The sequence below is a fragment of the Pelobates fuscus genome, chromosome 1 (genome assembly GCF_036172605.1).
Source record: "Pelobates fuscus isolate aPelFus1 chromosome 1, aPelFus1.pri, whole genome shotgun sequence".
In the NCBI taxonomy this organism is placed as follows: domain Eukaryota; kingdom Metazoa; phylum Chordata; class Amphibia; order Anura; family Pelobatidae; genus Pelobates; species Pelobates fuscus.
In genome coordinates, this window is record NC_086317.1 from 86,499,367 (window position 1) to 86,571,455 (window position 72,089).

Below are 72,089 nucleotides of genomic sequence, written 5' to 3' on the forward strand. Positions count from 1 at the left end.
AGGCCTTTTCTTGACCCAGATGCTTTGCCTAGTAATCGTATCTCTCATTCCTTTTGCCTCCCAGCTCCTTGAAAGACTAGTTAATAACCGACTTACAGACTATGTGAACTCCTAATTACTTACTTGTCCCACTAGAGTCCAGCTTTCGCTCCCAACATTTCAATGAGACCACCTGACCAAGTTGACTAATGACTTAGCAACAGCCAAATCCAAAAGCTATTTGTTCTCCTTCTTGATCTTTCTACACAGTTTACCACCAGCTTCTTCTCACTCTTGGCCTCAGCGACATTGCTCTTTTCCTGGTTCTCTACCTACCTCTCTGACCGAGAAATCCGAGATCGCTCCTTCTCTTGATTCTCCTCCCATTCTGTACCTATCTCGGTTGGAGTTCCTCAAGGATCTGTACTGGAACCTCTTTTTTCCAATTTACAATGCCTCTCTTGGTGACCAGATATTGTCATATGGTTTTCACGATCAACTGTACAGTGATTCATGATCTACCTCTTCTTGCCTGACCTTCCCCATCCGCTGGATGATATCAAAACCTCCACCCAGCAGGCGCTTTGTCTTGGTTTGCTCTTCAACTCTGATTTTATGTAAGGGGTGAAGGAAAGATCAATCACCAAATCCTGGAGTCGCTTATCCATGCTCTCGTTTAATGCCTTGATTTTTATAACAATCTGCAAACAGAGTATTACATCAGAACACAATATGTCATCATTAATCTTCAGTGTGACCAAGTTAACTTTAGTTTGTATTAAGCTATTCAAAAACAGCTTGCCACAGAACTGGAGGGGGGTTCCACAGGCATTGTTCTATTGACAAAGGCAACTGGATTTGTGCAATTTCTGTTAGATTACTGCAGGAGTAGGACAGGAGGAATTGTCCATGTTTTTTTGCTTGCCAAGTGCAATCTCCAGGGCTGGATTTACATAAGCAACAGGAGCCACAGAATTTTCAATCGCCCTCCCCAACCCCCCAAACTAATATAACAGGATAAAAATAGTTTAGATATGTGTGTGTGTCAGTTTGTGTGTCTACATAAAAGTATGTAGTAATAGAACATTAAAAATAAATTAAAGGAGCTACCCTATCTATTCCCAATGCTGGGTATAACCCAAAAAGACATTAAACATATACCAACTTTAGCTGAATGAAGCAGTTTTGGTGTATAGATAACGCCACTCCAGTCTCACTCACCTGTGTCAGCATGTGTGTAGGTGCGTGTGTCAGTATGGGTGTATGTATTTCCCAACAATGGTGTTACACCCCCGACTGTTGCCACGCCTGTTATTACTCCAATTGGTCCCAGTTTCAACTAACAATAAAGATAAGCCTAATAATAATAATAATAAGGCTTAATTACACTGAATTCTTAGTCTTTTAAATATAAAAGGTATTTGAATGTACTGATATCTGCCTTTGAATGCCATAGGGACCAATCCCAATAACATTTTCTTCGTTATTTACTCCATTCTTGTCTTTATACATGATTTAAAGAGACAAAGTAAAGTAGTGGTTCTGGTGTCTGTATCCTGTCCCTGCAGTGTTAGCACTGTAAACACTGTATTTTCAGAGGAAGGGCATAGTTTACATTCTTGCCTACGAACATCTCTAGTGGCTCTGCATGGAAGCACTGAAAACTCCCTATAGACATGCCTTGATTCAATGCATCTCTATGAGGAGATGCCAATTGACGCAGCGTGCCATTTTGCCATGCATGCACAATAGACTTACCAAAGCATTGGATTGGCTAAAATCATGGCGGCATGGCGGAGAAGCTTGATGGAGGCATGGCTGAGAATCTTGATGGAGGCATGGCTGAGAAGCTGAGTAAAATCACTTGTTCAGCACTTTATGAGCAGGGCCAGGGGCCTAAACAATCATACTAGGACTATAGTGTCAGTAATACAAACATGTATTTTGGGCACTATGGTGTTCCTTTAAATATATCAGTACAAGACATAATTGATAGACTAAGCAGCGAGTATACAAAGGAATAAGGGAATATTATCCAAGCGGTGATGCCATTCCCTTCCTCATTGAAAATTTTAATTTTTGGCTGACTACTTGTAGTATGTTCAGCAGTTTGTGGAACAGTGTGTATGTACCTTTAAATTTCTCCTTGCCAGTCCTCCCCCCTCTCACGGTAGCGGTGATCAGTCTAAGGGGGCAGTGCCAGGCACAAAGCGATCCTAGAGTCCTGTTGCTAGCAGATACAGGACTTCATTGAAAGAATACAGCTTTTTTTTGTTGCTCATGCATATCTCCAACTTAAAATCGATTTCTATTAACAGTATATTGAAAACATCAACTTATATTATATTCTTAAAAGCTCATTCTCCATCTTTACATGAGCTGCCTGAGTGCTATGGTAATGACGTTTCCGATGGTGAAACCATGTCATTGTCAGAGATCTCATCAAACAAGGTATCCAGCCTCATTAGTCTTTATTATTCACTGCATGCAGTTTAAATGCAGATATTGCACTTTTGTTTTAGTGCTTGAATGCAATCATTTTGGACTAGTAATTACGGTTTCTATGCAATTTACACTATAATACAATCACCATCTAAAATATATTTAATGCATTCACCCCTTAAGGTCACAGCTTCAGAAGTAAAAGGCCAGCATGACGGAACATTTCCGTCACGTGTCCTTCAAAGTAGTTAAAGGTCTTTCATTATCCTGCCAGACCCAGAGAGTAACCCAGCAAGATTTTAATTCTGTGCTATATTTTGGGTTTCACATCTCCTACTAGACTATGGATACTTTCCAACAGTCCTCCTTCCTAGTTTCTGTAGAAAAGAGTATTAAATTAAAAGCTGTTTTTACACGTTCTCCCTTTCATGTGGCATTTGCTTACTATCAATATATTTATATTCGTACCCGTTAACGAAATAACTTGGAACATGAAACCATTTCAGCTGATTGGGATTTTATTACAGAGGTATGAAATACTTGCATAGGGTCACAACAGAAACAATTAGCACAAATCACATGGTGTATGACGTGCACATTATTTTCACATGCAGATATTGTGGATTCACAATAACAGTCTTATACAAAGAGTATTGAGTGTTTTCTATAGTACAAATAATCCAATACATATCTGGACATCTCAGCTTTCCTGAATATTTTTTTCTGAGGTCACAGATTTCACAATTCTTACTGCACAGGATTTAACATTAAGATAGCAAACATCTCCCAGTATTATGATTGAAGGAAAATGTAGAATATAAATATAGAGTGATATAAAGAAATGATATGTAGTTTGTTGTTGGGAAGGCCACTCGGATTAAAAAAAAAAAAAAAAAAAAAAAATCAATCCAGACAACTATTACTTGGAAGATTCAAAGAATTTATACCAGAGTGAGCCTTGATAACAAGTGACAGATGTATTTTTTTAATTTTTTTTTATAACAGAAATTGTTATGGAACAGAGAACAGAATTAAAAAATGCTAGAAGGATGTTAAGGCACAGCGATATTCATTAAATACAAATCGGTTATAGACCTAAAATAGTAGAATTCAGCACTAGAAAGATCCAATAATAAGACTATGACTATCACTGTTTAGGTTTCTCCATTTTTGTTACAGTCAAGAATGCCATGTAGTGGGGGCGAACACCCAGGGGCTAAAGCTATGATAATATGGAAGAAGAAACAGTCCTAACATTCCTTTATAGATTTTCCTGGGGTTGAATTACACGCGAGGTAAAGGTATTTCGGTTTGTTCACTTCGTGTCGAGGCTCTCTATGGACTAACAAAGAAAGATCTAGTCAGCCATTTTGTAGTCCAGAAAGAACATTACCACCACACAGAGTAGTTTTTTTTTTTTTTTTAAATCTGATTAATAGACTGTTACTTGATTTTGGAACAAGTACTAATTTATTTAAAAATATTTTTCACATAACTGTACAATTGAGAAAAGCATACTTTAATATGGTGTAACTGGTATAGTGTGTTTCACACAGAAAGCTATTTATTATTAGGCATACACAATAATATGTGGGGGGGAAAAAGTACATATATTTTGTATTTATAGTGAAATAATCATCTTGAATGTAACAGTCACTTTAGGAGGGTACATTCTTATTTGTACATGGATCCAGTTAGATTTTATTAAAACAATTAAAACACAGGTACCAACAAACAGGTTATGCATAAAAAGAAATTCTGGAGGAATTTTGAAAAAGACTGCCCTACCCCCCCCCCCCCCATAAAAAAAATAAAAAATTGTATTTCAAATTAATAATTAGCATTAGGGTAACTACTAGTTAGATCTGAAATAGGAGCTCAAAATTTACTGAATTCAAAAAAATTGTAGTTTTAAAGGGCAAGTTATATGGATCATGCTAAATTTAAAGCACAACTCTACTACTCCTTAAAGTCCTCAATATTCGATAATATTGGTGCCACTTTGAATAACAAATGTATCTTGATTCTTGAAATAATGGTAACCCAGAGAGTTGCAAATTTATGATCTTAACTTTAATGTTAAGAGCAACAGAACAAGTCACCAGATACTAGTGAAATAACAAATTTGGTTAAAAAAAAAAAAGAAAAAAGCCATATTGGTGATCATATGACTCATCATGTGATATTTTCACCAAGGGCAAATTGGGAAGATGAAGCACATGAGATTATCCACCTGGAGGTCAAGGCAATAAAGCACACACTAAATAATTCTGGGATCAAATCTGTCCAACTACGATAACGTCACCATTCTACAGTGAAACCATGGATCTTAGTTTAGTGCTAAATGGATGGTTTCCCTATGAAGATCCAAGTGCTTCTTCAAGGCCTCTAAAGATTAACCTATGCAATATACAGGGGCTAGTGAAAAAACCTTGCATATTATATGACTTAAGCATTTACTACCACTATGACAAAAATAAAATAAAAATTATATATAATGTATACATATGAATATTACAATTACTATATATTTAAACATTCGTAAAAACTAAACACAGTTATTTGTAGTAACATTCCTGTGAATTCAGAACACAAAATATTCCCCTAGATCTATACTAGAATATCACTTTATTCTTATATTATTATGTATTTATCTGTCCATTTCCAATACAAGGTTCTAGGAATGGAACAAACTCCATAGTTCCAGCAAAAATATGTGTTTTCCTTAATTTATGGACACGTTGAAAGATTACAAAAATAAATCTATGAGAAAATAGTAGACTACAAACTATCAAGAAGGTGAAATAAGGTGTCTAAGGGAGGCACGTAGAAATATAAACACATGGGCACCAGTAAAACACACTGTAATCAAACAAAAGAGCGTGTTATGCATCAGAAATGTGTTAAAATGGTAACTATTGATATACCTCAGATAAAGCAGCTGATCAGCTGTAGACAGGATTTTAAAAGACATGATGGTATGAGAAGATTTCATGTTCAACTGTAAACATGGACAGGGCGAATAAAGATCTAATACAATATGCACCGTAATAGGGATGCAATGGATGTGTCAATGCAAGATGGCGTGAAACCCGGTATTCCGGATTGTCGATCTCCTTTGTATTTCTTTAGCTCAGAATTCTGTACTACCATGCAGCTGAAACACTTTAAATGGACTAACGTTTTTCCTTAATTAGGTTGGTTCAAGGTAGCATTAATAATTTTATTATTATTTTTCAAATGGATTCAGCTAGAACTGTATTTATATTCTTCCATTTAGACTTTCAATGTTCTGCACCGGTATAAATCAAAGTCCCATCTAGGTTTCAGCTGCTTTCGTTTTAAATGAACATTTCATCACATTTCAAATACACAACAACAATTACGTAATACAGCAGGGATTATTATATAGAAATATTTCACTAATTGTAAGATTATACAACTCTAGAATTTAAAACTAACCGCTGGGTAGATATTTAATCCTCATTGTACCAAGAAGAGAATGCGACACCTTGAATGAAACCAGGAATTCTGGAGAATTGACAAGGGAATTGCAATTATAGGACAAAATAGCTGAATTGGGAGGGGGTAAAAGAAAAAGTTTAACTGCCTTCTTTTCCTATATGGCTTTTTTATGGCTAGTTCAAAGTGTAAAATACCCTGGACAATTTAGTATAATTCCCCAGATTTACAACCATCTCTGGCAATTACAATTTTTTTAATTTCTTTTTTTTAAAGATTGATTCTCAAGGGTGATAGATTTGTGACACAATACAAATTCAAAACTTAAAGTCGTCACAGTTTTAACAAAAAAAAATAAAAAAAATTCACATATTTCCCAGGTAGAAGGATTCAAATGAAAAACAAAAACATACACACACATAAAAGCTAAATGCAGTGTTTTAGCTTAGCTATTTGAATTAATACTCATATACTGAGTTACGATGGGCATACGATGCTGCCAGTGATTTGCATTGCAATCTGAACTTCTTAACGCCATAAGTAACAATAAAAGAAGCCCAAAAAAAATAAAAATAAAAACCAACCCAAAACTTGACCTAAAGTGGGGTTAGCGAATAGAAAGTAATAAAAAAAAAAATGGATTATGTTATTAATGATTTGGGCTCAGTTAGGAAATGAAGTTTGTTATGCTCTATAATAATTTTTTTTTTTATGTAAAGAATAATTTGTGGCCGTGGGTGCATTGACCTGTATTTTTAGAGCGTCACTGTCGCCGTCTGAGGGTAATAGACACTTCTAGATGTGTCAGCGTAGGAAAAATATTTAAGACAAAGTAGTCCCTAGTTTGTCTTATGTTTTTAGTTAGAAATAGATCAAAAATGGGAAAAAAGAAAGGAGTTGGAAAGAGAAGGAAAAGGAAAGTTCGGAGTGACAATTCCGCTTTAAGTGGACGGCCTATCAATTTCGTCAAGTTATTACACAACTCTAACAGGCAGATTTTATTCTTCACTTACAAGAACTGGCTTGGTAATTTAGGGAGTCCATCTGATTCTACTAGAACTGCCACCAGCCTTCTCCTGCAACAATTATTTTAGTTGTCAAAAGGTACAGTTTAAAATGTGCAGTATCCTTCTTGGAATTCCAAGTTACAGACGCTGGTAAATAACCCAAATTGTTTTCTCAAATAATACTGGTCCAATTTACTACATTATTATGGAAACACAGCTGTACTTTGATATTTCTGCATATATTTGTATTATCCAGCTAGCCACAAAATATATAAAATTTTCACAAAAGTGATACTTTTTTTGGTAGCAACATTTTGTCCCCAGCAATAAAAATAAAATAAAAATAAAACGCCTATGCCAGGTAGTATGGTTGTATTTTTGCATTACATTAAAAGTATCTACCTTCGTATATGCATGTGCGTGCGCTCACACAGTACAACAATAAAACATAATGCCTCAAATATAATTTGACAGGGAAACAAATTTAACTGTGAAATCAGTTTTACCTTAAAAAAAAAAACTAAAAAAAAAACACCTTTATAGGACATTTTTTGTAGCAAGACAGTTTGCATAGTTCTATGGGGCCAATTTTACTATGGCACACCACTTATGACAACTGTTTTGCTAACAGAGTGCTTTTATTTGTAGCAGACATACTTGTTCTCTTGGAGGAATTAACTATGCTGCAGAGTGGAGTCATGTTCGAAATGTGGCAATATAATCAGGTTCCATTTCTAATCAAACACATACTGTATTTCGTCACAGTCCTAAGGATCAAAAATTAAGTGATCTAATCTTACTTAAATCGCATGAACACTTGTTCCCTCTGCTGTTTTAAAGGTGACATACCAAACACTACAATATACTCAAAGTTAACAATAAAAGGCATTTTCTACCCGAACTTATTTTTTTTATAAATAATACCTACTGCTGTATATATAAATGTGGCCAATTATTTAACAGATGTAACAGACTTGTTTTTCAAGGATATTTTAATAATTTAGAAGACTCCTGTCAAGGCGTCCGCAGGATGTGCTATGGGGCGGCACGTTTCTGCATGGCGTTTGCGGAGTGCTGCTCCCGCCTCTTTCCTCTTTGGCAGCACCACCCTCTGGCGTTTTTACTGATGCTGGCCGCTGCGTATTGGTGCCCTTAAATGGCTCTGCCATTCCTGAACATGCAACTATTTGTACTACTCTGTAAAGCCTTTGGAATTTGATTTTGAATACTTCTAAGGGACTGCATATTCCTTCCATTGTGATCCAGGCGTGGTATTCATTTGGAATAGGATGAGAACGTGCTACATCATTACGCATATGTCGCACACACATTCTGGCGTCGGATGATCGCTACAACAAGCTCATTCTGGCATTTGTACTGTGCTCTGTCGTGGTTTCCATTGTGGCAATTCAAGAGTGTGTTGTGTGTCTGTGTTTTGTCTCTGGCTTGTACCTTGACTGTTCTGACTTCTGTATTCCTTGATCTCTTGCTTGTTTATGTACACCGTTTCCCTGAACTCGGCCCGTCCTGTAGGACTCTACCTATTAATGTTAAATCTGGCCATTCTAAGGATTTTAGGATTTCTGGTTTACCGGTACATTTATTTAGTCTGACTTAAATTCTGTGTGTTCAGTAATAGTGAACTGACAATCAGAATTGTGGGTGTGTTTTGCAACATATCATACCGGAAGTTTAAGAGAGCGATATATATATATATATAAAAAAGACAACCCATTTATGTAAAATCCTATCTTATGATAAGTAAAAGATGAAAACTGGCAGACCGATGTTTGAGAAAAGCCAAACGTGAGAAAAAATTAAATAAAAATCAACTATGTATTGATGTAGTTTTAAAACTTGTTATATGCCGTGTTTCATAGTGAAATGCTGCACATACAGACTCCAAGCAGCATGATCGCTTCAAATAACCGAAGTTTTTATGGTGCTAGGACTACCATTTTAACTGCCAGTTCATCTATGGACAGGAGTGAGGTTTTAGTGCATTAGGTACGAACATAGAAGAATAAATCCAGAGAATAAAAAGAGCATGCTTTTTCAACAGTCAAGTCACCAATATATAGTAGGTTCATCAAAAAAAATAAAATCACATTGTAAAAAAAGGAAAAAAAACAGGCAAGAAGATACACCCTACCGCCTGCACAAACAAACACTCTTATCAGCAGCCAGTGAAAAGTTTTAAAGCTATCCTTCATCTTGGTCTACAGTGTCCTTTAAAACAGATTTGGATTGGTATAAGGATGGGCTTAATGGACATTTACGGATATCTGCTTCTAAGGATATAACCAGGCTAAGCAACAGCATCTAACTCAGACATCAAGTTGAGCTTTGCACTCTGTGGTGGTCATGTAGATATAGAGCAGTTAATGAACAGAGTGCACATTCCAAATCTGGCATAACATCTAACATTTCTTGGCCCTAAAACTGCATGCCCACTTGGGATGGTTATACTGCTTTATTACAGTGCCTGCCTTCTTTTCATCACGGGTTACAAGGTTCTAAAAAGTTGTACAGATGCATCTCAGCTTAACACATTTAATTAAAAACCACAAACTTAAAATTCAGAAAACATGATGGAATTAAAGCAGATTGTATATCAGCATCACAAAACAAATGCTATGTATTTGGATTCAGCCAAAATCATGCTCGCAAAGTTCAGGCGAATGCTTTGAAGGCATGACATGGGACTGGAGCACCAGCTGAAGGCAGAGTAAGATAGATTGTCTGTGTATCAACCATTATATAATAGACGTGTCCAAACTTGACACTATAACTGCCATTGCACTACAATATCCCATAATGTCCTGGTAGCTGTTAACAGAGGATTATGGGAAATGCAGTCCAAAACCAGATCGAAAGCCAAATTTGGACACCAATGGTTTATACCATGTGCATTGCTGCACCCAAAGGGATGATTATGTAGAATGTAAGTACACACACAAATACAGTGCCAAACACATAACAGATATATAACACAGCACATCATCTTCATTTGATAGTCAACAATAAGCCAACTCCAGTTTTTTTTAAACATTTGGCAGTGCATAGGAGTACTTCTAGTATGGATTACAGAATTGATGGCTCCCATACACATTAGCAATTATACATCGTAGTAGCAGGAGCCTTGTGTCATAACCATGGTCAATCTTTATAGGAAAATGGCTGGAGCTTTTCCACTTAAAGTTAAAAGCAGCATTATTGGCAGCACTGAAAGCATTACACCACAGGGCAAAGAACCCGAAGGCACAGAGGCACCAACTCTAGCCAAACCAGAATTCTGCCTTGCAAACAGTTTCCCAATGTAACAAACTCATTCATAACAAGGAAAAAAAAACAAAATAAAACATTTTGCTAAACTGAAATCTATTACAGAAAATTCAAAAGAATAAAGAATGATGATATGTGAGCCGTGTTTCTGGTCCTAAAACATAAGGCACCAGATATTTAACAGATACTGTAGTTTCTGTATAAAACAAGAGTCCCAAAGGCAATTGACTGTAGAGTGCATATCGGGTTGGCATTGTCCTAATTATTATAAAACCAAGCCTGTAGCTTTCTGGATCAGTGGAATCTGAAAAATAAAATCAAAGTCTAAGTATACATTCTAATAAACTTATAATGAACAATTAAAGCAGCTAGACTTTAAAAAAAATGTAAAATGGAAGGTGTAAAGGTTTACTCAAATTGCAAATCTCCAAAGTTTCCCTTGGCGTACTGCTTAGTGTACACCCATCCCACACAGGACGAAACGCATATCTCATAAACCTATGCACAGCAGAAGTTTATGGGAGAAATTGTTTATAATCACATTGCAGATCCATTCACTTAGGATGAGTAGAACTGCGGTGTTAATGGATGGCAGCCATCCTGCAGTTACTATAGGTTTGTACAAAGCCAGGTTTGGTATTTAGGTTAAAGGAACACTTCTTCCCACAGAGAATCATTGAGGACCTACAAACGTGTGACAATTGTTGCTCTCTGAAACAAGAGAAGCATTGAACACATTCGGCCTTGTCGTGGTGCACCGGGCAACGCCACACATGAAGACCTTTTAAAAGCAAAGGTCTTAAATAGGTTTACACTTTAACAATTTCTCCTCATGCCATAGAACCAATTTAAAATTTTAACAAAAAACAAAAAAAACATTTAGTAAACAAAAGTGCATAAAAATAAATGTCCCTTTTAGGTCCAATGAAATTCAAAATAGCTTGGTTTAACACAAGTTGTATTAACACATTTAAGAAAACATTCATAAATATTTTAAAGGTACACTATAGTCACCAGAACAACTATAGCTTACTGTAGTTGTTCTGGTGAGTATAATCATTCCCTGCAGGCATTTTCAGAGAAAAGGCAGTGTTTACATTGCTCCCTAGAGACACCTTCAGTGGCCATCTGAGGAGGTGCTTCCTGGGGCAGTTCTGCACAGTAGGCAGCACTGCCGTTCAGGGTCTCCACGCACTGCAAGGAGACGCTGAATTTTCCTCATAGAGCTGCATTGATTTAAGGAATTGAGGAGGTACTGATTGGCCAAAGTGGCGTTTGGACCTGCCCCCATCTCGCCTCCTTGCCGATTTCAGCCAATCTAATGCTTTCCCTATAGGAAACCACTGGATTGGGTAAAAAAATAATAATACATTGTATATTTTCATGATGTCACCAATGAGGTGGATCAGGGGTGGGGCAAACCATCTAAATGGTGGTTTTAAAACTATAGAGTCAGGAATACAGGTTTGTGTTCCTGACCCTATAGTGTTCCTTTAATAATGCATTTCTTTCACATTCCCTTTTTTTTGTTGCAAATATTAACCCCTTAAGGGCCAAACTTCTGGAATAAAAGGGAATCATGACATGTCACACATGTCATGTGTCCTTAAGGGGTTAAAGTAATCGAAACAAAGAGCACATTTCAATTACAATTGTACGGGAACTGAAATACACAATGATCAGCCACAACATTAAAATCACTGACAGGTGAAATGAAGAACACTGATTATATTGTTACAATGTCACTAGTCAAGGGTGGGATATATTAAGCAGCAAGAGAACAGGCACTTCTCTAATTTCATGTGTTGGAAGCAAAAAAAATAGTAAGCGAAAAGATCTGAGCGACTTTGATAAGGACCATATTGGGATGGATAGACTGGGTCAGAGAATCTCCAAAATGTCTTATTCCTTGTATGCAGTGATAAGTACCTACCAAAAATGGTGCAAGGAAAGACAACCAGTGAACTGGCATTGGGGCCATAGGTGACCCAAGACTGATGAACGTGGGGAGCGAAGGCTAGCCTGTCAGGTCCGATCACACAGAGGAGCTACTGTAGCTCAAATTGATGAAAAACTTAATGCTGGCCATGATAGAAAGTGGGCAGAACACACAATGAATCTCAATTAACGGTGGCTCCGTAACCACAGACCGGTCAGAGTGCCCATGATGACCCCAGTCCACCACTGAAAGTGCCTTCAATAGGGACATGAGAATCAGAGCTGGATCATGGAGCAATCAAAGAAGTTTGCCAGGCCTCATGAATTACGTTTTCTTTTAGTTATTAAAGCGTTTTATTGTAACCAGCGTACAGAGTATTACAAATATACACATAATATTTCTTGCATCATACAGCTTAAGTGCGGGTCGTTAGCCCGGACTCCGTGGGTCTACTCCCCCTGGTAGTAGTGGGGCCCGTCTATTTCTGCATTTTTCCTTCAGATATGTATGTAAGCTGCTGTTTTATGCGGCTATGCTTTTGTTTACTCCTGCATGCCTGGTCAACTTTGTAAACTGTGATAATAACTTTGATAATAACCTTACTGTGAGGTGTAACCCATACCTCTTCCTTATAGAGTGTGTTAGTGTGGGTGTCCGTTTTCTTTTCAGTAGTTTAATCTGGGCGACTTTTCCCCTGTCGGGGTTCCCCTGGGTATCTGTCTGTCGCCCCCCCCTGTTGTTTCCCTGGTGCCCTCCTCCCCCCGGCCCCACTGTTAGTTGTATGAGCTGTGCGTTTATCCATCTGGGAGTAGCGGTTAGGTTGTCCGTCTGTTGGAGCATGTGTTTTTCTGTCGCCTTCGGGTGGTCTCCAGTCAGGAAGTCGTAGTATGTCCCGGCGTCCCCCCTCCTCCCCCATGTGCCTACCGGGGTGGGGAGGAGGAAGAACCCATAGGCAGGGAAACCCCAGGGAGAAGCTGGGGAGTTGGGCGAGCCCCCCGCCCCTGCCGCTCCGAGTCCACCCCCGGGGGCCCTCGCCCCTCCGTGCCGTCCGCCCCCGCTAGCCACCTCGTCCAGTGGTACCAGATTTGGTGGTATTTTTGAGCCTTGTCTGCCTCTACCATGATGAGCTCCTCGATTTCTCGAATGTCTTCCACCCGTCTGATCCAATCCCTTATGGTTGGGACTGTCGTCTTTTTCCAGTGGTTGGGAATTAGGCTGCGCGCCGCGTTGATCAGGTGTGGGATCACTGTTTTTTTATACCTCGTAGGCGGTAGTTCTGTGACATGCAGTAGATATACCTCAGGTTTGAGTTCAACGTCTGCCTCCGTTATCTGGATGACGGCTCTATGAACCTGTTCCCAGAAGGGCTGGATATTCTGGCATTTCCACCATATGTGGTACGTTTTCTTTTAGATCAGGCGGGTGGCAGAATGCAAGTGCATCGTTTACCTTGGGAAGAGATGGCAGCAGAATGCACGCCAGCTGAGGCAGTGTTCTGTTCTGGCCAATGTTCTGTTGGGAAACCTTGGGTCCTGGTACTCATGTGGATGTTTCTTTGACACGTACCACCTACCTAAAGAGTTTTGTAGACCACATACACCGCCTTCAATGCAATGGTTTTCCCCTGACGACAGTGGCCCCTTTCAGCATTATAATGCAACTTGTCACACTGAATAAATTGTTTAGAAATGGTTAGAGGAAGATGACCTCCAAATTTCAAAGATCTCAATTCAATTGAGCATTTATGGGATGTGCTGAAAAACAAATCTAATTTATGGAGGTCCCACCTCGAAACTTGCAGGACTTAAAGGATATGCTGCTAATGTGTTGGTGCCAGATACCACAGGACATGTTCAGAGGTCACGTGGAGCCCATGCCTTGACGCATCAAAGTGGTTTTGGCAGCACAAAGGTAACCTACACAATAATAGGCAGATGATTTTAATGTTGTGGTTGATAAGTATATGTTCCCTGTGACATTGAGTAAGTGGACGGCTGTGCAGTTTCTTAGACACAGTCAGAAGATAAGATATATTGTTGCCGAGCAAGGCACATGTATCTAGGCATACCAACCTTTGTCAGATCTACTCCTGTCAGAGCTTGAACAGAAGCAGGAACCTCAGCCAGCAGACGATTCATTTCCCCAGTTATTTTGCTGTTTTCTCCACTCAGAATGAGAATTTCATCAACTTTTGACAGAGGAGCAGATATTTTGGCAGCAATCTAAATAAGAAAAAAAAAAAAGAAAACTGTCAAGAGATAAAAGGTGTGGCCTGACAGACTGCCCATTGCAATGACTGATTTGCCACATGTGATTCGCTACAGGCACTGAAGCCGAGTGAAATACCTGCTAACATTTAAAGGAACACTGTGGCTTTAGAAATAAATATATTTTTATGCTGGAGTGTTGGTAAATCTCTTTGGTCCCTTTTCACGTGTGTAACTTTTTTTTACATGTGTTTTGTGTGTATTTTTCTGCGTGTCAGTGTTAAGTTTGGCAGCAAATTTCAATTTAGTTTTAATCATAGTCTTTTGACTAAAAAGTAATTTTAGTTTTTGTCGTATTTTAGTCATCTGAATTGTTATGGTCGACCAAGTCTCAAAAACTTTAGTTGACTAAAACGGTTAGTAGACAAAATTAACACTGCTGTGGAGCATATTTGTTTTTTCCCCCTACATGCATTTGTGCTTTTCTATGCATATGTTTTTATGATTATTTGTGCCTATCATTGTATTATGGCACTGAGCACAATATTAATAAATTTGGTTAAAGAAATGCTATAGTGTTGGGAACACTATAATGTCCCTCTGCTTCCTACCCTCCTGGCGAATAAAGTTTTTTAGTTTTAAAACAAAAAACAAAAGAACTTTTCGTCCCCTTACCCGGCGCTAGATAACTCTGTCTTCTCCGGTGTTGCAGAAATTAGGCCTTCCCCATAGGAAAGTATTGACACAATGCTTTCTTATGGGGATTTTCAAGACGCTGGAAAACGGAGGGCGTCCAGTGTCGTTTCACAGAGACTCGGTGTGAATCAAGTAAGTGCTTGTAGTGGCTATCTAAACAGCCACTAGAGGCAGTCTTAACCATGCAATGTAAAAATTACGGTTTATCTGAAGTTGCAATGTGTTGCATTACGGGATTAAGGGGACAGGGACTCTACACCCAGACCACTTCAATTAGATAAAGTAGTCTGGGTGCTGAAAGTGTCCCTTTAACCCCTTAAGGACACATGACGTGTGTGACACGTCATGATTCCCTTTTATTCCAGAAGTTTGGTCATTAAGGGGTTAAAGTCAATAATCCAAGCTCCATAATCACTAGAGCGACCTGTATTGTTTATGATGCCAAGGGTGGCCTGGTGCCCCTCAAATATAAACAGTCAAACCATTTTAAAACAGTCAATGCTGTGAGCCAACAAGCTAGCCCCGCAGAGCTAGGAGATTCAGTTAGCTCTCCTTAGCGAAGCCCTGTAGTGCAGAGTCAGCTGATGTTGCTTGGAGTGTTCCTTTAAATGTAATTTAGAGGTGATGCTGCACTTTAGTAACCTCTATGCAATCTTAAAACAATGGAACGTACAGAGCAAAACAAAGGGCAAATTAATATAGGGGCAGCCGGAATGTTTTTCTGCTTGAGTTACCTGAGGCAGGCAATCCAAGACAATAGCCATCTTTGCAGCTTCTCCGTACTGTTGATAGGCGGATGCTTTCAGCCGCATTTTCTCTGCCTCGGCTTTTCCAATGGCTTCAATAACAGAAGCTTCCGCTTCACCCACTTTACGAATCTTTTCAGCCTCAGCTTGAGCAGTGAGCACCTGTTTTACCCTGGGCAGGAAAGGACAAGGAAGTCAAATATGTTATTTTTCAACAGCACTTCATCTCCTGCTCTGTAAATTGAACTTTAATTACATGCAGGAGGATCCTGCACCGTCTAGCAAGCCATTAACAGAGCAGGAGCTAAGGAATTTGAAATTAAACAGAACTTACAATAAAGCCAGTGTAAACATTAGATGTATCTTTACAGGAAGTTTTTAGGAAGGCTGTGTAAGTTACATTGCAGAAAGGTGTGCCTATGGATGCATAACGTGATTTAACTCCTAAAATGGCAGAAAATGGAGTAGTGAGACTGCAGGGGCTTAATCTATACACCAAAACTGCTTCATTAACTGAAAGTTGTTTGGGTGACTATAGTGTCCCTTTAAATAATAAACTCATATTTCAAACTTAGGTCTTGAATTCATTCTATCGGTCAGAAACAGTTACCAACTTTCTTCCACCAATTTGTCATTTATTTATTTTTCTATAGAATTTTGCTTGGATTTAAAGAAATATGCTTAACATGACCGTTATCTTTTTAAACCACATTTAAAAAAAGATCCAAAGCAAAATAAAGCAAGATACACTTTGAAAAGTAAACTTTTATAAACTTAAAATATTGCATTATTGGGCCTTTTAGCCAGGGAAGTTTCTTCAGCCCACCCACCCATCTTTTCACAGTTTATGCCTGTGGAGGCTGTAGGAAGCATCAAATCCAATACATTAAGATATAATGGTGTTGGTGCTTTGAATGTCCCTTTAAACGCCAAATCATGCAAAAACTATTTTATAGTAACCAAACAGCTTCATAAATGGTTTATTAAGAGTGTATGTTCAGTTGTTGCCTTTTAGGTGCTGAACTACAACCCCAAATCCTGTGCCAAAACAGAGGTTAAATCACTGCCTTACTTTTGTCCTTCAGCGATCTGTTGAATTCGATAAGACTCTGCTTCAGCTGGTCTCCTGACAGTTGCAATCAATTCCTTGTCCGTACGGATAATTTCTTTCTCCTCAATGTCTATCTGCTTCTTACGTTGCACCACCTCAATCTCAATCTCTTCCTGACGGATCTTTTGTTGTTCCTTCGCAGCTTGAAGTTCATATGCCAGCTGTGCCTCTGCTTTCTGCATGATTAGAAAACTAAAGGTTTAGATAGAATAGAATGGTTTGCACAAAACACAAACTACTTAAATCAACTGGCAAACAATATTTTTTTGTATCTCCACTCCTAATAGATTATCTCCAAACTTCCCCTTTTAAAGGACCACTATAGGCACCCAGACCACTTCAGCTCAATTAAGTGGTCTGGGTGCCAGGTCCATCTAGGATTAACCCTGCCTGCTGTAAACATAGCAGTTTCAGAGAAACTGCTATGTTTACAAATGGGTTAATCCAGCCTCAAGTGGCTGTCTCATTGACAGCCGCTAGAGGCACTTCCGCGCTTCTCACTGTGATTTTCACAGTGAGAAGATGCCAGCGTCCATAGGAAAGCACTGAGAATGCTTTCCTATGGACTGGCTGAATGCGCGCGGCTCTTGGCGCGCATTCAGCCAATGACATCGGAAGGAGGAGGAGAGTCCCCAGCGCTGTGGGAGCCCGGCGCTGGAGAAAGGTGAGTGTTTAACCTCCTTCTTCCCCCTTCAGCCCGGCGGGAGTGGGACCCTGAGGGTGGGGGCACCCACAGGGTACTATAATGCCAGGAAAACAAGTTTGTTTTCCTGGCACTATAGTGGTCCTTTAATATATTTTACTTAACCTCCTTCACCTCAAATTGCGCTCCTCTTTGTGGCCCAAATCCTCTCTCGGCGACGTCTTTAGTTAAATACTGGCAGTGACACAAGGCCACTACCTTCTCTTGCCCACATTATGTGACGGGGAAGCACTTTGGAGACAGCCATGCCTAAACGGTAAGCGTGAGAGCTTAATATGGAACTAGGCCTGCGCGGAGCTCGAAAATCGTGCAAGGTAATGGAAGAAGGAAAAGATATAGGAGAGTATTGTGGAAAGGTTAGCTTGACAGAGGAAGTGGAGCTCGCCTTAAGCTTCACCCTTTGTCAAAAATTGAGAAGAGGAAATAGTAGAAAAAAGGCATGTTTAGGGTGACAGAGCCACTTTAACAGTCCTTCTAAGATAGTGTTTTGTTTAGTTTAAAATTAGTCACCATCAGGTTGGATTTGATTTAAATCACTAGTCAAGAAGACTTGATCTAATTTAGTTGTTTTTCTAATTTAAAAGACTTCGTCTTGCTGGTTGTTATATAATAGTACATGGATAGTGGATGCCTCACACATATGTAATATAACATGTGCCTGGGGAATGCACCAGATTAAATGCAGAAAAATATCCTTTTTTATTTTATTATTAAAAAAAAAAAAAAAAAAAAAAAAAAGGATGGATTGTACTTTTTACCTCTGTCTTTTAAATGATCATATACCATCCAGTTTATTGGGAGGCACTTACTTACCTTAGTATTTACTTCCTGGCTAAATGCCGCCTTCTGCATTTCAAACGCACGTTTTGAATCCGCTATTTTTGTGTCAGATAGGTATTTCACATCAAGCATTTCTCGCTTGCATGTTGCTTCCTGTACGAAGAAATCATTTAAAAAGATTAGTTATGCAGCATGTCATACTCACAATTCTACACATTATGTGTCAACACTTCTAGCAAGTCATATACCTAGTTATAGGGGCCACAATATCCCAAGGTTAGCAGTTCTGAACCCACCATGATTCTTTTTAAGCCTGGTCTGGAGGGAAGAAGCTAGCTATGCTCTGCCCATGACAGCCATCTCTTCCCTGCTACTACCCGGCTTTCACAACTGCACCCACCCATTGCTTATCAACAAGATTAATAGAGAGAAAGCACAAAAGTGTGTTATGCCATCTCAGCACACCCATCTACCCATGAAACCTACAGACACCATGGAACACATAAATAGAAAGAAGAAAGTGAGGAGTAAAGTGTGGTGTGGAGATGGGGCCATGTAAGCCACATACATTTTCATATCATGATAACACTTTGATGTGCCAATGACAGCACAGAATCCACTCTGTTCTGGAGTACTTACCTGTATGCCTGCATCACGCTCTGCCTCCGCTACACCAATATCAGCATCTCTCTGGACAACCGCGGTTTGAGTCTTACCCAAAGAACTGAGATATTCAACCTTGTCATACACATCCTGCAAAAAGCACAACAAATTGGGCACCAATTAAAGGTAGATGTTAGAGTGAATTCAAAACGAGATATATTGATGTGTGTCAATGATAAAGTGGAAGTGTGTGTATATATTATATAGTAATACACTACATATTTTAGCAAGAAAGAAGGAAAATGCATCTTCCCAGCAATGTTAAAGAATATTTTGTACCTTTATGGTAAAGCTCAAAATCTCAATACCCATTCGACCAACATCGGGAGCTGCAACTTCCCGCACAAGCTTGGCAAACTGATCTCGATCCTGATAGATTTGCTCCACAGTTAATGTACCTGCATAGGGTTAAACATACTTGGTTTTACTTAATGTACCACATAACAAGTACCAAATGCCGCACACTTAAAATTATGGGAGTGCCTTACAGATGTACTATGCCACACACCAAAAAGTAAGCAAATAGTCTTAAGTAGAACAACAGAATGGAATATATGTGGTACTGGTCCAAAACTCCCTAGCATACATTCAACTTTTCACTAAAGGACTGAATAAATTCTGAAATAATTAAAAACTTGTTTCTACTAACTAGGGCCCAGAGTAATCATGATACACTTTTAAAATGATTTATTCAAATTTATTGGTAAACTTTTAAAGCCATTTGAGAATATTGAACATTTATTTTAATTTTATATTTTAATATTTTGAAGGAAATAAAATCAATTTGAAAAACAAATCTAAAAATATGAAAATTGGGGCCTAGGTTACTTAAACACCATAGGTTAGAAATACAAAATTGTATTCATAACTCTACAGTGACCCTCTGCCATGCCTTTGTTTGGAAGACAGCCACTAGAGGCAGTCTTAACCCTGCAAAGTAAACATTGCAGTTTCTCTAATACTGAAAGGTTTTCAGCCGCATGGTTATGAACTGGGACACAGCACCCAGACCTCTTCAATGAATTAAAGTCAGTTAAGGGCTGGGTGCCTATAGTGTCCCTTTAAGGTGATGGGGATTTTTAAAACAAGAATCTTACAGAGATAGGCAACCTTCGGCACTCGAGATGTTGTGGAATACAGCTCTCTTGATTTGCAAGCATTATGGCTGTAAAAGCATTCTAGGAGATATAGTCAACATCCAGAGTGACGAAACTGGCCTACCCCTGTAACATACGGACAAGCATTACTAGTTTTGTTCTGGACCACGATGGATTAACACCCTAAGGATGCCATTATATTCGGTCAATCCTATTATAGTCTTTCTAACCGATTTGGATTTTCTAAACCCATAAGCTCCCAGCTACATGTAAAACACATCTGTTTGTAGTTGGAAAATGGCCAAATTAGATCGGCTAATCTCATTTATGACAAAGATTTTGTCTGTATGTTTTATGGAAGTTTCAAATTGATGAGAGAGCAAAAAAAAAAAAAAACCAAATACATATATAAAAATGTATACATAATATATGCACACACATAAAAGGTTACTTTTTTGTTTTATATACCAAGAATAGATCGTAAGTGACCCTCCAGGGTTTGAAGTACAACATTCTTAATTTCATGTACATTTTTTCCCAGGAACTGCTCACAAGCCACAGCCAAAAGTTCTCTCTCAGTCATAATTTTAACCTGCAAAATAAATACATTTAAATAGAAGCAAAAGAAAAGAAAGGGGAAAAAAAAAAGAGGAGGGAGGAGAGTTATACCATCTGTATACGCTGATCGGCCACAACATAAAACATGCCTAATTAGGTCCCCCTCACCCTCTGTGCTGCTAAAACATCTATGATGCAGCATGGACTAACTAAGATCTCTTAACGTTACCGGTGGTATCTGGCACCAAGACATTAGTAATATAAATATAGTAGGGGAAAGTGACTTGGAATGACACTTATAAATATCCTCCAATACGATGCCAATATTGACATGTCTAAAGGACTGGATTCCCTAGATTAATGGTGTGAAACTATGTACAGGGAAAAGATGGACAGTGTATAACTGGTGCCTAGAAATATTAGATTTGTGAATACACAAATTTAGAATTTGCTGTTTTTAACCTAGATGTAAGTGAATAAATGATTTTGGATATATTTCTATGCATTTGTTAGCGTATATTCCTTACTGTTAAGGAACGTTTTTTCTTTTTATTTGCTTTTTTTACACTTTTGTTGTGGTTCTCACATTAAATACACGTCAAAGTAACATCCACATGAAAGCAAGGACACCAGGTTTCCCAGCAGAACTTTGCCCAGAGCATAACACTGCCATAATTAATCCTGCTGCTCTCTCTTCCCCATGTAAACGGCACATACGCACCTGTCCAACCGCCTGATCTAGAAAATCTGGTTCATCAGACCAGGAAACCTTCTTCCGTTGCTCTTTGGTCCAGTTCGGAAGCTCATGTCCCCACTGAAGGCCTATTCGGCAGTAGACAGGGGTCATCATGGGCACTGGTCTGCATTGTGTGTTCTGACACCTTCCAGCAATTTGAGCTACAGTAGCTAATGTGTGATCGGACCGGATGGGCTAGCCTTTCCTCCCCATGAGCATCAGTGAGCCTAGGGTGCCCATGACCTTGATGCCGGTTGCCCTTCCTTTCACCATTACCATGTACACCCAAAAAGACTTGCTATTTTGGAGAAGTTTGTCTAGCCATCGGTTGTCCTCCTTTGCATCACTTTTGGTAGGTACTAACCACTGCACACAGAGAACAGCCCACTAGACTTCATTTTAGGAGATCCTCTGACCAAGTCATCTACCCATTACTATTTGGCCCTTGTCAAAGTCACTACGATTGTTTTGCTTGTCCATTTTTCCTGTTTCTAACACATGAAATTCAAGAACTGACTGTTCACTTGCTGCCTAATATATCCCACCAATTGACAGGTGCCATCGTCACTAAATAATCAATGTTATTCACTATCCTGGTCAGTGGTTTTAATGTTGTGGCTGATCAATGTATAGAATAAAAAAACAAAACAAAAACTGCCTTGCAATCATATGAAAAAAGGCCAGTAACTATTGACCATGAAAATAACTAAATTATGGTGCAAGCAAGTGCATGACAGATTGAAGTTATAACATTTAATGGTTTGTTATTTTAAACATTCAGTCATGTAAAAACAGTGCCCTTATTAGACTAAATAATTTTGTAAGCCAATATTTCATCAGAACAGCAATGTTTCCAATAGGATATTTCACATTCTCGTCGGATAACAACATGTCATGGATAATACATTGTAATACAAATTAGAAGAAGAAAAAGTGGAAAAGAGCAAAGAATAAGTATCATAACACAAAACAAAACAAATTTGCAACTTTGCATGCTAAAATGTCCATTTAAGCACATTGGTATTCAGAGAATACTGACATGGACTATTCGTCATAGGAGAGTTCTTGCTAATTTGTTTTTTTTTTCCATTGTCAACAGCAATATTCAAATAAGACTGTAATAAGTAATTTTTATGCACTCTTTAGGGGAGCCAATTTTTCAAGTTGTGGGGTCCGAAAATTTGAAAGACACCTATACTTGTCACGTTTCACTTTACTATTGATTTTTACAGTCACACCTAAGGGCTTGCAGTAGCAGGTTGAAATATGCCTGAAAATTGCATTGCTGTAGCAATCCAGGTTTTTATGGGAGCATATATAAAGAAAGCCCGAAATGACCCTCAGTCTAAGTTATTATTATTCACCAATACAAGCAAAATTTCAAAGAAACAACTGTTTGCCAAGCCGTGATTGAAATGTTTCTTGAACTACGCTTGTATTCACGAATAAAGAGGGTTTGGAGCTTGAATTAAGCTTTTGGATTGGACGTTCTCCAGCAAAAATGATGCAGCCATCAGAGAAGGATTTATATCCCAAGGACCTTAGGCAGGTTACCCCCACCTTCTTTCTTCACAAAGAAATGGCTAATGGGACCCAACAAATTCATGATTCTGGGGACACTGTGAAAGTCCTGGGCCCTAGGTGGCCACCTATGGCTGCCTTAAGGTTAATCCTGCTCTGGCAGCCATGGAGAAAAGTTATTATTGGTGAGAGTGCTTAGAATCTGCTTCTGGACACGTGAAGAAGATTTGAACATTTTACCAAACAAATAGATGGAGTTTTTTTTTTGTTTTGTTTTCCAGCCACATGTTGCAGATCATTAACATAAAAAATCACACATTACATGTTTTTAATCTTTTCTTTGACTTGAGGGACTTTACAATAGCACACCATTTAAGAGCGATTGTAAATTCTCTCATGACAAACTGCTTGACAAAAAACAGTTGACTCCCTAGCAACCAATGCCCTTCCTTCAAGTCACTGACTGAATGAGCAGGAATTTCACTTCCTCCTTACCCGTACAAATATTTGTACAGCGTGAGCACACAATACATACAGGCATTCCGAGCAGGACAACAGCAGGATTCAGCTGTGCCAAATCAATGTGGCTATCCTAAGCTGCTAAAATGTGGTTGATGGTAACCATGACATAGAAAAAGGAGATTCAGTGCAGCCAATCTAACTATACCCTCAGCGATTAAAGCTTATCAGAGGAATGTGTGCTCAAGCCATCAAATTATTTGACCAACTTTTAATTCTTCACTATACCATGAGCTGGTGAGGGGGAGGTGCCAGGGAATCCCCAGTTTTGACAAAATCCTATGCACAGAGCAATTAAAACATAGTTTGTATGACTCATAATACGGGCACTCAAACATGCCATGTTAATCCTTTTTGTAACCATGCACTACTCCCATAAAAGTTGAAAAGAAGAGTAAGCATGGCAGCCAAGAACTGATCATGGCAGTATATCGATTTTGTGCAAGACAAATTGTTAACACAAAATACATTCATATCCCGTGTATAAGCCAACATCATGCATTTTACATGAAGAAGAAAAAATAAAAATCTAAAATATAGAATAGTTACAATATAATAATGGATATTTACAACAAATGTATCGTCTTCTAAAGAAAACGTGTGTTTAAAATATGTATATTTCAAATATTAGTGTCATGTTCGCATGGTTGGAATGAAAATGAAAGAGTGATAAGATGCCATCTTATGATAGCAAGAATGTACATTTGCTAACAGAGCAAAAAAGTTACCCACTTCGTTACATCCATTACAGTAGAATATCAGATTACACGTTTTTACATGAATATACAAATGCTGCCAAAAATAAGGCGTTTGTCATTATAGCAATCTACTGTATTTAAGACGTTTGTTATATGTTATATTTTCAATAGGAAAATTAGGATAACGGATTCATCAATGGTTGGGTCTGAGGTTGCGTTCAGTTGACATGGCTCTACATGATTTTAAACTAGTGACTTTTCCAAAAGCATGTTGTTGAATAGATTCTATAGTCAACTGACAAACCCTTGGTTTCATTTGTTAAAGACATGCCCACCAGAATGACAGTAGATCACAGGTAAAATTTGCCCAGTGAGTTGCACATTCTTAGCATACCATAAGGGAGCAATACTACTATAAGATCTTAAAGATCGCTTTGCAATATCGCATTAGCAAAATGTTCTAACTTAAAAATGGCGTGCGAATCAGAATTCTATTTCATTTAACAAGTTTTAAGTAAAATCTTCCAACACCACATTATCCGGAATGCACCAAGTAGTTCAATGTTATAAAAGGAATTGTTTGTATAATTTAAGGAATGCATAATGCATTTTTATAACATTTATATAAGAAAGCAAGTTACATACTGGAAGAACACTTTTTTTTTTAAATAGTTTACTCCAAGCACCATAACCACTACAGCTACCCTGGCCCATTTTCTGGTAATGGGGTAAAGTTTTGTAACAGGTGACCCTCTTACACGGGCTCTCACCAGGTGCAGATGGTCCATTATGGCTGGCGAGCTGCAGAAGCTGGATGCCAAACCTGACTGTCATTCACTGACTGGGTGCATCCAACAAATACAACTCTGTACATAGAAATGTACCCCAAAGAGGCAGTTGTAGGTGGAGTTACACATCAGACATCAAGGGGTAAAGCTTTGTATGTGCAGTGTTTCATAGCAAAACAATGCAGACACAAACTTCAGGTACCATGACCACTTTATATAACTTGTAGCTTACCAGTGTTAATTTTGGCGGCAAATTTCAATTTAGTTTTAGTCATAGTCTTTTCACTAAAATGTCCCTTTAGTTTTAGTCGTATTTTAGTCTACTAAATCTCCACTAGAATTTAGATGACTGAACTAAAATCTAATGGGTTTAGTTAAAGCCTCTGTCTCTTTGACCCTTACCCAGCCCCTGTTTCTCTTTGTGTTCTCTCAGCCCCTCTAGGTGTCTCTCTCCCAAGCCTTGGTCTGTCTCTTTTGCCCCTTCCACAGTGTTCATTTAGATTTCAATTTAGTTTTATAGTCATAGTCTTTTGACTAAAATGCAATTTTTGTCATCTGAATGGTTTTAGTCACCTAAATTTAAAAAAAACTTGACAAAATTATCACTATAGCTTACACACTGCATGGAAGTAATGCTGACTTATGGCATTGCGACTCTCCTCACAGTATTTTAATGGGATCAGAAGTTGTCAAAATTCACCCATTACCTTGATGGCACACAGGTTAATGCCCCTACTACAAAAATAACACTAAACTGAGTATTTCGTGGCATGTGTGTCATAACCTGGGGAACCATCGGATATTAAAGGGTGTAATGAAACTCCCTCATGCCTACTGTCCCAAGAAGCTGCAAAAAGTATGTCACCTATTCAATACGGTCATGCTTCTTGAAATAAACACGTGAACAGACAAACTTATTAGCCAGTACTCACATCTCTAATGCATTTTAGCTCATTAAAGACGGACCTTTACAGTTTGCAAAGAAGTCCCACCAACAGTTCAGGAGCCAAAATAACCATTTGGGTATTTTCTTTTTCAACCAGTTGGTAACAGCTGCTTTCTTCCAAGTTAATTAAATGTTATGTCCCTTTAATTATACAGATTAAGACACATTTTGCCATCGTTTACAACTACAGTAGGTGAATTTCTTGCCATCTGCCTTTTGATCACATGATTACAGTTCCTGTTGACATGCATTCCGAAAATGATGTGCTGTGGGTTACTGTACCTGTGCCACACCCGTGACAGTTATAGCTACCCCCTCGGCCGTCTCAACGTCCTCGCATTTTGGTTGTAACGTCAATATTTCTAGGGAAATCCTGCCAAAAAAGGTAAGACATTTGCACATTGCCAGAGAATAGATATCAGCTTCTCACCTCCCATGTTTATCCCCCCTTTGTAACCAGCAGTCACATTCAAAGCAATGCTCAGCTCAGATTCGAAAATGGCACATTTCTTATGGTCAATAAGTGGCAGTATGAGAATAAACAATTCCAAAAATGCATAATGGGAATTAGATGCTAAAACGTGAACCTCAGCTGCTGATGTGTTCGAACAATTGGTCTTTTTCTATACTAATTAGAATGTTGAAGAGACAGCTTTTACCAAGATAAGGAGAAAAGATTATTCCAATGTCAAAGACGCAATACTTGGAATGTTTCATAAGCAGCTCTCCATAGACCACAATATTAGTCTTCAAGCACCATAAAACTGCAGATTATTGTAGTTGTTATGGTGCAAGGAAGATGTCCCTGAAAACTTACCTAGCTGTTTCCATAATACTTTATCTACCATGCCCAGAACCAGTTTTCCAGTTAGGCTGACCGAGAGGCTGCCTAGGGCTTGGGCTCAGACTGGGACCCAGAACTCTGGCTCTAAACAACACCAACTCGAGTCAAAACAGAGATCAGAAAAAGATCTCCCTGCACAGCGCTGTGCCTCTTTACTTCATTGATGGAGTGTAGTGATCTGTGCCAATATCAGGTATAGATATTAAAAAGGAAAAAAAAGTAAAAAGTAAAAAATATCAGATACAGAGTCAGACCACTCTAAGAGTACCCTCACAGTCTCCCGGCACTACTTCGTGACTCAGATTAGTCACAGCCGGCTCTGAGTCATTGACTGAGCACCTGAAATGCGAAGGTGCTCTTAAAGTGGTCTGTACTGGATACTGGCAGAGATGGAGCGTCCCCACCAGAAAACCAGGGATCCGCTCACAGGACAACCAGAGAAGGTAAGTGAGGCGGTGGGAGACACACAAATTAAACACCCCACACTCTGACTCCCTTCCACATACACACAAGAGTCAGCCAACACATATACACACGCACCGTACAATCTGCCACCATACAGCTCTCACCTTTCTCTTCACATACACAACATTCAACCTCCCCAGACAGCTCTTAAAATCCCCCCCCCCCCCAGACAGCTCTTAAAATCCCCCCCCCCCCCAACACACACACTAATCAGCCACTACACACAATCAACACTCACAGAAAGAGCCCAGGGTTCTAAAAGGTGGTCTTAGGCAACCTAAATCTGGCTCTGACCATGCCCAGGCTCTTCTCATTAAGCCTGGCTTCAATTAGTTTTGCTATGAGTGAGAACAAACACAGCCCAGATCCTGAAAATCAACTTTGATGGTTCAATTAGAGAACTTGACTATGCCCCATGTCCGTCAGAAATGGGTGAGGTGAAGTTGGAAAAATAAAATTTAAAAATCCACAAATACTGCAGGGAATTACAAAAACTATTTTCGAATAGACTGTGATGATGTGTGTAGTACAATAGTAAACCACAAGCAAAGAGTTTTGGGGATATTAACACACACAGCACTAAGGGGGGCTCGTGGTGCTGTAGACTTAATCTCCTACCACACAAAGTTGGGCATTACTAATTACTTTAGAAATACTGCATGATTTCTACAGCAAGCTACAAATTACAGATAGCATAGACTACACAAGTATTCCCTAAATAAATGATAATAGACATTAAAGGGACACTATAGTCACCCGAACAACTTCAGCTTAATGAGGTTGTTCAGATGAGTGCTACAGCTCCCTGCAGCCTTTTTCTTGTAAGCACTGTATTTTCTGAGAAAATGCAGTGTTTACATCGGAAGCTTGGAACACCTCTTGTTGCAGTCAGACGGCCACCAGAGGGACTTCCGAGTTCAGAGGCCCTAAAAAAGGCCTCATTCACACATGGGTGAATACTTCAGACGGGCTATCAGCACACAAAGCACTGTGAACGCGCTTTGTGTGCTGAGGCTGTCAGCTCTGCTGTGGGAGTAGCTAGAGCTGACAGCTGAAGCCCGAAGAGGAGGACCCAAAGGGACTCTTTCTGGCCACAATAGTGGTTGAAGGGGGGGGGGGGGGGGGGGGGAGGAGACCTACTCTCCTCCCCCCCCTGGCCCCCACCCCTGGGCGGCGGGTGGGGGCCATGAAGATAATGAGGGGGGGACCTACTGTCCTCCCCCTCTCCGCCCCCCAACCCTGTGCGGCGGGTGGGAGGCCCTAAAATAAAAAATAGGGGGGGGGGGGACCTACTGTCCCCCCCGGCCCCCACCCCTGAGCGGCGGGTGGGGGCCCTAAAAATAACAATAGGGGGGGGACCTACTCTCCCCCCCCCGGCCCCCACCCCTGAGCGGTGGGTGGGGGCCCTACTGTCCCCCCCGGCCCCCACCCCTGAGCGGTGGGTGGGGGCCCTAAAACTAACAGTAGGTCCCCATTTCCCCCCCCCCCTCCCGGCCCCCACCCCTGAGCGGTGGGTGGGGGCCCTAAATACAAAGGGGGGGGACCCTAGTCACCCCTCCCCCCAAAAAAAAAAATAATATCTCCCTACCTACCCCCCTCACCCTAAAAATAATGAGGGGGGGGACCTTTAACTAAAAACCTGTTTTTAAAAAGAGATATAAAAACAACTTACCATTCGATGTTTTCTTTCTTCTAAAATCTTCTTTCTTCAGCCCCCAAAAAGGCCAAATAAAAAACCATAATAACCGACACAAAAAAAAAACGAGCGCAAAAAAATAATAATCTTCACCCAAAGAGGGCTCCGCGCAGACTGAGCTCTGCAGGGCGGGGGAAGGCTTATAAAGCCTTGCCACGCCCTGCAATTAGGCTAAGAACACTGATTGGCTGGTTTAAGCCAATCCGAGTGCTCTGTGTCATTTTACACAGCGTGGGAAAATTCCAAAGAACTTTCCCACGCTGTGTAAAATGACACAGAGCACTGTGATTGGATGGCTTGAAATCCATCCAATCACAGTGCTCTGTGTCATTTTACAAGCGTGGGAAAATTCCAAAGAACTTATAAGCCTTCCCCCGCCCTGCAGAGCTCAGTCTGCGCTGAGCCCTCCATGGGTGAAGATGGATTATTTTTTTTTGCGCTCTTTTTTTTTTTTTAAATTGCGTCGGTTATTATGGTTTTTTTATTTGGCCTTTTTGGGGGCTGAAGAAAGAAGATTTTAGAAGAAAGAAAACATCGAATGGTAAGTTGTTTTTATCTCTTTTTTAAAATAGGTTTTTAGTTAAAGGTCCCCCCCTCATTTTTAGGGTGAGGGGGGTAGGTAGGGAGATATTTTTTTGTGGGGGGGGGGGGGGGGGGAGAGGGGTGACTAGGGTTCCCCCCCTTTGTATTTAGGGCCCCCACCCGCCGCTCAGGGGTGGGGGCCGGGGGGACAGTAGGTCCCCCCCTTATTTTAAATTTTAGGGCCCCAACCCACTGCTCAGGGGTGGGGGCCGGGGGGGGGGGGGACAGTAGGTCCCCCCTTATTGTTAATTTGTGTGTGTGTGTGTGTGTGTGTGTGTGTGTGTGTGTGTGTGTGTGTGTATGCAAACACTATATATAGAGAAATCTCTATATATAGTGTTTGCATGCAAAGTTTGGAGTAGAAAGCGAGCTGAGCTGTCAGACAGCTCAGCTCGCGAACGCGCATTCCGCACACATGCGCGGTAAAGCACTGACTGTCTTCATAGGGCGGCTGTCAATGCCGCTCTATGAAGAACGCGATTGGTGCAGCGCGAAGCCGCGCACCACATCGCGATGACGCTTCTCTCAGAGAAGCGTCCTATTGGGCCCCGCGATTTCGTCATTTTGACGAAAAAGGGGGCGCGGCATGGCTGGGAGCTCGGCGCTGGAACGGAGGTAAGTTTTCAATATAAAAAAGCCTCGAAAATATTTTTTGTTTGCTGAAAGTACATATAAAAGCAAGAAGGAAGGCTAGGGGACCTGTCTTTCTTGCTTTTATATGTTGGCTATAGAGTCCCTTTAAGCTTGCAAAGCAGCTTAAAAAGCATGCTTACTTACTAAGAGAAAGAAAAACACACAGTTTATCTCAAACTAAAATCCATGAGAAACCTTTCAAAGGTGGAAGGTCTACTTTAGCTTGAGAAAAACAAGGTTCACTCAAAATCATGACTCATCTGCTAAAAAAAAAAAAAAAAAAAAAGATTTGGTGCTCTCATCCTAAACATTTTATCCTGATAATGCCAAAAATATAAAAAAAATTAAAAAAGAAAAGAAAAGAAAAGCATGGAGATATTCGATTTAAAACAAACAAACAAACAACAAGCTGAAATTAGTATAAAAAACACAAACTGATCAGTTCTTTTTTTATCCAGTAGGGGGTTAGGTACTGTTTCATATTGGTGCCAGTCTGTATAAAATAACTTAAAATACTACTACTACTAAAAGCATTTGCCATTATCCTCCCAACTAAATAGAAAGGAAATCCACATTTTCAGTGGGCTTTTTCTATGTGTTAAGGATTTGACTACGGCTCCCATAATGCTCAGTTAACAGCCTTTCTGTCAAAAGTTACTGATCCCAATCGGTTTTACACAGATTTGTTAAATCCAGTGATTTAAAGGAGAAGCAATATGCCTCGGTTTCCACATTGTGCTGGTTATAACAATTATTATATTTGCACATTACAGTTTTTTGTATTTGCAATTTTATTGGTGTTTGCAGAAGGACATCCAAGTTTGGAGTGGCAATAGTGATTGGATAGAAATCACTGAAGCGTCTTTAACACGTTAAGGAACACTACATCTGACCATGCTGGCAAATTAAGGGATTAAAACCCTCTTTTCACTTACTTGATTCCAGTGCCGAGGTACCTCAGCACTCGACTGGGCTCCACTTCCGCAAATGTTACAGTGATGTGGAAACCAAACGTGCATGTGTGGCAAGGGTCGCAAGCACATTAGGCCTTCCCCATAGGGAAGCATTGAATCAGTACTTTCCTATGGTGTTTTTCAAGTCCAGCCTAGTTTCACGGAGTTAAACTAGCTGTGAATTGAGGAGACAGCCACTAGAGGCAGTGTGAACCTTACAATGTAAATATTTTGGTTGTATGGTTAAGGGGACAGAGATACTTCACACAGACCACTTCAATGAGATGAAGACATTTGGTTGCCTATTCTGTCTCTAACTGTATTTGTTACTTTTATGAATGGGTTTTAGAACAACCCCATCTCATCAAGCTCACAGCGGACAGAGAATGCTTCCATAGGGATGCCTTCATGTGAGAAGCATTCTATTGGGCAATCGCGGCTTACGATTGGCAGACGGGCAACTCATGTCACCGATATTCTCCCCGGGCTAGAGTGGAGAAATGCAGATGGAGAAAAAGTTGAGCATCCTTAAAATGCAAAATCATTTATAAAAAAACAAAACACTTTGCAACTTTGCTAACAATTGTTTAAGTTAAGATGGTTATTTTTGGGGGGATGGGGAGTTTACTCAAATTTACGTCTGGCAACATCAACTAAAATGGGTGAAAAAATAAATGGACACTCCCAAGCACCATAACAACAACTTACTATTGTAGTGGTTATGGTGCAAGGACTCTAGACACAGCTCCTTAAAGTTTTTGTAACCTTGTATTCATTTTGCAGTGGCATGTGTCAATTCATGTGACACTGCCTATATAGCAATACGATAATGTACAAAATTTTTGGGATAACTGCTGATGATTTCCTTTTTCTTGTATTCAGTTAATATTCCCAGATCTATGCAACCACATACAGTCAACTTACCCAATACACAGCAAAATGAGGAACAAAACAAAAAGTTGCACAATCAGACAAAAAAAAAAAAAAAAGAAATGCTCCAAATCAGTAATCAAAGTAAAAGTGCAAAAACTAAATCTAAATCATTTTATGATTCGTTTTACTCAATGGGCAGCCGCTCTCAGCCCATCACCGGGTGCCCAACAAACCTTCCTAATACTGCAGTGTCCACGAAGATGGAAGCCAGCGGTGCCTGGTGTCATGGGTGAAACTTTAATTTTAAACCATTGGGATGGCGTCCAGACCCTTCCACCCCAATAACTTCAACGAGCCAAGTTTAACAACCTCCAATGAAGTCACATAAGCATTGCAAAAAAATGATATATGTATAAATTGACAAGGGAATATGGATACATTTTACACAGATTAAATGTTACCAAATATATTGCATTAAAGAAGATATATTATATATTAGTTTGGTAATTCACTAGAAAATACTACAGCTATGCCATCAGTCTGTTGAAAAAAGACATTTCCACAGCAATGGAGAATGGGAAAATTGTAAAGTTTGTATTTGGCATTGTTGCTGAACTGGCATCAATATTAACATGCTTTGTTTATAGTACCAATATACTCATAAATGCCAGCATAAAAACAAATAATGCTTTATGATAGAAAAAAAAAGAATGAGGGGAAACGATAAAATAAAAAAAGGGTACTTTCCCCCCCCAACCTTTTAACTGCATGTCTGGGGAGAAAAATAAATAAATAAAAATCCAGGGCCACTACCCAGATTTACCGCTGTGCGCAGTCTCTTTCCTAATCTTTTTGCCTTTCTAGTTTCTCTCAGCCAATGTCTCGTACATCTCTCCCCAAGTTGCTCTATTTCCCCCCATGTCTATCCAACTCAGACTGCACGTGACTGTTCTCAATCTCACCGTCTCTTCCCTGCCATTTCTGTCACACTTTCTCCATCCCATTTTTCATAAATCCAAGTAAAATGTACACAGATTAATAGAGCAAGGGTAAGAAAAGACAAGAAGATGCACTAAAAAATTGTTTTGTAACTTGTCTGTGTGCATTAGAGAAACAGAAATGCATACAAGGCTACATTACACAATCTATTTCAGTGATGGCGAACCTTTTTGAGCCCGAGTGCCCAAACCGCAATACATGCCAACTTTTTTTCCTTAAAGTGCCAACACGGCAATTGCGTGTGTGTGGGGGGGGGGTGCGTGTGTGGGGGTGTATGAGGGGTGCTGTGTAAGTGTGTGGGGGGGGGGGCTGGTGCGTGTGTGTGTGTGGGGGTGGTGCGTGTGTGTGTGTGGGGGTGGTGCGTGTGTGTGTGGGGGGGTGGTGCGTGTGTGTGTGGGGGTGCGTGTGTGTGGGGGTGCGTGTGTGTGGGGGTGTGTGTGTGTGGGGGTGCGTGTGTGTGTGTGGGGTGCGTGTGTGTGTGTGGGGTGCGTGTGTGTGTGTGGGGTGCGTGTGTGTGTGTGGGGTGCGTGTGTGTGTGGGGGTGCGTGCGGGGGTGCGTGCGGGGGTGCGTGTGTGTGTGTGGGGTGCGTGTGTGTGTGGGGGTGCGTGCGTGTGTGGGGGTGCGTGCGTGTGTGGGGGTGCGTGTGTGTGTGGGGGTGCGTGCGTGTGTGGGGTGCGTGCGTGTGTGGGGGTGCGTGCGTGTGTGGGGGTGCGTGCGTGTGTGGGGGTGCGTGCGTGTGTGGGGGTGCGTGCGTGTGTGGGGGTGCGTGCGTGTGTGGGGGTGCGTGCGTGTGTGGGGGTGCGTGCGTGTGTGGGGGTGCGTGCGTGTGTGGGGTGCGTGCGTGTGTGGGGTGCGTGCGTGTGTGGGGTGCGTGCGTGTGTGGGGTGCGTGCGTGTGTGGGGTGCGTGCGTGTGTGGGGTGCGTGTGTGTGTGGGGTGCGTGTGTGTGTGTGTGTGGGGTGCGTGTGTGTGTGGGGTGCGTGTGCGTGTGGGGGGTGCGTGTGCGTGTGGGGGGTGCGTGTGCGGGGTGCGTGTGCGTGTGGGGGGTGCGTGTGTGTGTGGGGGGTGCGTGTGTGTGTGGGGGGTGCGTGTGTGTGTGGGGGGTGCGTGTGTGTGTGGGGGGTGCGTGTGTGTGTGGGGGGTGCGTGTGTGTGTGGGGGGTGCGTGTGTGTGTGGGGGGTGCGTGTGTGTGTGGGGGGTGCGTGTGTGTGTGGGGGGTGCGTGTGTGTGGGGGGTGCGTGTGTGTGTGGGGGGTGCGTGTGTGTGTGAGGGGTGCTGTGTGTGTGTGAGGGGTGCTGTGTGTGTGAGGGGTGCTGTGTGTGTGAGGGGTGCTGTGTGTGTGAGAGGGGTGCTGTGTGTGTGAGAGGGGTGCTGTGTGTGTGAGAGGGGTGCTGTGTGTGTGAGAGGGGTGCTGTGTGTGTGAGAGGGGTGCTGTGTGTGTGAGAGGGGTGCTGTGTGTGTGAGAGGGGTGCTGTGTGTGTGAGAGGGGTGCTGTGTGTGTGAGAGGGGTGCTGTGTGTGTGAGAGGGGTGCTGTGTGTGTGAGAGGGGTGCTGTGTGTGTGAGAGGGGTGCTGTGTGTGTGAGAGGGGTGCTGTGTGTGTGAGAGGGGTGCTGTGTGTGTGAGAGGGGTGCTGTGTGTGTGAGAGGGGTGCTGTGTGTGTGAGAGGGGTGCTGTGTGTGTGAGAGGGGTGCTGTGTGTGTGAGAGGGGTGCTGGTGCTGGCGGGGGTACTGTGGGGGGGTTAGGGGTACTGTGCGTGGGGGGGGTAGGGGTACTGTGCGTGGGGGGTAGAGGTACTGTTGTGAGGGAGGTAAGGGGTACTGCTGGGGGCATAGGGGTGCTGGGGGGTAGGGGTACTGTTGTGGGGGTACTGCTGTGGGGGGGTAGGGGTGCGGGTGCTGTGTGTCAGTATCCCCACCCTCCCTCCCTTCTTACCTTTAATGAAGGGGGGGCGGCACAGCCATCCCTGGTGGTCCGGTGGTGGTAAGCACTGCAGGGGGAGGGATCTGTGAATCAGCTCCCCTGTCGTCCCAGCGATGCTGTGTGGAGCGTTGCCATGGTAACGCTTGGCAACGCTCCACACAGCATCGCGCGGGAGGACAGGGAAGCTGCATCACAGATCCCCTTCCCCCTGCCTCCCGACCCGGATGCAGAGTAGGCGCCTGCCGTTTCGGGCAGGCAGGTGCCTACTCTGCATTGAGGGTGAACCTATGGCCGCAAGCCCACAGAGAGGGCCCGGCGTGCCACCTGTGGCACGCGGGCCATAGGTTCGCCATCACTGATCTATTTCAATAAAAATAATTTTTCAAAGTTTTACTTTAAAACTAACTTCTGTTAAATGATTGTCCCACCAAAGTTCCACTACACAACATGATAAACCATTAGCTCCTGTATGAAACCAATTTTTTTTGAGGCTAGACGGATTGAAAAAAAAAAAACCATCTACATAGAGCTTCACATTGCAAACAAGGTGACTGCTGGCCAAGTTAAAGAGGGTGAACAATATGGGAACGAAAGTTGATATTTTGTTAATATTAGTGGGAAAAGAAGTTAGCGAAGGATCCTCTTGATGCTGTAGCTGCGTTCAGAAAAAAAAAAAAAGAAAAAAGAATGAATCTGAAGAGAAATGTTAGGAAGCTGGGAATTTATTACCTGTGCAACCCCTGTCACGTACAGAGGGACCCCCTCCGAAGTCTCAATATTCTCACAGCGACAGAGGATTGTCATAACCTCAAATGACAGTCTGAGCAGCATTAAATAAGGGGGAGGAGGACAGCAAATACACAAAGTGGTTACCAGAAAGTTAAAGAAGTTCACCACAGAAAACAGGGTTGCGTGATTCGGATTTTAAGAAAATGGATTAGCCATGCAGTGTGACCAGACTTTTAGGTTGGAGGTGGGTAAAACTGTAGTATAGAAGGAGTGATACAACTGCACACAGAGTGAAAGGTGACTTCATGTAAGTTAAAGGTCCTTGAACCACCTGCATTTTGGGACTCAAATATGCAGCCAGTTGTGTAACCTGCTTGGAAGCCCAAGAGGAACTTGGTCTTCTCGTGGTAATGATGCACAGGTTTCTTCTAATAGTTTCAAAGCCTCCTTACCTTTCGCACTTATACAATTATAACTCAATACATGTATGCAGAGCAACTATAGCTCATCAGTAGCTGCCGGGCTGCAAATCTCATCACTTTTAGCCTAACAAAAATGATTTTAAAGTGTCACGGTCATGATTTTTGTTTCCTTTTGGTTTTAATTTCCGTATGCCCCTTGTATCTTCATTATACTCCCACCCTTGCAACTTTCCTTTATTTATATTTGTTTTTTTCTTGCGCTGAATCTCAATATCTGAGTGCAGCCATTTTGTTCTCCTCTCCTTTACCCTTCAGTGAGACTGATTTTACCGATTGATTGTGGGTAAATTTGACTGGCAACTGCAACAGAATCTTGTTCTAAGCCCACCAATTGTCAAGTATTGTAAACTTGACATTAGAAAAATAGTCCCTACTTGTCCTTATGTATTTTATGGAAAACTTGAGCACTCAGGAAAAAGATAAACAGATTCAGACAAGAATCTGTACAGATACAATTTAAACAAAAGTTTATTTTTGGAGATAGAGCCGCTTTAAGTGTGAATGGAGTTGTGTCCTATACCAAGTTCCACAAAACCATAATTAACTGCTTTACTTGTTGGGATAATTAATTATTCTGATTCCATACAGACTGTCCATCTCTCACGCAATACCAATAGTTAAAAAAAAAAAAAAATTACACAATGCAGCAACACAATGTCCAAAGCACAAACATGAATGGAAAACTAGGTACCTCTTCCACTGCAGGACATTGCATAATTGTGAGTAAATAGAATTATAATAAACTTCCTACTTAGCTCACTACTTGAGAAATCCTTTAAGGAAATCGTTTGTTTTTTGTCTGTTCTCTATTGATATAAATAATGTGCTTCAGCACCCCCCCCCCCCCCCCCCCCCCCACTCCCCCACTCCTGAGCAGTGCAGGGAAGTGAAATGGTACTTATCACTAGGTATCTGCTAAAAGGCATCAAATACAATGCCAAAAGTTGGATAATACTCTTAAAAACATCTGCTGACAAATTAAAAATCAATTTTAAAAAATGGAGATGCCATCTTAGAGTCACCCTTTTTGGAACTAAAACGGGTCACTTAACGTTTCAGTTAGTAGACACTAAGTAGCACAGGGGCCCTCTCCGTATACTTTATCTAAAAAAAAAAAAACATAAAAAACGAATAAATCAAAAACTTCATTTAAAAAAAAAAAAAAAAAAACATTCAAGCAAGTAAGAATCTATGGAGCAGTAACCATAACATTAGGTTAGTTGAGCTCAGGTAAAATTAAGAATTAAATAAATAAACCACACCACAACCCACAAACAAAACCTGTTCACATAGATCATAGGGAAGATAAAAAAATAAATGTAAAATGCTGATGTTAAAAACCTGAAAATTGACAAGCTAATCTATTATGATCAGCTAAAGGCCTTTTCTTTTTCTGTATAGTCACAGAATTACAAATCATCATCATTACAAAAGGAAAAATCTTAAAAGTACAAGTTAAAGCAGATAAAGTTAATGGGAATCTACAGACACCCAGACCATGTCATTGAGATGAAGTGGTCTGGGTGCCATGCCCCTGTCTTTGTAACCCTGTAACTGAAAACATTGCTGTTCTGGAGGAATAGCAATATTTTGATTGCAGGGTTAACAAGCCCCCAGTTGCCAGGAAGATCGCCACTAGATGCGGTTTCGCAGCTATAATAGAGTTAAACTTTGCCATCGATCAAATGACTCTCCTAGAGCATTTGCCGTCATATGCACACTAGCCTCACAATGATGGGGAAGGCATTAGATTGGCTGAGATCGAGGCAGAAGACTGTGTGGCATCACTGAGACTAGCGCACTGCAGGATGTAAGGTATATAAACCGTACTTGGGTAGGGGGAGAACACTACAGTGTTGGAATACATACAGTGTTCCTTTAAATGAGAACTCCAAAATTACATACATACAAATATATTTATAATGTTAGTGTTTATACATACACAAGAAAAACAAGTACAGAGGCACTAGATCAAAATCTAAACATTTCAGTGAAAGAATCTTATTTTAAAAAAAAGCAGCTCCTTTTAAAGTGCAATAGCTCAAACCATACTAAAATACAATACAAAAAAAAGAAAAAATGTGCGCTGTGTCTTTAAATATAGACTCCAATATTTAGGTGCCAATGAATAATTGCATAGGTGTGGAATATAATCCCAATTAACCAATTTTGTGCAAATTAGCAATTCTGTGCAATCCAACAAGAATATAAAAATTTCTCTGGTGTTTTAGTGTTCTAGTGATACAAAACCACTTCCATAAGTTCAATTTTCAATGCATATAGCGGTATGTCTTCCACAGAAATGTATAGAGAAAGAGAAAAGAAAAAAAACACACATATATATATATATATATATATATATATATATATATATATATATATATATATATAGTGTGATACCGTTATACATAAACAGTAACAAGGTGAATATTAAAATCCCACTCACAAGTGGAGAGCAGACCAGCCTGCTCTAACTATCAGCGTGTGTGTCAGCAAGGGAACAAGAATGCAGCAGCAAGTGACTTTCCAAAATCTTTATTGTGGAATATCTCCATAAAATCACTTCTTTCACTTTTCACTTTTGAGAAAGCTGTAAGCGAAACATGTCAAGTGGAGATTAAGGACTGCCTACAAGGACTTTATAGTTCACTTTTAAATAGTTGTATTCATTCTGTTTATTAATAAAGATTCTGTTTTAATACCCAGTCACTCTTGAGCTCCTTATACTCTCACCATCACTCTGCTGTTCCAGATCTACATATATCCCTAGGTGGGGATTGTTCCACCTAAAGCTCCATACACTAGAGCAGGTCATTGCTCTAGCAAATGTAGGTAGGTCAAATATTATTTACTTATCCTACTTTTACATACGTACTTTACCATTGGTATACATCCTTATTTTTTCATATGATGAACTGCACTACCTTGGGAATCTGATACCAGCAATACGAAATCCTTAGATGGGAATTGTTCTATCCAGGCTCCTAAAATAGAGCTTTTTAAGATCTGGAAAACGGTGATTAACACCAGGAAGTGTTTGGTACTCCGTGCAACCCATCTCTTGCTTAGCCGGCAGCGAGCTGAGGAGTTATATCCAGACACAGGGAAGGAGGTCCAGACGGAAGGTGAAAAGTGAAAGAAGTGATTTTATGGAGATATTCCACAATAAAGATTTTGGAAAGTCACTTGCTGCAGCATTCTTGTTCCCTTGCCGACACACACGCTGATAGTTAGAGCAGGCTGGTCTGCTCTCCACTTGTGAGTTGGATTTTAATATTCACCTTGTTACTGTTTATGTATAACGGTATCACACTATATATATATATATATATATATATATATATATATATATATATATATATATATATATTTTTTTTTTCCCTCTTTCTCTATACATTTCTGTGGAAGAGATACAGCTATATGCATTGAAAATTGAACTTATGGAAGTGGTTTTGTATCACTAGAACACTAAAACACCATAGAAATGTTTATATTCTTGTTGGATTGCACAGAATTGCTACTTTGCCTCAAATTGGTTAATTGGGATTATATTCCACATCCATGCAATTATTCATTGGCACCTAAATATTGGAGTCTATATTTAAAGACACAGCGCACCTTTTTTTCTAATGTTAGTGTTTGTTTTTATTTAGGGCACTCCACTATTTCTCTAATTAAATAAGTTACTTACCTCTAATCCAGTGGCAAGGCAGTCTGCTCTGTGCTTCGCTCTGCCTCCTTGGCTGACGTCAAAATGGACTATTTTAGCCAATTGAATGCTTTCCCACAGGAAAGCAATTGCACATGCGCGGCAAAATACAGTGTTAATCAGAATCTCCTCATAGAGATGCATTGAATCAATGCATCTCTAAGGACCGATCAACAATTCCATGCGGGCATGGAGACTGAACATGATCCAGGAAGCAGTCTGAGTGACTGCCACTAGAGGTGTTCCTGGGCAGTACTGAAAACACTGCCTCACCTCTGAAAAGACAGTGTTTACATTAAAATGCCTGCAGGCAGTGGCGTACACACAATTCATGGGGCCCTGGTGCCCTTGCCTAACTGATATGCCCTTGCTATGATAAACTTACTATGCTACAATGCAGTCAATGTTAGCATACTAGATCCAACCTGAAATGTAAAGGTCATTCTGCATTATACAGATATACCGGTAATTGAAATCTGTGCAGTGTTCCTCCAAGATGCTTTAAAAAAAACTAAAAAAAAAACAAAAAAACACACACCACTGGTTGCTGACATCTAAAGCTAAAATAGACCTACTTCCTCCTTAAGATCCTTTACCTTTTGAAGGTCTTCATGTATGAAATAAACCGAGGGGAAAGCACCAAATGAATCTACTCTAAGTAGGCAGGATAAAGGCAGTGCATGTGCAGGACATACAAGAAACACATGTAACGCAAAAAAAAAAAAAAAAAATCGAAAAAAAAATATAGCCTATTTTTTTACTTTATTTACAAAATGGCACTCATATGAAACAAAGAAGAATTTCACAGTTCTAAGTGTCAATGCAAGTCAAGTAAAAAAAAAAAATGGAAATACAAAAATCAACACCACTCCTATTTAGAATAAAAAATAAGAAACAGAAAGAAAAATTAGAAACGCAAAGCATGGACTCCCAAAACGTTGAGCATGGGGTCATGTGTATCCGGAGGTGTATATACTGCTTGATATTACTGAGCAGCAAGGAACAAAATCTTTAAGATTTTGCAAAAAAATTAGGACTGTTAACCAAATGTATTCATTTGTAATAGCTACTGATTTTACGGCAAAATATTACCATTTTACTTATTTTATATGTAATTTCACTAATTTGTTCTACAGTGGAAGAGCGTGCACATAGGATGCGTCTGTTATGGAATGAGAATTTCACAAGGTGAGCAAAAATAAAACTAACAGATTTAAAAGGCTACTCACTAGATGTAAAGCAAACAACATGCAGGACTTTTGTAGATCACAACACTTGAATCACCAGATCTGGTCTGTACTCAGATCAGAGTTTTTGCATTGGTTTTCCTGGCCACCCAGTTATTTTAATGTACATTGAAATTTAGTGCGCTATCATTTTACAGCGCAAGTGACAGGTTAACCTATGCTTTGCTTTTTCTTTATAAATTTCATTAATGCAAGCTGGTGGTGGCAATAGTATTTTAACCAGAAAAAAAACAAAAATCTTGGCATTTAAACTAATGCTTTTAAGAAACTGCAGCAATCTCCTTCACACTGTGGTTTATAGATGTACTGCAAGTAAAATTATAGCACCTGGGGAAGCATTGAAAACATGTGCCAAGAAATTGGCAGTTCAGATCACTAGTAATTGCAGACTTCCAGTAATGCGGTTCCTAAGGGAATACAGCTGCTCACCACAGACAAGAGAAGATTTGATGATCAGGGAGTGTACGCCTTTGAGATGTTGCTTTAAATCATAGAGCAGTTTTGGCTAATGAGTACATAGATTTTTAAAGCAAGCATCAGGTGAAAGCCACAAAAACTGAATCTGGGTGCAATGGAACAGAAGTGGATGCTTAGGGTTGGAAATTATGAAATATATGAAAAGTGAAGAGGTTGTAAAAAGACACAGTTCAGGACTGAATCACAAAATGTCAATTAAAATGAAAAGAAAGCTGAATGAATTTGTGCATGCTCAAAATCTTCAGTCAGAGGTGCTACAACGTTCAATAACACACCAAAAGACAGCACAGATCAAAATATTACGTTTTTTAACCCCTTAAGGACACATGACATGTGTGACATGTCATGATTCCCTTTTATTCCAGAAGTTTGGTCCTTAAGGGGTTAATCAAGAGATGGAATAGGTCATGCATATAAACATTCATAAAAATCAAACTAAAGGTACAAATTAGACACAGATTTGTGGCCTACTAGCAGGAATAATTTTCCGTTTTTGTGATATTGTCTTGGTTTGTACCTTTAATAGGATTAAAGAAAAACTCTTAAAGGAAAACTGTCAACATGTGTGAACTTGCATCACTAGTCGCTGGCTGGTATGCCTGCCGGCTTGTTATCCCACCGATTACCAGAATGGTTACTGAAAAGGCTGACAAAAATGGCAGCTGTCTGGAGTGGTTATAGTATATTGGACAAATAAAGCCTTTTCTTTTATAAGCAGCTATAAAAATATCCTTAAGAAAGTGTTTGATAAGCTGACCAGGAGTTCGTGGTCTTGTATATAAGCAACAGGACTATCTGACTGTTCTTAGCCCTTGCTTACCATTATAAAATATACAAAGTTTGACATTTAGTTTACTTTGCTAAAGTGCTCACTTTACGGAATTCCTTCACAATGTGATATTTAAAAAAAAAAGTGAGCTTTTGATGAACCCAACAGATTATTTTACCCCAAGCAACCCAAAGAACAAAATATGTTGAATAGAATTGAAAAGTAGACTTATATAAAACTTTGACAGTTTTCCTTTAAAAAAAAAAAAAAAAACACGAAAAAAAAAGAGTTATGTTTAATTTAAAGCAGTTACTTACCGCTGTGTATCTGAAATACACCACCATGCCCAGGCCCAACCTCCAAATACATATTGCTTGTCATCGTTTCCACAGCAACCACCTGGAATTGGGAAAACACAATATTTACTTGGGGTATTCTAGCAAAAGCACAAGGCTGTCAACTGATTTATATATATTTTTGTTCAATTGTGATGCATTGCCTTGTAATTACAAATGTAATATATTTATATTCTGTAAGAAGTGGATTCCTCCTATACATTTACCATCTGAACAAGTCATCACTTCCAAATAGCTTACACAAAAAAAAATAGAACAAAAAAGCGCAATATAAAATTAAATCGTCTGTATGACACCAAATATTAAAAGTCCAAAGATAAAAAAAAAATTTTTTTGCTGCCAGACATAAAAGGTTATTCCGCAAACCTATGTGATAGAATGTCCAAAAGTAGATAAATGTCAGCGCTGTGCAATAGCCCCAAATCAGTGTTTGTGGGGATGCTGGGTATTGAGATAAATGTGTATGATTTCCACCTCCACAGCGGTGGTTTAGGAAATTAGGAGTATTCTTTGAAAACTTTGTATCCAAGCAGCAGTGATCACAGTGCCCTGGCTCCCCACCATGTAAGCAAACTGTTTTACAACAGTGTGACCTCATATCTGGTGTCAGCCAGGTGCCACACTCCGCCCCCACTACTTTTTTAAATAACCGCCAATGCTCTAAGAAATTATGAAAAGAGTTTATGGTGCTCAGACAGACTCTGAGGGGAAGGGAGAGCAAAAGAGGGGCATCAGTATTAGGAGGCGAAAAGTCAAGGAGCTCAGTTTTAGAGAGATTGAGTTTCAGAAAGCGGGAGGACATCCAATAAGAGATGGAAGAAAGGCAAGCAGTGACACGTTGCAGGACGGCAGGGGAGAGATATCCGAGTGTCTTCGGCGTAAAGGTGGTATTGGAATCCAAATTAGGTAATCCGTTTGCCAAGAGAGGCAGTATAAAGAGAAAATAGTAGGGGGCCAAGTACAGAGCCTTGGGGGACTCCAGGAGACAAGACGAAGGGAGGAGGAATTTTTAGAAAAAGAGACACTGAATGAGCGTTCTGAGAGATAGGAGGAAAACCAAGAGAGGACAGTGTCACCGAGTGATTGAAGAGTTTGGAGAAGGAGAACATGGCAAACAGTGTCAAAGGCAGCAGAGAGATCAAGAAGAATTAGTATATAGAGTAGTATATATGCCTGCTATGATTTAGCTGCTATTAGGTCGTTAGTGACTTTAATAAGAGCAGTCACAGTAGAGTGGAGGGGCGGAAGCCAGACTGAGTTGGAATTGAGACATACGGGTAAAGACAAGTCTTTCCAGAAGCTTCGAGAAAAAAGGAAGCAGGGATATGGGACGATAGTTAGGTGGGGAGGACGGGTCAAGAGATATTGGTTTTTTTTTTTAAAGATGGCTACTACGGTAGCATGTTTAAGGGCAGCAGGGAAAACACCAGGAGAGAGCACAGTTGAAGATATGTGTTAAGGAAGGCATAAGACAAGAGGAGAGAGATCTGACAAGGTGAGACGGGACAGGATCGAGCGGGCAAGAGGCTGGGTGAGAGGAAAGGAGAAGTCCAACCACCTCTTGTTCAGTAGCCTGGGAGAAAGTCTGAAGGGTAGGAAAGACATGACCTAGGTTTGGTTGACAAAGAGGGGCAATTTGGGGAGAATTCTTTCATTAGCTGTTACTTTGGCCATTGGTGGATAGTCTGACTGAAATACAGGAAGAAAGGCAACGGGGGACAATGACATGCAGTCAAATGAGGAGCAAACAAACAATCTGATTAAAGTAAAGATTAAAACATTACTTCTAGAGCTCAGGGAAAATAAGTATTTAGTGACACAAGGTTTACTGTTGGTTGGAGGGGGGTAGATAATATGCATTTTATTTCTATAAAGTTCCTTTAAGACACATTTCCCTACAATTTTAAATAAGTTAAACAAACACACAAATAAAAACCCAATGTTAAAAACTACCAAAGTTTTTTAACCCCTTAAGGACCAAACATCTGGAATAAAATGGAATCATGACATGTCACGTGTCCTTAAGGGGTTAAAGGACTACTGTAGGCACCCAGACCACTTCAGCTCATTGAAGAGGTCTGGGTGCCAGGTCCATCTAGTTTTAACCCTGCCTGCTGTAAACATAGCAGTTTCAGAGAAACTGCTTTGTTTACATATGTGTTAATCCAGCCTCTAGTGGCTGCCTCATTGATTTTCACAGTGAGATGACGCCAGCATCCATAGGAAAGCATTGAGAATGCTTTCCTATGGACTGGCTGAATGCGCGTGCGGCTCTTGCCGCGCATATGCATTCAGCCGATGACTGGGAAAGGGGGGCGGAGAATCCCCACCACCGAGGGAGTTTAACCCCTTCCTCCCCCTTCAGCCCGGTGGGAGTGGGGCCATGAGGGGGAGGAGGGGGGGGGGGGACATATTAACACTATAGTGACAGGAAAACTAGTTTGTTTTCCTGGCACTATAGTGGTCCTTTAAGAGGGAATCTTCCAAGTATCATAATCACTGCAGCTTATTGTGGTGGTTATGGTGCAATTGGAAATTAGACAAAAAAAAATAATTAAAAAAAATAAATACAGAAGTGAAAACCTCTTTGCACTTACCACATGCCATTGTAAGGGCTAAATGTTGGCTTAGCAGAAAGTCAACAAAACACATTCCACGAGGAAGTTTTGGTTCCTTTTATAATAGACCACGTTCTTGTGGAGTGTATGTAGGAGGTTGCATGTATAAAATACATGTACACATAAATATAGCAAAGCTTTTCGAAAACAATTTCTGCAAGACAGTGTTTAATATTCACTTTCACATCTCATTGGTGTGGTTATCTGTCTGGAGTCCCCTGTATTAAACCACTTTTGAATGCTTTAGCATTAAAGGGACACTATATGCACCACTTAAGCTTAATGAAGCAGTTTCAGTGTATATACCATGCCCCTGCAGTCTCACTGCTCAATTATCTGCCATTTAGGAGTTAAATTGCTTTGTTTATGCAAACCTAGTCACACTTCCCTGCATGTGACTTCCACAGTCTCTCTACACATTTCTTGTAATTTGATATCTAATGGTGAAACTTTCTTTATTGCACATTCTGCTTAATTTATAATTTCATAACGCCCACTCTGTTAATAGCCTGCTAGATCGTACAGGAGCCTCCTGTGTAAACTTCAATTAACAGAGCAGGACATAAAAACCAATTAATTTTACCGCGGAACCCTTTAGAGGTAGTGTATCAACAATGTGGAATACCAAAAGTTGCACAAAAAACTTTAAATTAGCAGAGTGTAATTTTTTTTTTTTTAAAGCTTTAGTTTCTTGGTATACATACACTAGTTTCTACAGACAGTAAACATATTATAATACTTAGGAGCAGGTGTGCTTGTGTGTGTAGAGTTGGTGTTTGTATATAATTTTAGCGTTTTAATACAGAGGTGTGTTTGTTTGTAATGTTTACATTTGTGTGCATGGGTATGTTTGCATGAAAGTGGCTCCAGTATATTGCTCCTGGGCTCATTTAAATGATTACAACAACCATCATAACCACTTCTGCTTTTAGAAGTTGTCATTAGTGGTAGGAGTCTGTATGTGCAGATTTAGCTTGAAGCACTGCACATCCAGAGATATTTGGACTTGTGTTCTGGGGGCTTGTTACACCATCAGCCCCGAACTGACAAACGACAACTGTGTACTGTATGTTACAAGTCTGTCATCAGGGCACTGGCAACAGATGGCGCCAAATCCCATGGGGAAGTTTGCTCTGCCTGCCCACCATTCATACATCCTTGAAGCCACTCCCAGCCCTCCACGCCTCCCGGTACTTTACAGATGGTTTTTGTTTTTTAAAAAATAAAAAATTTGTAGTGCAGCCCTCCCTGTGCTCACTCTATTCCTTCCTCCCTTCACCAGCCATGAGTGCGCATGAGAACGTTGGAAAGAGGCGCTCTAGGAGTAAAGTCAAGAGGGATGCAAGTGTAGGCACACGAAAATATACTTTAAGCATTGGGGAAGATAGGTAAATGTGCATTTAAATTATTGAAACTGAAAAAACATTTTTTTAATAGTTACAGAATATAAACAGTTAAACATTCTTGGTTGATATCATTAAAGTATTACAGTTGGGAGAGGTTGATATTCTAGTGAGGTGCCATGGGGATTCATGTGTTTACACAAATTGCCTTTCAAGCAACATAGGTTAATTGTGCTGCAATAATTGGTAGATCAGTATTTCTTAAAGGGATATGTAGAACTATTTGTGTGGTCTACTACAGTAATAATGCACCCCCTCCCCCCCCAAAAAAACACGGTTTACTTTATAGGAAAAAGTACGGTTGTCTAATGGGAGCTCACCACAAAAGGAAGTGGGCGTCAGTGGAAAAGAGAGTCAAGTTGTGAACAGTTCACGAGAGCACGTAAAGAACTACACATGATCAATTTAATAATTAAATATGGCAATCATGGAATTTTAACTTGAACACAACACAACCTGCTCAGATTAAATCAAGTGCTGTATTTATATAAAACAATTCATACAGCGCTATGGAATTTGCTGGCGATATAGAAATAATTTTAGCAACCCTATTGATCTAAGGTCAGTGCATGCTTTCTTATTATTACTGTATAACACACAATATATTTTCTCTTTCTTCACACTTTTTTTTCCCCCTTGTGAAGATATGGTCTTACATGTGACTTTACTAATCATCTACAATCTAAATATGGCTCAGCTTAAACTAGGGGTGGTTAAAGCTCTACTCCCCACCAAAATCATTTTGCTCATTATGTTTGCTTATATTTTTCCCCTTTATTGACAATATTGCAATTCTCTCTCTTTCTCCAATTTCCTCTATTTGTTTATATCTACAGAAATATACGGTTGTTTGTCATTCTAGTGCTGAGGGTTTTGGCTGTACTCACAAGTGAGAAGCTGAGATTCTTTGCAACAACGACATGCAATATAAACTGGTTTGTTCTCACTAAAAAATAGCTACTTTTTATTCTTCACTCTTTTTGCTCATTCAGAGGGGTTACGATTTGTGTCAAAACTGTAGTGCCCTGTTTTTGCCCCTCTAAATTGTTCTATTACTTGAAAATTATGTTTAAATTTGAACAAAAGGCTAGACCTAAAATAATTTCCCTTTTTGGTTGGCTTAGTAGACGGCTGGGACACTGGAGACATGTTATCTACTGTATGAAGAAGTAAAACTGTGTTTCATGCTACTCTTTGTCTTGTGACATAACTGCTCAGCTGGTTACCACTAGAGATAACATTATTGATACCATTTAGCATTTCGTAATTTAACATAAAAGAATATATGTATCACACTCTAGGAGTGTATTATTTCGGAGCACATAAAGAATAGTAAATAATGCTTTTTGATGTAACTCCTGGTGTACCCTCGCTGCTCTACAGGGCAGACATTAAACACCTCTTTCGTCAGAAGCACAACTTATCTGATCAGAAACCACATAGCTAGTCTACCTAGCGTGCACTCATCAATCCTGGAATCTGAGCAAGCACAGGGCATGTCAACATAGGCACACTGGGTCTTTAAAGTTCTCTTAGAAAAGGCGCTTCTACCTTTCGACTACTTTCGCTATCTTCAGCTTAGAGACTATGCCCGAGATACACGGATCAAAAAGGCGGCGCAGACACCATTGACGTTTTTTGAAAGAATTTGTTCAAGGGAACAATTCCCGAGCGGCCTAATCTCCTGTTTATATGCCCATCTGAGTACTCACACTCTGGAATGGGGAGACATTAAATACATAGATCAGTGGGAAGCAGATTTTAATGAAGTGCTGGAGGGTATTGAATGGCAGGAAATATGGGAGGCAGCAGCAACACCTTCAGTGTGCGTATCCTTGCAGGAACAATCATATAAGACCTTGTTTCGGTGGTATACCACCCCAGTGACGCTGTGCCGCATGCGTAAAAACCCGACAGACCTGTGCTGGAGGGGCTGCGGACATAAGGGTACATATATTCATATGTGGTGGGAATGCCCAGTGGTGCAGATATACTGGAAACGGATCGCAGCATTGTCGCGAGAAGTGTTCGGCAGGGAGGTGAAGCTAGACCCATGGGTGTTCCTATTGTTAAGATCCATGGATGATTGGACAAGGACGGAACAAAACCACCTTCACAAAATAAACCTCGCCGCAAGACGAGCTCTAGCGCAGGTTTGGCTACAGAGGAACACGCCTACGATAGCAATAATAAAACATAAAATAAAGGATACCTTTTTAATGGACAAATTGACAGCTCAGGTCAGAGGGACTATGAAGAAATTTGAAAAGATCTGGGACCCTTGGATCAATAGTACAGTAAGTAATTAAAACAGCAGACTGGACCAAAACACATAAAACCGTATCATTCAGGGCACAAGAGACAAGTTACAGACCGCTTCACCCAAACCCATCTCTCTTTGAGGGAAACTTAGGAGATGCCTAGGATAGATGAAGTCAGTAAGGCAATGCAATCCTTGTGACACTTATCGTTGGGCAGCTCCCCCTGGACTCCCCCCTTTCCATCCTTCCCATGCCCACCCCTAACTAATTCTCTCTACTTCCTCGGACCTTTGAGGATTTTTCTTTTTCTGGCTCCAATCTTTTGAACCATCTTTCATTTTCCTTACAATTGTAATATCGTGCATAACGGAACTATCAAAGGTATGCATTACAGCTAGAGAAGCAAGTGTGAATATGTATAGTACCCCTAACTGTTCTTAGTGCAAGCTACAGCACGGTAGTTACATGTTTTATTTTAACACAAAAACACCAAGTGGGATGTCTTGAGATACTTAACCCCTTAAGGACCAAACTTCTGGAATAAAAGGGAATCATGACGTGTCACACACGTCATGTGTCCTTAAGGGGTTAAAGGAGTTAACCACAAATGCAGGCAAAAACGCATTTCATGATTGCGAATTCGTTCGTACGGATACTGTTGTAAGCCGAAAACTGCTGCGTATATGCCTATTTTGAAAATGTATTAGTATTGTTATGTGTGCTATGTATAAGTTGTCCTGCTTTAGAACAAATAAAGAATTTAATAAAAAAAAAAAGAAGAAGAAGAAGAGGCGCTTTTGACCAAAGATGGCTGCCATCATAGAGCAAGAGTAAGCCAGAATTACAAAATTATATACAACGGCTATAAAATAAAAAAAATATATATATATATATATATTTTTTTTTTTTTAAATTTTTTTTTTTAATTAGAAAAACTAGTACAAAAGGAATAGAGAGATCCCGGTCTGTGAATTAATAATCAAGCATTTGTATCACTTTAAAACAGCACTCTGCATAAATTACTGGGTTATCATGCGTGTTGGGTTTATAGGTTTAATGAAAATTATTTCCCCCAACAGAGTAAAGAAATCCTTAAAATTACGTAGAATGTTTCGGTAAAGTATGGAGCAATGACAATGACTATGTTGGCAGTTGTCTGTGCTACCATATTTATTTGTATGCCCACAGCACAGGTAACAGATTACATCATTTTTGTTTGTTTTGCAAAGAGCTCATATGATGTTTGGAATGCTGACAGATTCCTTCAATTTACATAGGTGATTTTTTTTTTTTTAAACCTGTAAATCCAGTTTATTTATATTTCCTTATTTCGCTCTACCGATAAAATGTCAAGAATAGGTCTTGAAGAACAAGTTCCTTAGTAGTTCAAACCAGGTTCCAAGTGTCTTTCACTAAAATCGCCATCATTAGTCATTTAAAGTGAACCTCTCATGACAAGCTTGTGTTCTTGCGTACAGTTCTACAGCTAATGAATAGAACTTATCAAAGATAAATGTGAATCTTCTGTTTCAAAAAGACCTACTCAAATACCTCCCCATTTTGTAGTGCTGTCACTTTAAAATATTAATAAAACATATCCCATCTATAACCGTGTTAGCAATTCTACTTGCACAGTGTATAGTGAAGTGTACTGCTATTTAAAGGGACTTAAGGTCATCTTAGGCATGACTGACCTTAATTAACCTTTTTTTCTTTTTTCTTGTTCCCCCTGTCAACTATGTGATGTGCGGCAGAATGGCTATCAAATTTCACCCAATACATATAAGCACCAGCTTCTTTTGCAGTGATGTCCTACAGAGGTGCCAGGGCTGTGTTAACTGGTAATTGGGGGCTAGTTACATGTCACTGGCTCCGTTTCTCCAGTTGGTATATAGAGGAAGTGAATTTGTGACATGGGAAGATGGCAGGCAAATACTCAGGCGAATTTGAACAATGACAACTCCTTAAAGGGTTAGCCCCCTTAAGGGGTTAACCCCCTTCCTCCAACTTCAGCCCGGCAGGCTTAAGTAGGTGCCCATCCACTCTTTACCCCTGTTAAATAGGGGTGAAACTCACCTTTATTCCAATGCCGCTAGGGTCTGGTCTGCCCCCCCCCCCCCCCCCCCATCAGTCTCCTTGACAGAGATCATCAGAATTGACAATCTCAGCCAAACCAATGCTTTCCCATAATAATGCATTGGAAGGCTATTGCTGCGCATGCACAGTAAAACACCATGCTGGCCAATCAGCATCTCCTCATAGAGATGCATTGAATCAGTTATGCAGCACTGACACAGGAACACCTCTAGTGGCCGCCTGAGTAACTGCCACTGAAGGTGTCCCTAAGCAGTCATGTAAACACTGAGTTTACATGAAAATACCTGTAGGGACAGGCACTAGAACAAGTACATTGAGCTCTAGTTGTTTTGGTGACTATAGTGTCCCTTTAATAAATTCAATCCAAATGGAAGAATTAAGATTTAACACCTTAAGGACACATGACGGAAATATTACGTCATGATTCCCATTTCAGAAGTTGTGTCCTTAAGGGGTTAAATAGCCAATCTGTAATCAAGCTGGATTTTTCTAATCAGTTAGTTGGAGTATACTGAATAATCATGTGCCTACTTTTTCCCTAATTAAATTTATTTTCTTCAACTTAACAAGTCTGAAATCACACAAAACACTTTCATATCTGCGTAAGTGGTTTTATAAAAAGATTTCGTTTTTTTTGCTTGTTTTTTTAAATCTTACCACAAAAAAAAAAAACACACAGCTGCCACACCATGTGGCAAATAGCCTCTGTAACTTATGTAAAACAACTGCACAAATGTGCATGAATATCAAAAAATGTTTTAGACTCAAAATGGCCACCAACCTGTAACCTGATACCTTTCACAAAGTATTTAATTAAAAAGGACATATGTGAAGCAAACATCACTTCTCTAGAAATTACACCACTGCATATAAATGAACACATTTGCATTATTACCAATACTAATGATACCACAACACTGAAATGGCTGCATTTATCAATGGGAAGTAACAACATAAAGCAGTTTTTCTTGAAATACAGTTCACTGCGGTTTGCTCATTTTATCTGCACTAGTGTTTTTTTTATCTCAGATTAAGGTAAAGTCACCTTATATGTGTGCCTAGACCAGGACTAGGCACTCAGCCATTTCAGAAGCAACAGATTTGGCCTAATAATTCCTTTTCGGAATGAGAGCGTAACATTTAGTTGTGTACTACATTATCTGACTACAGTTAAATTACTTTACAATTGCTGATTGTTTTATGACACAGAACATTTATCATTTCAAGCAGCAGATAAAAGTGTAGACCCGATATATAGGAATATGTTACAAGAAAGGATACTGTGTTAACTTTGCTCCATTAAGAAAAAATGTAAGATGGAGGGGCAAAAAGCAAAGTATTATCTGTGAGGAATCTGAGCATTAGCAGGATCTCATTTTAAACATCTGTTTTCATGCAGTGTTATTGTTAAATCTGCCTTTTACATGACTGGGGGAAAGGATCGTGGCTGCTCAGTTTTATTTCCATTGCCAAAAGTAGAAAATGCAGCATAAATCAAAAGGGAAACTGTTCCAGATAAGAAGTAAACGAAAAGAAAATGTCTATGTGACGTAACGCAGCACTTAACACCATAACAACTAGTGTAGTGGTTATGTTGCAAACACTCTACGGGCCCACATTTTAATTTTTTTAGAAATCAGATAAAATCATGAACTCTTCCCAGTAACATCCCCTTCTCCAGCTTCATGAATAAAGCAGAGGAAGTAAACCCTAAAAGTATTAAAGACAGAACTAGATGTTGGTCTTTTGAACTCTCATAATTAGCAAACAACGGATTTTAGCATAAATCTATTGTAAATAACCACTTCCTCTTCATCTTAAAGTGAACCTGTCGTAACTCGACACACCTTCGATCCAGCAAAAACCATACGAATTTAGAAGGAGTCGAGGGATTTATATACAACAACTATATCTAACTAGTTAATATTTTTGTATCTTGAGGAGTCTTTTTTTCCCTCTACATGCCCCTTCAATCTTCCTGATTAATTTGATTATACTCCTCTTTGCCACTATTAACATTTGTTATCATGTCTCCCTTGTGCCAGATCTCAATTACTAGGCTCCTGGATTTTATTATACCTCTTCCTATGATGTATGCAGTTTATCCTTCTCTGGGAACCATTTGACTGATTGCTTATGGGTTAGTTAACAACTGAAATGAAACCTCGCATAGGAATCTCCTGTTGCCAAACATGACGCTCCTCATGACAAAATGTAGTGTCTGCTTGTTCTTATTTATAACTGAACTAAGGTGAATTCCAACATTACAAAACCAAGAGGAACTATTTTATATATATATATATATATATATATATATATATATATATATATATATATATATATATATATATATATATATATATATATATATATATATATATATATATATATATATATATAGTTTAACATAATGGTATACAATTAGCCCCAATAGTAAGAGAATATGCCCTTAATTTGGTCCCTCTACTAGTTTGAAAATCACCTCACGACTGATGTCTTGCCAATTGTCTCTGCTGATAGCACACGCTGACAGCTGTCAGGACGTGATGAGAGCAGTTAGACTAAAAGTTTGTATCTGAAACAATGATTTTTGTATGAACTGGCACAAAAAATAAATTATAAAAAAAAGAAAAAAACAACCCAGAAAAAGAAAGAATCTTATGTTTCTACAAACCAGGCAAACATTTTATAAAAACCTGAATGTTTTACTACAGCCATGCTGCCTTCCCACCGTAAGTATTTATACCACTAGATACAAGTCTGACAAGTTTACCTGGGGTCTGTTGCTACCTCCTCTGGGGCCAGGAGCTTCTGTTAGCTCCACTGAACTAACAGACTGGCTCATTGACGGAGAGCATTAGTTGAGCACTTTCAGCCTACAATCCAACAACCATCAGTTACTATGGAGCATATTTCAATCTACAACACAGTGTGTGTGTCTGAGTGTAGGATATATTGCTGTGCATGCGCGCTGGCCTCCCAATGCTTCCCTATGTGAAAGCATCGGATTGGCTGAGATCATCAGTACTGGGGCAAAAATCAAGGCCAGACCCTAGTGGATTTATAATCAAGGCAGAGATTACGCTCTTCCTTTTAGACATACCAATTAATACCAGCAACAGAGTCTGTGATTGGCTGAAAATGGTCAGCTGACACTCTTCCTCACTAGTACAAGCAGCACAGAGAGGGTGGGCTGCTGGGGGCTTTGATTTACCATTAAAACAATTTTAATGCTGAATGGAAGGATGATGCCAGTGCACTCCAGACCCTATAACCACTTTAACAAGACAAAGCAGGTACAGTGTCCCTTTAATAGGCAGACACTCCTTGTCCAAACATGAATGGAATTGGTATTGCTAAAGTGAAGAGGAACACAGTAATATCTTTGAAAAAGAGCAAGAACGTGGACGCCCTTGGGGATCAACTTATGGTGAAACCATTCGAAAATGCTTAGACTTGACAATGACACAGTGCCAAATGCTCCTAGAACTGCACCTACCACAGTTATGTGGAGTGTTTATAATAAGCCTTTACAACAGCACTGTCAAGCCCCTCCAATAAGAATATTTCATAAACAGAGTCTTTAATTAAGGGGCACCAGAACAACTGCAGCTTAATGCAGTTGTTCTGATGAGTCAGACATATTCATTACCGTCAGACATATTCATGCAAACACTGTTTTTCAGAAATAAGGCAGTGTTTACATTACCCCTAGGGACACCTCCAAGTGGCCACTCCTCACATGGCCACCAAAGGGGCTTCTTGTGGCAGTGCTGCACAGCCTTTCAGAGTCTTCACGCTCTGCAAGGAGACACTGAATTTTCCTCAGAGATTCAATGCATCGTTATGAGGAGGTGCTGATTGGTAAAAACTGTGCTTGGACCTGCCCCCATTCCTCCTTCTTTTCCTATTATGTCACCAAGGAGGCGGATCGGGGTGGGGCCAGCGTCGGCAGAACTGTGCGGCGCTAGAAATAAGGCGAGTTTTAACATTTTCTAAGGGTACAAGCCACCTAAATTTTGGATTAAACACTATAGGATCAGGAATATAGGATTGTGTTCTTGACCCTGTGGAGGGAGGATCTCGCGGGATCCTCCATAGACCTCAATGATGTACTACCATCAGCTCCTGAAGCACCATGAACTGAAGAAGAGCAACAGGAAGAAGATGGCAGCAAGAGACAGCTAAGAGCTTCAGCTAAGTAGATCTCACCTTTGCATAACCCCCCCCCCCACAGACATGATGTCGCTGTTGGGTGTTCTTTGCAAATTATGCAAATGTTGTGCCCATTCACAAGAAAGGTAGTAGGGAGGATTCGGGCAACTATAGGCCAGTAAGCCTTACTTCAGTAGTGGGGAAAGTGATGGAAACCATGTTAAAGGATAGGATTGTTGAACATCTAAAAACACATGGATTTCAAGATCATAGACAACATGGGTTTACTACAGGGAGATCATGCCAAACTAATCTTACTGATTTTTTTTGATTGGGTAACTAAAATTATAGATCAGGGTAGTGCAGTAGACATTGCTTACCTAGATTTCAGTAAGGCTTTTGACACTGTTGCACATAGAAGGCTTATCAATAAACTGCCATCTTTAAGTTTGGATTCCAATATTGCTGAATGGGTAAGGCAGTGGCTGAGTGATGGGCAACAGAGGGTTGCAGTCAATGGAGTATATTCAAAGCATGGTCTTGTCACCAGTGGGGTACTTCAGGGATCTGTACTTGGACCCATTCTCTTTAATATTTTTATTAGTGATATTGCAGAAGGTATTGATGGTAAGGTGTGTCTTTTTGCATACTAAGATATGTAACAGGGTTGATGTTCCAGGAGGGATAAGCCAAATGGCAAATGATTTAGGTAAACTAGAAAAATGGTCAGAGTTGTGGCAACTGACATTTAATGTGGATAAGTGCAAGATAATGCATCTTGGACGTAAAAACCCAAAGGTAGAGTACAAAATATTTGATAGAGTCCTAACCTCAACATCTGAGGAAAGGTATTTCGGGGTGATTATTTCTGATGACTTAAAAGGTAGGCAGACAATGTAATAGAGCTGCAGGAAATGCTAGCAGAATGCTTGGTTGTATAGGGAGAGGTATTCGCAGTAGAAAGAGGGAAGAGCTTATGCCATTGTACAGAACACTGGTGAGACCTCAGTACTGGAGACCGTATCTCCAGAAGGATATTGTTTAGAGAGAGTTCAGAGAAGGGCTACTAAACTGGTTCATGGATTGCAGGATAAAAAAAAAAAAAAAAATTACAAGGGAAGGTTAAAGGATCTTAACGTATAGCTTGGAGGAAAGACGAGACAGGGGGGATATGATAGAAACATTTAAATACATAAAGGGAATCAACACAGTAAAGGAGACTATATTTAAAAGAAGAAAAACTACCACAAGAGGACATAGTCTTAAAGGACCACTATAGGCACCCAGACCACTTCAGCTCAATGAAGTGGTCTGGGTGCCAGGTCCATCTAGGGTTAACCCTGCCTGCTGTAAACATAGCAGTTTCAGAGAAACTGCTATGTTTACATTAGGGTAATCCAGCCTCTAGTGGCTGTCTCATTGACAGCCGCTAGAGGCGCTTCCGTGCTTCTCACTGTGATTTTCACAGTGAGAAGACACCAGCGTCCATAGGTAAGAAGATTGGAGATTATATATTTTTATCTTTATATTGTCTATTTTTTAAGTTTTTAACACTTATGTTTAATAAATGTTGTTTTATAATCGATTACCATCTTCTACCTTGCTGCTAAAAGAAGGGTTGTAGCCCACTTAAAAGGCACATGCACCCAGGTATTAGGCTCCTTATCAGGTGAGAAGCCATTTTTTCTACCATTTCATTCACATACCATTGGAATTTACCGCACTAGGGGCACATTGCTTCCCGTGTTCCCCTCCCTTTCCTTTTTTTATATGTATGAAGACTTACTGATAGACAAAAGGAATTGAGTGGGTACTGTGTCACCAAAAGTACACGCAAGCCTTTGAGACCTGAGCCTATCCTATAAGGCTCTTGAGCATGTGAGTGTGACCATATAGATCTTTTACATATATGATCGCTTACATACGTTATTTGCACTATCTGCACTTATATTTTTTCAGATATACGTACTGCGATACGTTTCTTCCTTTGTATATCCTCAATTGTGTTAACCCTTAGGGGTAAGTTTGTACATTTCTGAAGCGCTCCACATACACACTAGTGGTTTCTATTATTATAATATTATCCAACACTGTGTGTACACTTGGTCCATAGGAAAGCATTGAGAATGCTTTCCTATGGACTGACTGAATGCACACGCGGCTCTTTCCGCACATGCGCATTTGGCGGAAAAGAGAGGAGCATTCCCCAGCGCAGAGGGAGCCAGGCACTGGAGAAAGGTAAGCCTTTAACCCCTTCCTGCCCCTAGAGCCCGGTGGGAGGGGGGCCGTGAGGGTGGTGGGGGAACGACCTATTAACACTATAGTGCCAGGAAAACGAGTTTCTTTCCCTGGCACTATAGGGGTCCTTTAAATTAGAGGGGCAAAGATTTCAAAATAATATCAGGAAGTATTGCTTTACTGAGAGGGTAGTGGATGCATGGAATAGTCTTCCTGCTGAAGTGGTAGAGGGTAACACAGTAGAGGAGCTTAAGCATGCATGGGATAGGCATAAGGCTATCCTAACTGCAAGATAAGGCCAGGGACTAATGAAAGTATTTTAAAAAAAAAATTGGGAAGACTAGATGGGCCAAACAGATCTGCTTTAATGAAAGATGACCAAATCCATGCTGTGGCAACCCTGTATGTACCAATGACATTTTACACCACCAGAATAATTTTGTCCGGGCCAATCCATCTGGTCATCTAGCTCTGTACAGACTTGATATCACATATTCAGAAAATCAATAAAGACCAATCATTTGCTTGTGATGGACTTTTTCCAGGCAATTGAAAACTCAAGCCAAAAACATAAATAAAAAGTGAGTACAGCTTTCTTACCACAAAGAATGTGACAGAACTTGGTAATCAAGAAATATTGCACCACCCTTTGCCGTTACAGCCAATGTAATTTACAAACAATTAAACAGAGTTGCACAATATCTCTCAAAATAGTGTTATTTTCATTATAAGAAGAAGAACACTGGACCACACAAATTTCATTGTTCATATAATCATTAATTATAATTGCCTGTAACTGTGTAACAAACACAAATGCATAATTTAAAAGTCTATAGCTATATACATATATTTTATGTTCACTAAACTTTAATACAGTACACGATATCGATCTTGGAAAATAAATAGTAAACAGTAACGGCAAGACAAACAAATTATAGATATCACTTGAAAACCAGAAACTATGATTGAGTCTCTGACTCTATATCCCAATAAATGAAGGAGGTAGGATGTTTATATGGAAGGGATGCCAATGCAGCGTCAGTGCCTCATAATCAACATTAGGAGATCTCACTGAACAAAATATATAACTGCATATGCTCTACATCAGTGCTACAAAAATCCAATCAGGAGTGAAAGGGTCAAATCAGTATATCCTTCCTCCAGGGAATAGATGATTACACTGCAATGAACCAGCCCTAAACCCTGCCACTCCCTGCAGATTCTAGTTCTACACTCAGACATACACACACTGTGTTGTCAGATTGCAATATGCTCCATAATAATAACTGATACTTGTTGGATTTTTTTTTTAAATCTATAAATACCATCAATGGGCAAAATGTACACAGGCTGCAAGACTGCCCATGTAGAAATCATTGGTATTAGGTGATAATGACATTTTAAACTCCTGCAACTGTCCAAAAATAGACACCCAAGATTAACAGCATGGAGCCAACCCTAATCAAGGGGACAAAGTGATGTACACCAACAAGTAGAGACTAATTACACACACACTCTACTTAGTATAACCCAATAATAATAATAAAATATAACTCTTAAGGTGTAGTTGGAATTAATTCAGTTATAAGAATTCTGAAATTGAATCTCCCACTTTCTTACCACCATAACTGGTGTATATATAAATCATACACACTATATATATTACATAGTCATGGATCAGCACGTGTTTTGACCAGTGAAGCCACATCTAGGGCTTCTGACCTTACAGCTTGCACTCCACCTACTGCTGCCTACATTACCCACAATGCTTAGTCACTGCACCATGGAGATGGGGTTATCCATTCTAGACCCATAGAGGACCTATTCGGTTAGTATGATGTGAATAACAGTATGATCCTCCCAACAGCCACCCATTGCTGGGAACACACCCAGGCCCCCATGGGACTCCCTCTGTCACAGTCCATCCTCACCTGACACCACCAAGGCTTCATTGGGCCCCACCGTGTGACAGTTCCCCATGTCTGAGAGCGTTCTCGGTCCTTTCACCCGTCGATCTCGGTCGGTTTCCTCCCTCCTGCCAGGATCCCCTTCCCCCAAAACAATAACAAGCCGTAAGCAGCGCAGCACACAGATACCGAGCTGGGCGGAGTCTGGAGACACAGGGACACGCCCCCTGCCCCCCTCACAACCGCTGCGAGGAGGGCGGAGCTTAGGGACGGTGGACGACTCCCTTCATGGACCAATAGGAGGCGGGGGAATAGAACGTAAGGGGGGGGACATAATCCTGGGGAAAAGGGGCGTGTCTCCGAGGAATGGAGCAACTGGCCAATGGGACGTAAGGGAGACGTTGATTGACGTAGGGAATTTTACGGGGTAGGGTTTTTTGCTAGAACACCGTCCTGAATAACCCCCGCGTGCAGGAGCGTTAACCCTTTGCTGGCCGAGACAGCTACGTCATTCCGGCGGAGGGGGCTGACAGGGTGGTGATTTAAAAGTGGGCGGGGCTTCTATGCCCGAGGTGTGGAATGACTGCCAGTGTTAGTGTCCCCCCCAGTCCCAGCGCGAGGGGGAGGGTCACGTGCTGCCCTACAGTGGAGGGACCCCCGCGGGCGCCATGTTGGGTGGGAATGACGTCAGGATTGTTTACAGTCCCGGGATTTGTAGACATGGTTAACGGTTCCCGTGTCTCTGCATTGTGGAGCAGTCACCATGGAAACCAGTGCAGAGGTCCTGCTGATTGCTCTCCCCCCCACCATTTGGGCCCAGAGTTACTCCTCTCATATAAACCTGGTAATGTGCTGTATTCCTTCAGCAGGCAGGCTCCCTCACATCCTGAGCACAGGGAGCACTGCGGGGACCATCACCACTGCAACACCATCAGCACTGCAGGACCACTATAGTCTCCCAGACCAGTTAAAGGGACACTCTAGTCTCTCAGACCAGTTAAGCTCATTGAAATAACCTGGGTGCAGTGTGCCTGTCCCCCTTAGTCCTGCAAAGTACATCATTGTTGTTGTAGAGCTAGCAGACAGTCACTACAGGTGCTTCCTGGAGTCTCACGAGTTTGACTCCATGAAACGACACTGGACATCCTAATGCGCTCGCCATGCATTAGGTCAACCCATTGGATGAAGGAGGAGGAGGAGGTAAGTGGGTAGGGGCTGAGGAACGCGTTAGTGCTAGTAATTCATCTTTCTATTCCTGACACTGAACTGTTCCTCTAGCGGGATAGGCAACCTTCGGCACTCCAGATGTTGTGGACTACATCCCCCATAATGCTCTTACACCCATAATGCTGGTGAAGCATCGTGGGAGGTGTAGTCCAAAACATCTGGAGTGCTGAAGGTTGCCTATGCCTGCGTCTAGCCCAATGGTTCCCAACCCAGTCCTCAAGTACTCCCTAACAGTCCAGGATTTAGGGATTACCCAGTTGTGTGTAAGGTGTTTTTAGAAAAAAAAACACTTTTGACACAACAGGGTAATCCCTAAATCCTGGACTGGTAGGGTGTACTTGAGGACTGGGTTAGGAACCCCCTGCTCTAACCCCTTGCATATGCTCAAATACCCTCCAGTCTATTCTATTCATGTATACTTATATAATTATATATACTATATACTTATAAAACTAATTTACCTTTTTTTTTTTTCCCTTTGGTAACTTAAATCCCATGTGTCTTGGTGGATCTCCCTAGTTACTATTGACAAGGGTAAATGAAAGAAGGGCATGCCCATATACATCAAAGAAATTAAAAAAATAAACAAATTACTGTTGAAAACCACAAATAATTAGTGTGTGCATTTCCAAAATACAGTAACGAGTTCTGAACATTAGATTTTGCAAGGTTATTTATGCAATCTATGGCATGACATAACTGAATGCCTTTAGATAATGATACAAATAAAACTGCTGTGGAATAAAAATCTCAAAATTGATCACATAAATAATTACTGTAGGTAATCTGTAATTCATATATATATAAAAAAAACTGACGTGGATTAAAAATCACAGAGCAGACCACATAAATAATTATTGTGGGTATTCCCTAACTACAGTGACAGATTCTGAGACTCAGATTATATTAGATTATTGCTGCATTCTGTAGAATGACAAGGGTGAAGGAGACAACCAAATGCCCATAGACTTAAAAAGTAATCAAAAACAAACTAAAACTACTATAGATTTTATTAAAGACACGGAGGCTCCTATTATGCTTCTCTTTCTTTAATTTTCCCTCAGCAGCGAAGAGAGAAATGAGTGAAAAGAGAAAAAACATATCATTAACATATATACATATTCAACATATTCCATAGTGCTACATAAGGGAACCTCCCCCTTCCAGTATATAAGGTGTAGCACTCTCTTCCTCTTCCTCTTTCTTCGCTGCTCCCTCAGACCAGCTAAGTACCTTCATTGACTATTTTATATTATTGTCATTTGTATCTTCATTTACTGTCCCTGTTCTTCTGCAGGGCTTGTTCCTAATTCATTTACTCCTATTATATACTTTTACTGCTGTGTTTCTTCTATCCTGTGGGGTGGGCTCAGGTCCCTCTCTTCTCTCTGGGCTGTTTTGACCCGGCCCGTTTTCGCCCGGGTCCCTGGGCTCTTTGAGTGCCCCTGGCATTCTCCCCACCCCCCCATAGCCGTTTTCGGCACCCTTAGACTCCCGCCGGCGGCTTACCCGAGCGGTTTTCTCTCTTCTCCGGTTCCGCCGCGCGCACGTTCTGCACATGCGCGGAAGACGCGCGGCGGCCATTTTGTTGGTTTCTTGTCGCCGGTTGTGCCGGCGGCCATTTTAAGACCTTTTTTCGCGGCGTTTTTTGCTGTATTGCTCCGTGGAGGCTGCATGCTCCCTGCTCCTGCTCCTATACTGGGTATTTCTCTCCTGCTCTGTCCTTTGTGCGTGGGTTAATCAATCCAGCATCTATCCCTGTCCTATACTCTCGGTATTTGCACTATATTATCTATAATTATGCAGTCTGCCTGCGGTGATTTAATTTCTCACCCTGTCCCCCCTAGGGGTACCACAGGTTCTGACTCCCAGGCTGACTCTAATCTTATAGGCTCTGAGGAGTTTCAAAGCCTCCTGGACACCACTATGTCCACCTCCATTAACAAGGCCATCTCCTCGGCCATGGGAGCTATGTCCTCTAGCATCTCCCTGTCCATCTCTCAGGCCCTTAGGCAGGCCCTCCCTGCCCAGTCTGGGCCAGGACACTCTCCCATCTCCCCTGAAGGGACTACCCCAGGGCGCAAGGCGCCTGGCAAACGTAAACACGCTGCTGACCACCCCCATACCCAGGTAAAGCCTGGTTTGAATGACACGCCTCAGGCTGTCGATGATGGCGCGCAACAACCGCGCAGTAGAGCTACTGGCCGGGCTACGGCGGCCAGGGAATGGAAACGGGCACATGCCCATGATTTATTGTCGGATGAGGATGGGGACGAGGAGTCAGACAATCAGTTCTCGGATCCCTACGGGGACGAGGTTTCAGGGGACGATGACCTCCCGGGGTCACAATTTCCCTCCAAGCCAACCCAGACCAAAGCCCTTTCAGGGGCCCATGATGCAGAGCTAACCTCTGACGATAAAGATGCCCTGGCATTTGACCCAGACAACCTCAGGCACCCTCGCTCCGCGGAATGGGAGCCTTCGGACCATATAGCCCGGTACCTGGCCCTTAGGGTCCGTAAATCCCTCTCACAGGAGGGTCGGAACAAACTGAGGGCGGAATGCCCCCGCCCGATCATACCCGATGCGGTAGCCAAGACCCCTGAGGTAGACCCCCAGATTATACAGTTCCTAGGCAAGACGGGTTGGAAACCCAAAAAGGGCCTGGACTACTCCATGCGCAACTGTCAGGACAAATTCCTTGACACCCTGGGCCCAGTCACCAAACTATATGAGCTACTAGAATCGGCTCAGGCTAGTGGGGCTCCAGTAGATTTTGATGTGGCGTTCGGATGGCTCCAACGTCTTATATGTATGATAGGCAACGCCAATACGGCTATGTCAACGGAACGCAGGAAAGCCATCCTGCTTAAGATTGAGCCCAAGCTCGCGAGCATGGCCTCCAATGAGCCCGGTGCCTCCGCAAAGGGCCTTCTATTTGGGGAGTCCTTTGTAAAGGACCTGGGGTCTTACGTTAAGACCTTCACAGCTTTGGACAAGGCCCAATCCTCCATCAAGCGAGTATTTAGCCCAAAGGTTTTTGGCGGGGCCGGTAGAGGTAGGAGCCGTCTACCCGGCCGCAACCCCCGGGGTTTCTCAAGACCGGGCAGAGGCTCCTTCAACCAACAGAGACCGACCCAGGAACGGTCCTTCACCCCGTTCTTCCCCTCACGAGGACGGGCTTGGCATACCCGCGGCAGTCGAGGAGCACCCACGGGAAAACGCCCTTATGGTGAGTACCATGTTTCCCCTTTCTTCCCATATACGGGTAGGGGGCAGACTGGCCCGGTTCACTCGGGCATGGACACTGATCACGTCAGACAGTTGGGTGTTGCAGACGATAGAGGGCTACCACCTAGAATTGACTGCTCCCCCCATTCAGACCTCTCCCCCAAGGGCGATTCACATGCCGACTGCGCACTTAGACCTCATCTCTACAGAGATCAGAGAATTACAGGCAAAGAGGGCCATAGAGGAAGTCCCTCTAGACACACCAGGTTTCGTAAGCAACCTTTTTCTAGTGCCCAAAAAGGGAGGCGGGGTCCGCCCGGTTATCAACCTACGGCCCCTGAATGCCTTCATACAATACCGGCATTTCAAGATGGAAGGCATTCATTGCCTCAGAGACCTGCTCCTACCCGGAGACTGGATGGTCAAATTAGACTTGCAAGATGCTTACCTAACGATCCCCGTAGCCTCAATTCACAGGAACCTACTCCAGTTCTGCTGGGAAGGCAAGAAGTGGCGTTTCACATGCCTACCCTTCGGTCTGTCCTCAGCCCCTTGGTGCTTCACAAAAGTACTGAAACCGGTGGTGGCCTTCCTCAGATTACACGGGGTCCGCCTTATCATATACCTGGACGACATCCTCATACTCTCCGGGACTCGATCACTCTTACTAGAGCACTTAGGGTGGGCCCTACACCTCATACAGAACCTGGGCTTCCTTGTAAACTGGAAGAAATCGGTTCTGATCCCCTCTCAACAAATGGAATTCCTCGGATTCCGAATCGACTCAGTACTACAAGTTCTCTGCCTCCCGGCGGAGAAGATGTCCAACATCAAGAGGGAAATAAGGAAACTTATGCAACGGCCGGACATATCCCTGCGCCAACTGGCACGGGTCATCGGCCTGTTGGCGGCCTCTATCCAGGCGATTTTCCCAGGCCCGCTGCATTACAGAGCCTTACAACGACTGAAAGCGGCCTGCCTACAAAGTGGCCACTCGTACGAATCCCACATTTCCCTGGACACGGAGTCGAGGGAGGAACTGAACTGGTGGCTAACCCACATGGAGGCTTGGAACGGCCGGGCGATCTTCGGGTCCACTCCAGATCTAGTGATCGAATCGGACGCCAGCTTACATGGTTGGGGCGCACGCTGCGGCAATATCTCCACAGGAGGCAGATGGTCCACGGAAGAGTCCTTCTTACACATAAACTCTCTGGAACTGCTGGCGGCCTCGTTCGCCATTCGCAGTCTATCACCCAAAGGCATCTCATGCTCGATTCTTCTCAAGCTGGACAATGTCTCAGCGGTACGTTACATAAACCATCTAGGGGGAACCAGGTCCCGCATCCTAGCGGTTTTGGCCAGAGACTTCTGGAATTACTGCTTACAGAACAGCGTGTCCGTTACCGCGGAACACATCCCGGGCCTGGACAACTACACCGCGGACTGGAACTCCCGCTACTTGAGGGACTCGGGAGATTGGAGACTGCTACCGAGCGTATTCCGCAGAATCTCATCCCTATGGGGACCTTTGAGCACGGACCTGTTCGCATCCAGACTCAACACACAACTACCGAGGTTCTGCAGCTGGCGACCAGACCCAGAGGCCATAGCGACAGACGCTTTCCTCCAAGATTGGTCCGAGGGCAGGGCTTACGCCTTCCCACCGTTCAATCTAATAGCTCGTTGTCTGGCACACCTCCGACGCTTCAAGAGCTCGTTGGTCCTGATAACCCCGTGCTGGAGATCTCAACCTTGGTTCCCACACCTGCTGGAGATGGCGATAGACCACCCAAGGCTACTGCCGAACCATCCATCTCTACTGACCAACCCAGACGGGGAGAACCACTCCCTAGTGGAACAGGGCCTTCTCCGTCTCATGGCATGGCTCCTTTCCGGGGACCCTGGGAGATCACAGAGGTTTCGAGCACGACTATGCAACTCCTGGCAAACGCATGGGCACCTGGTACACGACAAGCTTATGCTGCGGCATGGAGACAGTGGGCCAATTGGTGCTTGGGACGATCATTGGATCCGGTATCAGCCCCTGTGAAGTCGGTACTAGATTTCCTTACACACCTGTTCGAGTCAGGCAAGGCCTTCCGCACGGTCAATGTATTCCGCTCGGCCATCTCAGCAGGACACGACCAGGTGGACGGCCTCCCACTAGGACAAAATCCCCTAATTTGTCGCCTGCTCAAGGGAGTCCGTTTCTCACGTCCCCCCACATCCAAATACGGATCCTTCTGGGACGTCAACTGTGTGTTCAGACTCCTAGATGGCTGGCCCACAAATGTGGATCTTTCACTTAAACAATTATCGGCAAAACTACTTATGCTGCTCTGCCTACTATCCTGTAAACGGGTATCAGATGTGAGAGCCTTGGACTGGCGAGCCCGTACATTCACCCCGGAGGGGGTGTCGTTCGATATCTCACGAAGAACGAAGTCGGCCACCAAACAAGTTTGCTATCCACGAATACCGTGTTTGCCTAACTTATGCCCAATAGCATGCCTAAAAGAGTACGAGTCACGCACCTCTACACTGCGCCCGTCTAATGACGGCCCTCTGTTCATCTCCCTGAAGAAACCTCATCTACCTGTATCCACGCCGACACTGGCACGATGGATCAAATGGCTGTTAGCTACGGCCGGGATCGAGGTCTCTGTTTTCTCATCACACTCTGTTAGAGGCGCCATGGCCTCAAAAGCATCGGCAGCCGGATGCCGCTTGGAAGACATTCTGAAGGCTGCAGATTGGTCTACGGAATCCACCTTCAGGAATTTTTACTTTAGACCGATACAACATTTTTCAGATAAAGTTATAGCTCAGCTTTAAAAAAGCATAATAGGAGCCTCCGTGTCTTTAATAAAATTCCTAGATTTTACTAGTAGCATGACGTAAAGTCATGATTTTATTAATGACACGGAGGCGAGTATTATTCCCTCCCTCCCTCCCTGGGAAGGAAGTGGTGGTATGTTCTTCTTTTACAACCTGTTATTCTAGACTGACTCACAACTTACACTCATACCTTTAGGACGGGTCTTCCTGGCCCAAGTTTATTAAGTTATGCATAACTATTTGACGTTCTTTTCCTGGGGACACTGTGACGCCTTTTTCTTTCAGGCATAGTTGACGTTAGCTTATTTGATCATAACCGTTGCATATCCATATATTATGTCTATTTAATATGACATTCATTTCCTTTTCAGAAATATAGGTTACTAGAAATACTGGACTATGTTACACCCAGTTGTCAGTTGAGATTTTACCATATTTCTCCTCTCTTTTTTAGCATGATTCCACAAACCAATGGAACTAACAGGAGCTTCAAGGTTGACTCCGCATTCCCTAGGAAGATATGTTCAACTTCCCAAGATTACAGTTCAAGTTCAAGTTATGGTTCGGTTTACTGGTCTTCGGATCGCTACGAAAGAGGAAGAGGAAGAGAGTGCTACACCTTATATACTGGAAGGGGGAGGTTCCCTTATGTAGCACTATGGAATATGTTGAATATGTATATATGTTAATGATATGTTTTTTCTCTTTTCACTCATTTCTCTCTTCGCTGCTGAGGGAAAATTAAAGAAAGAGAAGCATAATACTCGCCTCCGTGTCATTAATAAAATCATGACTTTACGTCATGCTACTAGTAAAATCTAGGAATTTAAAATCACAAAACAGACCTCATAAATAATTACCATGGGTATTCCTTAATTTGAGTGTCAGGTTTTGAGACTCAGATTAAGTGGAATTATTGCTGGATTCTATTGAATGACAACAGTGAATGACACAACCAAATGTTTTTAGAGATTAATGGAAAATAAAGAATAATACTGTTGTGGATTAAAAACCAGTAGTCAGGTGAGCGTGGCCCCACTGCAAAGATGGCTGGGCACACTCTTTTGTAGCTCCAGCGGGTTGACACTAAAACCCTAATTCAATTATTCTCCCCAGCAACTAACTTCCAGTGCAAGTGGGTACAGTCTCGCCAAGATTGGCACCATGGTGGGAAAGCAATATAATATCTATTTGAAGAATAAAGCAACCCGAGCGACTGCAGCCTAGTCATGCTGGCTTACTCTGCGAACGGAAGAAACGGGTGATCACCCGGCTTGAAGAGAGCAGAATATTGTGTCCATTCTAAACCCCCGTTGTGCCCTCCTCTGAACCAGCGGGGGTTATCCCAGTCCCCACTGAGAAAGCCTTACCAAACGCTTGTAAAATACGCTGTCCATTTTCTTATTCTGCGTCATTGTTGAAGAACCAAGATGGCCACCTCAAATGCTCCACCACACCTCGCAATCCAACAAACAGAACGGAGGTGGGAAGAAATCTAATTTGAGGCCATCTATGCATAAGTATGGCACCAAATTTCAAACCGAAAATCCCAGCCCTCCCTTTCTGCTGAAGTGCCGGCTCTGGTTGCTGTCTCGGGCCCCCTGCTCCACAACCTGGGGAAGATTTCTCCAAATGGGAATATTCACAGGAACATGGCCCCCCACCCCATGAGTGGAGAGGCCAGCGGACTTTTGGTGGTGGTTTTCATAAGAGCATTGGCTCTGAGAGATGAGGCTACCTCATCTACTAGGTAATCTACTATGCCATTACTGATTAAACAAAGTATTCTACAGCTTCCAAGAGGGGTGACAGCCATCATACTCGTGCCAAGCAGTATGGATATGCAGCAAGCTTCCAAGAGTGGTGCAGAAAGGGTGCCTTCCCCCAATATGTGTATGCTTCCAAACGCCTCTTTTAATAAATCTCTCTCAAAAAATAGTACAAGAAGCATAAAATAAAAGTACAATTTCTGTGAATAATTTTTTGTTTCTTTTTAACAAACATGCAATTCTGACCACTTTTTATTTTCTTCCTAACATCCATAACAATTTAAAAGCCCCCGATGAAGGCCAATAATATGTGGCATCAATTTGATAACTGCAAAATTATCAGCGTGTGTACTTGCAGAAATATGCCCTGGATGCTATATCATACATTAAAGTTTCTAAATCCATTTTACAGTGAATATAAAACATTGAGTGACAGAGTGGATATAGATGGACGACATTAAATGTCACCTTTCTTTATACAGTGATCCAACATCACTTGGGATTAGAAGCAGTGGATCGTTTTTTTTAAGACCAAGATGTTTCTGACAACCAAGGAAAGTTAAATTTGACTTCTATTACATTTATCCTAGAACGTAACTATTTTATTTTTGATTCTTACAAGTCATGTGTACTATCACGGGGACCAGGTTTGCCCCTAGCTATGCCAATATTTCTATGAGATTCTGTAATAATTTGGTTTGGGCATGACTGGAGGGTGAACTTGGTCCTATGACAGAGATTCATTGACGACTTGATCCTCATCTGGAGGGGTTCTAAATCTTCCTTTGAGAAGTTAGTGAATTAAATAAACTATAATCATTATAATTTAAAGTTCACACCTGTGTTCGAGGAAATTGAGATTCATTGTTGGACCTTTTGTTGTGGAAAGTCTATGTTTTTTAAATAGATGGTAATAGTTATGTTCATAGAAAGACCAGCCACTATAAACCGTGGCTAAGGGGCATAGTCTGTAGTCAAATAAAAAGGGTGAGAAGAAACTGTACCAAGATCAATAACTTTAATTTATAAACAGAATTGATAAAGAACAAACTAATAAAGAAAGGTTATAAAAAAAAGTGCAATAAGAAATGTAACAAAAAAGGAAATGTACTTACACTGAACAAAATTATAATCGCAACACTTGTTTTTGCCCCCATTTTTCGTGAGCTGAACTCAAAGATCTAAGACTTTTTCAATGTACACAAAAGGCCTATGTCTCTCAAATATTGTTCACAAATTTGTGTAAATCTGTGTTAGTGAGCACTTCTCCTTTGCCGAGATAATCCATCCACCTCACAGGTGTGGCATATCAAGATGCTGATTAGATAGCATGATTATTGCGCAGGTGTGCCTTAGGCTGGCCACAATAAAAGGCCATTCAAAAAATGTGCAGTTTTATCACACAGCACAATGCCACAGATGTCGCAAGTTTGAGGGAGCATGCAATTGGCATACTGACTGCAGGAATGTCCATCAGAGCTTTTGCCCGTGAATTGAATGTTCATTTCTCTACCATAAGCCGTCTCCAAAGGCGTTTCAGAGAATTTGGCAGTACATCCAACCAGCCTCACAACCGCAGATCACGTGTAACCACACCAGCACAGGACCTCCACATCCAGCATCTTCACCTCCAAGATCGTCCGAGACCAGCCACCTGGACAGCTGCTGCAACAATCGTTTGCATAACCAAAGAATTTCTGCACAAACTGTCAGAAACGGTCTCAGAGAAGCTCATCTGCATGAGATACCGTGATGAGATCCTGAGGCCCATTGTTGTGCCATTCATCCACGTTGCAGTATGATAACGCACGGCACCATGTTGCAAGGATCTGAACACAATTCCTGGAAGCTGAAAACATCCCAATTCTTGCATGGCCAGCATACTCACCGGACATGTCACCCATTGAGCATGTTTGGGATGCTTTAGATCGGTGTGTATATGACAGCGAATTCCAGGTCCTGTCAATATCCAGCAACTTTGCACAGCCATTGAAGAGGAGTGGACCAAATTCCACAAGCCACAATCAACAACCTTATCAACTCTAGGTGAAGGAGATGTGTTGCACTGTGTGAGGCAAATGGTGGTCACACCAGATACTGACTGGTTTTCAGCCCCCCTCTGGATCCCCCCAATACAGTAAAACTGCACATTTTAGAATGGCCTTTTATTATGGCCAGACTAAGCCACACCTGTGAGGTGGATGAATTAGTGTCACTAACACAGATTTGTGAACAATATTTGAGAGAAATAGGCCTTTTGTGTACATAGAAAAAGTCTTAGATCTTTGAGTTCAGCTCATGAAAAATGGGGGCAAAAACAAAAGTGTTGCGTTTATGATTTTGTTTAAATTTTATGACTAATTACAAACTAGAAACATTTTTGGTTTGCTTCTGTATTGACTGCCACACAGACTTTGTGGTATATTTATTGCAGTGTCCATGCTGTAAGCAATATATGGGCCGAATGAACAGGAAATTAAAAAATAGAATTTAAGAGCATTCGAACAATATCAAAAAAGGATTCTAGCCACCTTTGGTTCCAGTTTACTGCAACGTGTGTTCCTAACGCACTGGTGTCACTCTGCCTCTATGGCCCCCACCATCCGGCGAATAAAGGGTTCAAAAAATTTTTTTTAAACTTACCTGAAGGGGCATCACATCAAATGTCACAGTGATCTGGGAACCAATGCACAAGTGCCTTTAGGCCTTCCCCATAGGAAAGCATTGACTCAATGCTTTGGAGAGAGTTCAGAGAAAGGCTGCAAAACTGGTTCATGGATTACAGGAAAACATTTACAAGGAAAGGTTAAATGATCTTAACATGTATTGCTTGGAGGAAAGACAAGACAGGGGGGATATGATAGAAACATTTAAATACATAAAGGGAATCAACACAGTAAAGGAGGAGACTATATTTAAAATAATGAAAACTACCACAACAAGAGGACATAGTCTTAAATTAGAGGGGCAAAGGTTTAAAAATAATATCCGGAAGTATTACTTTACTGAGAAGGTAGTGGACGCATTGAATAGCCTTCCAGCTGATATGGTAGAAGTTAACACAGTAAAGGAGTTTAAGCATGCGTGGGATAGGCATAAGGCTATCCTAACTATAAGATAAGGCCAGGCACTAATGAAAGTATTTAGAAAATTGGGCTGACTAGATGGGCTGAATGGTTCTTATCTGCCGTCACATTCTATGTTTCTAATGCTTTCCTATGTGGATTTTTGAAGACGCTGGATGTCCTCATACAAAGCATGAGGATGTCCAGTGTCGTTTCACTGAGCTAAAGTTCATGTGAATTGAGGAAGTTCCACAATAGGCAGTCTCCCAGAAATTTCTCTGAAACTGCTATGTTTACAGCAGGCACGGTTAACACTAGATGGACCTGGCACCCAGACCACTTCATTGAGCTGAAGTGGTGTGGGTGCCTATAGTGGTCCTTTAAGAACAGTTGGACTTTTTACGTGACTTTTGCTGGGTTAGCAAGAATATGATTCATTTATCGCAGGTGAAAAAGATTTGAGTAAGTTTATTATGGATTACCCAGAGTAATTATTTACGTGGTCTCTTTTGTGGTTTTAATCCCACAGCAGTTTTATTTTTTTCTATTAATGTCTATAGGCATTCACTTGTGTCATTCAACTTTGTCATTCCATTGTCTACAACTTTATCTGAGTCTCAGAACCTGTCCCTGTAATTATTTATGTGGACTGTTTTGT

General features: G+C 41.2%; 1 protein-coding gene across 2 annotated transcripts; it reads right to left on the reverse strand.

Annotated features, from left to right (window-relative positions):
* Positions 1-9,349: 9,349 nt before the first annotated feature.
* Positions 9,350-59,513, reverse strand: FLOT2 (flotillin 2). Of its 2 annotated transcripts, none has more exons than XM_063449980.1 (11): positions 59,323-59,513; positions 42,581-42,662; positions 26,166-26,256; positions 20,586-20,709; positions 19,300-19,418; positions 18,997-19,110; positions 18,391-18,510; positions 16,836-17,050; positions 15,752-15,935; positions 14,187-14,336; positions 9,350-10,479 (listed from the first exon to the last, which is right to left on the reverse strand). In XM_063449980.1, the coding sequence occupies exons 1-11, from the start codon at positions 59,369-59,371 to the stop codon at positions 10,441-10,443; spliced, it is 1,287 nt and encodes a 428-aa protein (XP_063306050.1). In that variant the 5' UTR covers positions 59,372-59,513; the 3' UTR covers positions 9,350-10,440. The 2 variants fall into 2 exon arrangements, with proteins under 2 accessions (XP_063306050.1, XP_063306051.1); XM_063449981.1 differs by lacking the exon at positions 26,166-26,256 and adding an exon at positions 35,580-35,670.
* Between the last annotated feature and the right edge of the window lie 12,576 nt (positions 59,514-72,089).

What these genes read in the sequence shown, in the direction of transcription:
- FLOT2 (XM_063449980.1), bottom strand. Translation starts at nt 59,371, where the DNA reads ATGGGGAACTGTCACACGGTGGGGCCCAATGAAGCCTTGGTGGTGTCA. An exon ending in TGTATTTCAGATACACAGCG is followed by an intron (nt 26,257 to 42,580) that starts GTAAGTAACTGC and finishes CTTTTTTGGCAG; the next exon opens with GATTTCCCTAGAAATATTGA. An exon ending in GCCAGGAAGTAAATACTAAG is followed by an intron (nt 17,051 to 18,390) that starts GTAAGTAAGTGC and finishes CTAATCATGCAG; the next exon opens with AAAGCAGAGGCACAGCTGGC.